At 39.4% G+C, this 60,270-nt stretch overlaps 1 protein-coding gene, 2 non-coding genes and 1 pseudogene across 3 annotated transcripts; 3 read left to right on the top strand and 1 right to left on the bottom strand.

Annotated features, from left to right (window-relative positions):
- Positions 1-9,808: 9,808 nt before the first annotated feature.
- LOC116143648 lies at positions 9,809-19,304 on the bottom strand (annotated as a pseudogene).
- A 10,374-nt stretch (positions 19,305-29,678) lies between these two features.
- Positions 29,679-30,463, top strand: LOC116143646 (leukocyte receptor cluster member 1-like). Its single transcript, XM_031429097.1, has one exon. The coding sequence runs from the start codon at positions 29,694-29,696 to the stop codon at positions 30,384-30,386; it is 693 nt and encodes a 230-aa protein (XP_031284957.1). The 5' UTR covers positions 29,679-29,693; the 3' UTR covers positions 30,387-30,463.
- Positions 30,464-51,013: 20,550 nt separating this feature from the next.
- LOC116143661 lies at positions 51,014-51,120 on the top strand. The gene has a single exon (XR_004130162.1). It is a non-coding gene; the product is annotated as a small nucleolar RNA R71 (small nucleolar RNA).
- Positions 51,121-55,919: 4,799 nt separating this feature from the next.
- Positions 55,920-56,026, top strand: LOC116143660. Its single transcript, XR_004130161.1, has one exon. It is a non-coding gene; the product is annotated as a small nucleolar RNA R71 (small nucleolar RNA).
- Positions 56,027-60,270: the final 4,244 nt, after the last annotated feature.

The raw sequence follows: 60,270 nt of genomic DNA, 5'->3' as shown, positions 1-60,270 counted from the left end.
ATACTGAGAATCACACTTGAGGACAATGGTTGGAGCCATTGGATTGTGTGATTGGCTTGTTGGCTTTTTCACATTTGAGGTTGATAGTGGGAGCTATCAACTGGTGTGGATTAAGTTTGTTGGCCTACCTAATCAACTCATTTTGGCTTGTTCACCAAAGCGAAGGTTTGAAATGGGCCAGATAGGATCTCAGTCCACTAGGAAAGTCAACGGGCTTTCCCGAGTTAATAGTGAGGGCTATTGACTTGAGTAAAATAGTGGGAGCATCATTTAATAAAAGACCATATTAAATAATAATGAACTTTATAATGACTTTATTTTTCTGCAATTGTAGATTCACCAAAATGAGCATTATGAACCTACGATCGATAATCGAGAAAGAGAACAGGTTGGATGGATCCAATTTCTCAGACTAGTATCGTAATCTTCGGATTATACTCAAGTCAGAAAAGAAATTGTATATCCTTGAAAAGCCATACATGGCTGAGCCTGATCCTGATGCCACTCAAGAAGTTAAGGATACTTATCAAAAGTTTCTTGATGATGCTAATAGCGTTCAATGCTTGATGTTAGCATTGATGGCACCTATGCTGCAAAAGCAGCATGAGAATATGGACGCTTCTTCCATTATTCTACACCTCAAGGAGCTTTTCGAAACAAATGCTCGACATGAGAGGTACAAGGTGTCGAAAGCACTATTTGGGAGTTATCTGACTGAGGGAGCCCAAGTTGGTCCTCATGTGCTCAAGATGATCGAGCACATAGAGAGGCTTGAGACTTTGGGATGTGGCTCGGATGCAGAATTACAAATGGATTTAATTCTGCAATCCTTGCTTGACTCTTATGCTCCATTCATAATGAATTTCAATATGAACACGATGGAGAAAACCCTGTCAGAACTTTTGAACATGCTGAGGACTGCAGAACAGGACTTGAAAAAGTCCAAGCCTGTTTTACTGGTTGCTGCCAGTAAAGCAAAGGGTAACGGTAACGGTAAGGGTAAGGCCAAGCCCAAGCCCAAGCCCAAGCCCAAAGGACAAGTTGCTTTGGGCCTGAGAGTGGCATAGGGAAGGGCAAGGTAGTCTGCTTCTTTTGTGGCAAGCTTGGCCACTGGAGGAAACACTGCAAGGCTTTCCTTGCAAGCAAGAAGAAGTCAGAGGCTACGACTTTAGGTATTTTTATGATTGAGATTAATTTCTCTCCCTCAATATCTTGGGTCCTTGACACAGGATGTGGTACTCACATTTGTACTAATGTGCAAGGACTAAGGCAGAGTAGAGTGCTCGCTAAGGGAGAGGTGGACCTAGAGTTGGAAATGGAGCACATGTTACTGCATTGGCTGTAGGGACTTACTATTTATCTTTGCCTACGGGCTTGTTGTTGGAACTACATAACTGTTATCACGTACCTTCTATTTCTAGAAATATTATTTCAGTATCAGCTTAGGATAATATAGGGTATCATTTTGAGATATCTAATGGATTGTTGTCCTTTAGTTTGAATGGTATTCTATTTGGAATTGCAAGGTTGTATAATGGATTATACGTTCTTGATTTAAACAATAAATATATTCTCAACATTGAAACCAAGAAAGTTAAACATAGCGATCAAAACCAGACATATCTCTAGCACTGTAGATTGTGTCATGTTAATAAGACCCGTATTACAAGACTTCAAAGAGATGGAGTTTTAGACCCTTTTGACTTTCAATCATTTGAGGTATACGAGTCATGCCTGTTAGGCAAGATGACCAAGTCTCCTTTCACAGGACAAGGTGAAAGGGCTACTGAGCTATTAGGCATCATCCATAGTGATGTATGTGGTCCACTAACAATTGAGGCCAGAGGTGGATATTCATACTTCATCACATTTACTAATGATTTCAGTAGATATGGTTATGTCTACCTTCTAAGACATAAATCTGAAGCCTTTGATAAATTCAAGGAATTCAAGAATGAAGTACATAATATGTTGGACAAAAGTATTAAAGCTCTTCGGTCGAATCGAGGAGGTGAATACTTAAGCTCAGGGTTTTCAAAGGACTTGAAGGAATGTGGGATAGTATCATAACTCTCCCCTCCTTATACACCCCAATACAATGGAGTGTCTTAAAGGAGGAACATGACCTTACTTGACATGGTTAGGTCCATGATGAGTTTTAGTCATTTACCTGCATCGTTCTAGGGTTATGTGCCCTAGAGACTGCGACTCACGTTTTGAACCGTGTGCTGTCAAAGTCTGTAGATAAGACTCCATATGAACTATGGAGTGGGTGAAAACCCAACTTGTCTTATCTAAGGATTTGGGGTTGCGAAGCTTATGTTAAGAAATTGACTTCGAACAAGCTAGGCCCAAAATCCTATAAATGTATATTTGTGGGGTATCCAAAGGAGACCAAAGGATACTATTTATACCACCCAGAAGAGCGCAAAATTTTTGTCGCTCGATCTGGTGTCTTCTTAGAAAATGAATATTTTCTAAGAAGTACTAGTGGGAGAAAAGTAGAACTCGATGAAGTTCTAGAACCACAAGATATACTAGACAAAAGACGGGATGATGTACCACAGGAAGTGATTGACCATCAAGAGGAGGTTACTCCACAACTTGTGGATCAAAGTGAACCACCTTAGGTAGCACAAGAGCTACGTAGATCTTGGAGAGTACGCCATGAGCCCGAGAGATACGATTATCTCGTGACTCAACATGGTGACGTACTAGTCTACCAAGACGATGAACCCAGAACCTAAAAAGACACTATGTCGGATCCAGATTCCATTAAATGGCTTGAAGCCATGAAATCTGAGATGGACTCTATGTACCAAAACCAAGTGTGGTCTCTGGTGGAACCACCTTAAGAGGTAAAACCCATAGGGTGTAAATAGGTCTTTAAGAAGAAGACTGACATGGATGGCAACGTGCATACTTATAAAGCACGACTAGTTGCCAAAGGTTTCAAACAAATTCATGGCATTGACTATGAAGAAACCTTTTCGCCGGTTGCCATGATTAAATCCATCCGGATTATGCTTGCGATTCCTACATATCATAACTATGAGATTTGGCAAATGGATGTCAAAATTACTTTCCTGAATGGAAACCTTGAGGAGGATGTGTATATGACATAACCTGATGGTTTCATTCTTGATAGTCAAGCTAATAAGGTATGCAAGTTGCAAAGATCCATTTATGGACTCAAGCAAGCTTCAAAGAGTTGGAACATTCGTTTTGATGAAGCCGTAAAAGAATTCGGTTTTATCAAGAACGAAGATGAGCCCTGTGTTTACAAGAAAGTGAGTGGGAGCGCATTAGCATTCCTAGTGTTGTATGTCGATAACATACTTCTGATCGGGAATGATATACTGAACTTGCATTCGGTAAAGACTTGGTTATCCAAGTGCTTCTCCATGAAGGACTTAGAGGAAACAACCTACATCCTTGGTATAAAAATCTATTGTGATAGATCGCGTAGGTTGCTTGGCCTAAGTCAGAGTGCATATATTGACAAAGTACTGAAGAGTTCAGTATGGAAGAATCCAAGAAGGGATTTCTTCCGATATCACATGGTGTTTATCTTTCTAAGGAATTGTGTCCTAGAACACAAGATGAGAGGAATAGGATGAAGAGGATCCCATATGCATCAACAATTGGATCCATCATGTATGCCATGCTATGTACTCAGATTGATGTCTCATGTGCTTTAAGCACTTGTAGTAGATATCAATCGGATCCAGGTGAGAATAACAGGATGGCTGTCAAGAACATTCTTAAGTACCTGAAGAGGACTAAAGATATGTTCTTGGTTTATGGAGGGGAAGATGAGCACACTGTAAGAGGATACAGTGATGCTAGTTTCCGAACCAAGTTGTCACCAAATAACCTTGACAAGTGAGATCAATCACTACCTTTTGACAGGGTCGTTCAACACTATGATAGCCTTACCGTATTATCTGTGCCCTTACTTTAGAATAATATTGGGGCTACGGAAGTTTCTAGAATGGTCACCATATGTGCTCATAGGGTTCTCACTATCAAGATTTGAAACACTTGATACCCTCATCATGGTTCTACCATTCTAAGGATATATATCAATACATACAATGATGATTTACGCGATATAGTATAAAATGCCTTTTATTGATCAATGAACATTATTACAAAGAGTCAATTCTACAATAATTGATTGGCTCTAGGGCACCTACTCTAACAATCTGTAGATTGGTTGCTGACCACCTGGTCAACTGTCGGGTCCTCTAGGATGTACTCCTCCGATTGATCCTCTTCCAGGTAAGGCCTTAGACCTTCCTCCTTATCATCGGCTCTCGCCATGGAGGCAAGGATTCTCTGGTAGTCTTTCGGAAGGCCGGTGAGGTCCATGGTCAGGTTCTTTGGTCGAAGGGCATAAATGGACTAAATCGACCAGTCAGCGGCTTTCCTCTCAATTTCCAATTCTTGTCACTTCATCTCTTCGATTAATGAAGCGACCCGCCCTTGGGATGATTCGAGGTCTGCCTCGAGCGCCCTCTTTTACTTCTCGGAAGTTTCCTACAACCGAGCTCTCTCTTTCTCTGCCTGTAAGGCCCTCTCGGAGTTCGCTCGTAGCTCTAGCTCTTTCTCTCCAGCCTCTTTGGTAAGTTGGTCATTGTCCTTTGAAGTTGCTTAATCTCCTCTCCCCTTTTCTCCAGCTCGGCCTTCTGGAAGTCCACCGTGTGAAGAGCGGAGTTCCTCTCCGACATGTACTGGTTCATCTAAACGACGTGCAGGGTCAGTTCTTCTTTCGTAGCTGCTAAGTCGTGCCTCAGTTGTGTGTTCTCTTCCTTCAACTCGAAAAGTCCCCTGACAACTTCCAGTTGGACCTTTTGTTGGGCCAAGTGCATGGCGAGCAAATACTGCACAGTGAAATAAGTAAGCATTAGACTGTCTCCTTGAAAAGAGTAAAGTATTAGAAAGTCCTCGATGAGGACAAACCATTTTACCTGGCTTTGCATTTGAATCGCCCTAATCATCAGGTCCGTGGGGTTAGAGGCCATGAGCTCTTCAAAAACTTTGACAAGTTGGCACTCCAAAAGGGTGAACACCACTGATTACAGGTGCTCCAGAAGTTGATCCATAGAGCTAACATTGGTGTATCAGCTCTTGAAGCAGAAGGCACCTCACCAGTCGGCCCCTTGCCTTTTCTCCTCCCAGAAGCTGCGACCTCCCTTTGTCCCCTGCGCGGATGGACCAATGTAACCTCGATCGCGTGCCTCGAGCTCCTTCTCGAATGAAAAGCTTGATAAGGCTGCGACCTCTCGGGCTGCACCCCCAAGCCCTCCGTTTCGGACTCTGATTCCTCAGGCTGCAACACTTTTCTTTTCCTGGACTTTTGGCCCATGGTTTTCTGCTTTGGGCGTGCGGCCGCGAGTTGAGAAGGTTCTGTTGGTTGTTCGGTGGGTGGCGTAGCCACCCACTTGCGTTCCTTCGAGAAGGGTGTCGCTAAGGCCTGCCTTGGCTAGTTCGGTGTTGACCCAGGGGAAAACGAACCCCCCTCTCTCAACGACCTTGGTACTTTGGGCGGCATATTCGCTGCATGCAGGTACTATTAGTAAAAGAGTTCGCTACATGCAAAAGCAAAAATTTGAAAAGACCGCGGACACTTACGAAGTAAGGCTTCCAAAGTTGCTTCAGAATTGAAGAAGTCGTACTTCCTCAAATTGGTGGTTGTCACGAGCAATTTCACGTCGCGACAGTGATCTGGCAGGTTATCGAATGCAATTATTCGGTTGAAGTCAGAGAGATCTGTCAACCTGGTAAACTTGTTTCTTGCGAAGAAACAAGAAAGATCGTTAGAAAGCAAATCCCAAAAAGAAAAGAAAAAATTCGCTAAGTACAAAAAGGGAAGACCTACTCGGCTCCTTAAAGTGGCAGATGCCATCATAATGGAAAAAGAAAAACTTGGTCTCGTATGCCCCGACATTACTGAGGTAATTAAATATGCCTCTCTCGATCATGGATCGCTTCAAGAGATAGTAAGAATCTTTGTCCTTGCTCTTTTTTTAAACAGTACGAGCAAGGAGCTCCAGCGTAGTCAGTTGGCCGAGGCCGTACTCGGGCACGTGATATATATAGCCATGACTATTATATAAGCGTTAGGCGTCAACTGTAAAGGTGCGACCCCGAAGTGATCGAGGATCGACCTAATAAAGGGATGGAAGGGAATTAGTGCTCCACATTTGAATATAGCTTCAGAGATCATAGCCATTCCCTCTGGTGGATTCCGAGTTGTACGCGACCTATACCGGTAGACGTCTAAGCTCAGTGTGTATTGGTCTACTGCCTTCTGTAACCATTGACAGAATCTCTTATGCAAGACCCACTGGGGCGTCCTGAGCCTGCGAGCTCATCCTCTCATTTGTTCTGGTCGCTATAGGGTCCATCTCTTCTACGGTCTGAAAAAGGGGGACACGTACAGATTACTCAGTCTCCGTACATAATTTTGTACGATGACGTGGAAGAACAAAACCCTAATGTATCTTCCAAAAAATCCTAAAAAACCCTTGGGGACCACCCCCAATGGTTCGTACCTTGAAAACCTATTCCTTACAAAAGTCTAGCCATAAACACCCACCATTATTGCCTGGTTAAGTTGTCCACTATATAGAAAAAGGAAAGGAATGGAAAGATCTTCCTTACCTTTTTGGCCGTGGGGGGTCGAGCTTCCTACTGTTAACGGAAAGTGCACACCAATTGAAGGATTGAAAATCTGGTCTCGCAAGAGCTTTTTGCTTTTTCTGAAAGTATGAGTGTTGTGACATTGCTTAAGGCGAGCCTGGGGTTTTATAGTGGAGGAAACGATGATTGGTCTTCCTGAAGCCAATCGACATTTGGGCAGAATGCATCTCTCGTCGTTGATCACGACCACGTGTCATCAATCGGCGAGAAAGAGTAACCGCCACGCTTCGAGAAATTCAATTGTCGCGTCTCTCCGTTGAAATAATCTAGCAACGGCTCGATTCTCTCCTCCACATTAAATGCGCTCTCATCCACATTTAATGCCCTGATAAGGAATGACATTTCAACATGACTTGCATTTAATGCGTATGGCTGACACTTATTGCGCATATGACACGTTTGTCAGAATAAAGAACACTTCATTAATGGATTAGCTGTCAAGCGCAATGGATAACATTTGAAGAGGTCGTTGGAAAAGAACACTCTTCGTCGTATGTCAGTTGCAAAGCGATGTGATTCCTTGCCTCCAGCAAAAATATGCCAAGTGTAATCAAGTCACGGACCTCGGTTAAGATAAGAGGTTCATCAATACGGCATTGAATAGGGTCTAATCCAGGTCGCTAACTTTGCGGAAGAAGACCATCTCAGGTCACTCGTAGAAAAATGTTCTATGACCTCCTTGTAGCCAGGTCGGCTCGACCAGACGTCATTTAGATATGTCAAATCATGGCATAATTATGAAGTTTTCAAGGTTCGATCCTTAAACCTTAAAAACTGGAGGACTTCTGTTATGCCGGAAAAAGTAGGGTTGACGTGGAGCCTCGTCAGTAAAGGATGGTCAAAGTTCAAAAGGGTTCTACGCCGTCTAGGGGCGGCCACGTCGCGCCTAGCACAAGTGGCATGGCTCATGTCAGTACAACAGGTGAGTGTCATGGCAGCAAGCGGCTAGAGATCGCCCACGTGTCAAAGCCCTACTTTAATCGAGGAAATTCCTCGGGCAGGTGATCAAATGGGACGCAAAGAAAGGATTTGCACGACACTTATCCACTTGCAGCTTTCATAATCATTACCTTGAACTTTCCTACTATAAATAGAGGACTTCCCTCTCATTTGGGGGGATTAGCTAATTTTACGCTGAAATAACTCTCTCTCTCTCTAAACTGTAACTTAGCTTGTTGAACGCGACCTGATCACTCTCTCTTATTAATACAATAGTAGTTGACGCAAGATTCGCTTTAGAGCATCCGAATAACTTTAAATATTGTTCTTAACCTATTATTTGATTCAATCCCCTCATATCACGTGTGACTTCTAAGTCATTTTAGCATTTTACACGTGCGAGTGGTTGGTGTCAAAATCAAGCATCAACAATCTTTAAACTTGATAGCATTGTTACAACGCTGAATAAATGTTCTAGAACTTAGATTGCGAGAATTGAGGGAACGTAGCTTTTTCAAACGCTTAGAAGCATTTTCAGCTTCCTTCAATTTTGCTTCCAGAATCTTGGTGTTCCACTCATCCAGCACATTAACTACGTCTTTAGGCTTGTCTAACCAAACTCTCGGAGCGCTCTCCTTCACTTATCGGTTCTCCGCATCAGCAAGCATAGCTTGAATGGCCACGAAATTACTTTGAAGCCTCTCAACTTCTAGCTTAGCACCCGCAATCAGTCTTATCCTTTCTCTGCCTGTTGACCACCAATTAAAGCAAATTGTTCCAAGGCAATGGTGACAAGTGCTTCAGCCATAAGAAATTAAGAAGATAATTGGTCAAACAGAGATTATTAAGAACTCAGAAAGCTTGTTGTGTTTTATGTTGTGATATTGCCATGCGTTCTATTTAGCTTTTATATATCGTAACAAAGAAAGAACCATATTATCTTTTTTACTTACAAGGGGCAAAAACTTGTGTAGTATCAAAGCAAAACTAGTCAACAATGGCGGTTAACGGTTGTCCTGCCCCCCTTGCTTCTAGCTTTTTTAGTCATGGAAACACTTGGCTTACTTTGTTGCTTATGACTGATTCAAATTGTGGGATGTAGTCTCCTTTTTATTTGTAGAAAAGCCATTTCACGAATGCCCAGGTGATTCATACATGCCACGTCACACTGATTACAATGATTCAGCATATAACAAGCACAAGCTACCTTTTATTATCATGTTCATCCTCGGATGTAATTCTCACATTATCAACAACGAGCATCCCAAATAGTCATACGATAACCCCTTGTTCTACCAAACTCTCATGGCATAGCCAAAACTCTTGCAGCTACCGCATGATCATTTACTTGTTTCATCACGATAATTCACCTTTTTGCATGCCTTGAGCTTGTTTGAAGAATCAGCCAGATTCTTCCGAAAAAGTATTGCATGTTTGACATATCATCTCTTCTAATTTTTTAAAATTATCTTTAATTTAAAATCATCTAATCCCATTAAAACACATCAGTTTGTATATGTAAGTTTGTACGAACAGATGAATTTGTAAGTATAGTATTATTCAATTAACAAAATCTAAAATCTCCTAGTACTTGGTAGAAGGAGCATAGATATCTATCATCTGAGCTTGTGAAAGTTTGTCGGCGTATTCAGGAGTTGTGACGTAGCAACCCTGTTTTTCATCATAGAATTCAAGCAGTTCATATGGAGGCAAGTCGGAAGCTTTTAATTGTTCTTTTTTTGGTACCCTGGTCAAAGTTTTGGAATGATAAGCCGGCTTACTTCGTCAAGGCTGTGGCAAGTTATAAAATATAAACATGAGATTTTACCTGATCTAATCTCTACTGTAACACTATAAATTAGTTGTAATGTTGTATTAGTTTTTCAGTAATATACAAATTTCTTTCTACGTTTCTCTCTTCTTTGCACCAGGCTGTGCATCAGTACTATTCAATTATAGACAGCAATTATGGCATGTTCCTTGAATTTAAATAAAATATAATTCTCAGTTTCTGGAAATTATTAAATAAAAGAAATTTTAAGAAGATTCATTAGATTTTAAATGTAACATAAGAGGGGAAAAAAGAAAGGTTTTTGCGTCTCCGACCATGGGCATGAAATTCACTTGAGTTCTAGATTATATCTAACGTTTCATAAAATTATTTTCAACAAACTGCAAAAGAAGAGTTCTTTATTCTCCATCAATTAAACAATCATTTCCATGTCACACAAGCTCCTGTTAAATAAGGTTTCAGAATGATGAGTGAGATACAACACCAGGAACCAAAAGACTAATGAGCCTATAAAGTTACAAGAATAAGATCCTAATAACATTCGCGACATAAATAATAAATACTCGAGATCCTAATTGCTGCAAGGATGCAACAAATTATGAGGCAGAAAATATGGTGTTTTTCTGCTAGTTGCCGCGGCCTTCAAGGCCATAGATCCTCTGAAACGACAGAAAAATGGCAGAAGATAGAAACTCCTTGTGGTGTCAATTCAAACAGCAGCAGGAACTGGAGTCTCTACCGATTTCAATACCTCTTCACCTATCTCCTTGCATCCTACTAATTTCTGTAAATGCAAGTGTTATCTATTAATCCTCCAAAAATAAATAAATAGAAGCTTTACACTAAGAAGAAATTCTCGATAAAAACTGAGGCAACAACCATGAATATATAAAATTCTGTGCAAATATTAAAAAGGAATATCCTGTCTATGATTTTTCGGATACCAAAACTGCAGAAGTGTTGAAGAGAATTTTGCAACTGACTCATGTATTGCATGGGACTAGAGAAATGAAATGAAAATTAAGGACAGTTTTGCTCTACATAGAGAAAGTAGAGCAAAAGAAATTGTGTACCCGTTTATTTCAAACACCCTTTATTCATGACATCTTGACATGGGGATATACAAAGCAATGGGAAACATTAGTTCATCATAATATGATGCCAAACTCTGAAAATTTCAAGATCAGAAGGTTCTATTGGCATTTGGCAATCACTGCTTTTACTTTTTACTCTCCTATTTCAATCATGGGAATTTGAACCAGATTATCTTCACAAGATAAATTAACAATGACCTACGAAAGAGAAGAAAAATGGAAGGGGAAAGTCCTAAACCATTTGCTATACAAGAACATCACACAACAGAGATCTATAACAAAGGTAATGGATCATAGAAAAAAAGAACACATACATTTCCAGCTGAGTATATATCACCCGTTCGGAAGCCCTTATTTAGGGTATGCAAAACTGCATTCTCAATTCTCTTTGCAGCATTTTCTTCACCCAAGCCATACTTCAATAGCATAGCAGCACTAAGTATAGTTGCCAATGGGTTTGCCTTATCCTGCATATTTAATAATAATGTTGCCCATTAAATGCACACTGATCATTTCTTTTTAGAAGAGAAATAAAGGAGACTTTATTTTGACAGAAAGGAGAAAATCCAACCTGTCCAGCAATATCAGGAGCAGAACCATGTATTGGCTCAAAAAGTCCAGGTCCCTGAGCCAGTGAATTAATAAATCCAACGTATGCCAAATGAAAACCAAAAAATGTGTAGACAAATTACTCTAAACATAAATGAAAGAAACTAAAATAAATTCTTTTAAAGCCACTGATTTAAGAAGGATAAAATGATTAGCCATACCGATTCACCAAGACTAGCAGAAGGAAGCATCCCTATACTTCCAGTAATCATTGAAGCTTCATCAGATAAAATGTCACCAAATATGTTGTTGGTCACAATTGTATCAAACTGCAATATTTCATTTTCAAACAGTAAGGGTTCCACATTTCATTAATGGGGCTCTATAACTGAACTTTTCTCCCAATCTAAACTTCTACGCATCTCACAGAAAGTGAAGAGAAAGCCTGTGCCAATTCATTAAAAAAGTAACCTGTTTCGGATTGCGAACAAGTTGCATTGCAGCATTGTCAACATACATGTGTGAGAGCTCAACATCAGGATACTCAGAGGCTATCTCAATGACTCTTTTCCTCCAAAACATCGATGCCTAGAGAATTCAATAAAGATGCTTTAAAGATTACAATAACATACTTAACATTTTAACCATTAGCTAAATATAAGATGCAGGGCAATATAAATTCCCTGTAGTAAAATCCAATCTGACCACAAAATTCATTAACTCAAAGTACAATAGCTTGTTATCATGACCTAATTTAATCCATTATCACATGCACATGAGGATTATCTAATGGGTAGTCTAATAAATTTAACATGTAAGGAATATCCTATATCTAATAATGGTACTATCTAATCATTAAGTTGACTTTGAAAACTTACAGTGTTAATGTTAGAATCCCACATTGGAAAGGAAAATAGTGGGCATGTGGTTTATAAAGGACTTGCACACCCTCTCTTGGCAAGTCGATTTTCCAAAAAGAGTTTTACCCAAGCCCATGAAAGACTCATGGCCCAACCTAATTGTTTGAGTTGTTTGGGTGGGTTTCTATCAATTGGTATCAGAGCATGATCTTATGCTCACATGGACGTTGCCTACGTGGCAGGTTGAATCGTGACAGGCTGACCTTGGGCCCGAGTTGCTACCTCAAGCATTCATCTCATTCATGAAACAACTACAGTGAACATCATGTTACAGACTTTTTTTTTCAGTGGCAGCTTGAATGCCTCCAATCCCATCCAATCTCCATACACAATATGTGAGAAAAATGTAGTTTGCGCCGGCGCAACACCCCCCCCCCCCCCCCCCCCCCCCCCCCCCCCCCCCCCCCCCCCCCCCCCCCCCCCCCCCCCGCCCCCTCCGCCCCCAAAAAAAAAAAAATCCTGATTGAATTTTTTATATGACATGCAAAATTACAAAAACCCCTCCAGTCTTTAATGTTATTTTAGATCAGTCATAGTTCTTGATTCCGGTTCAATTAGGAAATCGGAGCCACACAATGCCGATTCCAGATTTTTGGAACCAAAACAGGACCTTGGATACCCACCAATTCCGATTCTAATCAATTCTTTTGCACACCCTTAGTAATGGGAAATATTTAGAAGGAGAGGGAGGTGAAATGGTAAATAAGAATGAACTGGTGCTAATCGTGTTATAATCGCGTCAAGTTTACACCATCGTTTACATTAAAACCCGCCTAGCCCTTAGGCCCCTTACCATTTTTATGTGATTTGCAACATTATGACGTCTTTTGTTGGGCGTTATTATCTCCATCAATTCACCAAGATATGCACCAATGTCTTATTATGAATTAAATATTTGTGGGTGTGATTTGTAAAATAAATGCATTTTATTACCCAAATTATGAAAATTTATGCACTAGTGACTATTGTACTATTTGTTTGAATTTAGAAAGCTAGCCAACTTGATGATAAAATATCTCCTATAAGGTGTTTGCTAATTTGTAGAAGGCAATTTGATAAACCGATGTTAAAATCCAAAAGGTGGCAGCTAAATCATCAATTGAATCTTAATATAGAGAAATATCGGATGAGACTACAACTGAATTGATTTGGTTGGAAAGTTTATTACTAAAGGAGTATTAAAATCTATCTTCCCATCGTATTGGGAGATCTCCATACGAGTAGTGCTCATTATACTGTAATGACAAGGCAAGACAATCTAAGGAGTATGTGGCGTTATTATACCAGAGGTTGCCAAGTGCTGCCAGGCAGTTTTTAAAGCGGTTATTGGTTTTCCAGCCGAGATACCCTTAAACAGATTCAGGGCGATTCGAAACCCTAATTCGAAAGAAAACCCCCAAATCCTAACAAAACCCTAATTTTGATTTTGCCTGATTCGTCGATCCCTTGTGTTTGTGACCTAATCTCACGAATTAATCCCAAGACTCAGCAAGATTTGAAGTCCTAATGATCTAGGAACATTTAAATCGAAAAACCCCCAAAACAAACAAACCCTAATTTTCGAATTCGTCAAGAGTTAAACGATTTCTAAACCTAGATACACCTTAGAACTTTTGGCTCTGATACCACTGTTGTAAATCAATCCTGATTACTCAAACCACCAAATCAATCTCAGATCAAATCAAACGCAAGAACAAGAAATCACACAACACACAATCTACTTGGTTCGCTTGTTCAATATAGAACAAGTTACATCCACGTTGAGCTCTAGAATATGGAGCCCGCTACACTAGGATTAATCACTTCAAATATTACAAATTACAGACAAATCTCCTTCACTGTCAACAACACATTCACACACTCATTCACTTCTCTTTATCCTGCAAATCTCAACAAACATTAGAGTACTCTNAGCCTTTGAGGTTCTGCGGAAGATGAATAAGTGCTCAATTTGCAAGCAACCTGGCCACAAGAGAAGCAGTTGCCAAAAGCAATCACATGCACATCCAGAAAATTAGGTTTGAAGAAGGATGAAATTCAGCGAGTTGCCAAGGCCAACCGTTGATGAGTTATTGTTTTCAATTATTAATGTTATAAATTTTATATTTCTTGTTACATGACCTAAATATTTGTTGTTGATTTTAGTTTGGAATTAGGTTGTCAAATTGAGAAGAAAGTATGGAATTAATACGTGTTGGTAATTTTAGTTTGTCAAAATTCAGGAGAAAAGCAGGAAAAGTATATATCTCCAATGATCGCTTAAGCGACTAAGTATATCGCTTAAACGACTAAGGGTTTTCCAAACAGGATCGCTTAAGCGATATCACGGATAGCTTAAGCAATCGTCCACCTGGGAAGATGATTCTGCCCACGTGTACGATCGCTTAAGCGATCCACAATCGCTTAATCGACCAAGACAAAAAGACAAGAATTGCTTAAGCGATATCTAGATCGCTTAAGCGATCGTGCAACTGGGCAGATGATTCTGCCTAGGGGCACGATCGCCCAAGCGATCCACGTTCACTTAATCGACCAAGAAAAAAAGACAAGAATTGCTTAAGCGATATCTAGGATCGCTTAAGAGATCGTGCACCTGGAAAGATTTGATTTTGCCCAGGTCTTAAGCGATTTATGATCGCCTAATCAACGAAGACAAAAAGAGAAGAATCGCTTAAGCGATCACGCACCTGGGTAGATTTGATTCTGCCAATCACATGATCGCTTAAGCGATCCACGATCGCTTAATCGACCAACTGAAAAAGTAAAGAATCGCTTAAGCGATATCTATGATCGCTTAAGCGACCCTGTGTAAACGAAGTTCCTTTTATTACGATCGCTTAATCGACCAACGAAAGATTTGAAAATTTGACAAATACACCCCTACCTACCCTACTTCCCAGATCTCGGCCACCACCGTCGGAAACCTACCGGGAAAGGGCATTACGACGCATTGCGGCCGGATCAGGCTGATAAGGCGTCGATATGGGCTTTTCCAGCCACATCGACCACGGATAAGGTCGGAAAAGCCCAGATCACGGCCATATCTGGCCGTCGACGAACGAAAAATGCGACATCTAGCCGTCTGCAATGGCCAAAGATATAGCCGTCGTTTTCGGTCAATGATGCCCAAGATTTGGCTGTCGTTGACCGTCAACGTCAACCATTTCATTTGAAAGTCGATGACGGCCCAATGTCACATCTGTGAATTACCGGCTATTTCCGGTGGTTTGTAGCCGTCGGTGGTGCTGAAATCTAGGAAGTTTGGTGGGTGGGGGTGTTTTTGTTACTATTGAAACTTTCTTAGGCGGTATTAATGAAATTAATTCAGTTAATGGGCCTAAAATTTATTAAGAAAATACTTATATTTGCTAAATAATTAAACAAAGAAATATTATGGGAATAGGATTTATAATATTTATACGAATATCCAACCAAACGCACCCTTTATGTTTTGAACAAAGACGAATTATAAACCCTATATGTTTAGCATAGACGTATACATTCTATACTTTATATGTTTCATATTGACGTAAAAGAACGTTATGTTTAATATAAATATAATAACGGTCATAGTCCACAAAGACGAATCGTAAACCCTATATGTTTAGCATAGTGTTAATCGCTTAAGCCATCCACTTGTATCGCTTAAGCGATTTTCTTAAAACACTCTTGATTGCTTAAGCGATCTAAAATCGCTTAAGCGATCGTGGCCAAGGCAGAATGAATTGGCCATGATTTATGGTCGCTTAAGCGATCTCATATATCGCTTAAACGATTCATTGCTTTTACTTTGGTCGCTTAAGCTATCCATTTGTATCGCTTATGTGATTCAAATAAAACACTATTGATCGTTTAAGCGATCTTAAATCGCTTCACCGATCTTGGCCAAGGCAGAATGCATCTGCCCAGATCTATGATCGCTTAACGTATCGCTTAAGCGATGCTTCCTAAACAAGTCTCTGTCGCTTAAGCGATGTTGGATCGCTGAAGCGATCTTGGCCAAGGCAGAATGTATCTGCCCAGATTTATGATCGCTTAAGCGATCCTATGTATCGCTTAAGCGATGCTTCCTAAACGAGTCTCTATCGCTTAAGCGATCTTTATCAAGGCAGAATGAACATCTGCCCAGATGGTAATCGCTTAAGCGATGCTTCCTAAACGAGTCTCTGTCGCTTAAGCGATGTTAGATTGCTTAAGCGATCTTGGCCAAGGCAGAATGTATCTGCCCAGATCTATGATTGCTTAAGCGATCTTATGTATCGCTTAAGCGATGCTTCCTAAACGAGTCTCAATCGCTTAAGCGATATAGGATCGCTTAAGCGATCTTACGTATCGCTTAAGCGATGCTTCCTAAACGAGTCTATGTCGCTTAAGCGATTTTAGATCGCTTAAGTGATCATATCTGGAAAAGTCTTAGTCATTTGAGAAACATTTGTACATCACTCATTTCCCTCGCAAATCCGAAAAGAATTTGTATCAATCAAATTCATCACAAATCAAAATATAGGAGACATCAATGTAATCGAAACAGAAAATAAAAAATAGGCATAGGATGCGGCAAATATCGAAATATATTGAGATATCTTATATGGACAAAAAAAATTATCTCCCAAATGTCAGATCCAATTCTTTACAAAAATTTCTTATACATTGCCAACAACCTCCCTGAGATCATTGTTTTGTACCATGCCTTCCCAGAAGCCTTTATTGCAGATGCCTCCTCTCCTCTTGCCAACCAGCCTTTGTTTGAGAAGTTTCCTCTCATTGTTTGCCAGGAACCTGCAGACACGTCAACTTTTGTAAATAAAAAAAAACACGTAAATAAGTTATAGTGTGTGTAGGTGAGAAGTTCATCACAAATCGTGTCTTTCGGTAAAGCTCCATATAAACATGACACCTGCAGCATTAGCACCACAACCCAAGTATGAACATCGACATCACATAAACTACAAATTTCAAAGTCCAACTTTCATACATTTTTATTGGGTTCTGCTCACTCAAAATGGATCCATCTGCCCATGGAAGCAGTCGACAGCCCAGCCCTCCCGACAGTCTCTCATTGTTTCGTCATTCAACCCATCCATCGGGGTGTTGGTCATGTCGAACTCAATAAATTTCAGGGCATATACCCCACATTCAGCACTACAATAGGAAGAGGACATTAGCATTAGAATAAACTTATAGAACAATTGTATTATATAAGTTAGTTTTATACAGAAGTTACCTTGACTCATTTATTGGGCCGGTAAAGCGCTTAATTGGCCACTTTCCGGTTAGTACTCCATCACCCAAGTGCCCAAACATCCTGCTGTCACGCAACAACCGCGGGAACAACCTAGATAGTGGCTCCAACTCCACCTGCAACTGCTTGTCTCAACAAATAGTGGGGTTGCAGTCAAGGATCTTCAGCAACCCCTCCTCTAGATGTGCAACGACTGCTATCTAGTGCATCTCTTTGACGATGATGATGCAGTACACTCTTTTAACAAAGGCCCAACTGTGGCCATATTTGGGCTGATCCCCCGGTATATACTGCATAATTCTGTCATCAAAATGAAAATCATTTGGGATGCAGTCCAACTGTACTGGGGCCAATATTTTTCGCTTCGATCCTTTTACTGCACCACTAGCAACGACATTTTTAAGTAAAGTGTGATATGCCGAAACAAGCCTTTGGCTAAACGCCACATCAGTGATGGCACAGTCTGGATACAATAGATCACCATCAGTAGTCTGTCGTTGCCTCATCAGTGCCAATATCTCATCGATGTGCTGCATCAAATAAAAACAACAAGATAAGTATGGAAAACATAGGCAAAAATAAGGAAAATTAAGCAAAAAAACTCACCAAGTCCTCAAGCCACGTGCCCATCGTCAATAACTTCCTAAACCATTCCCGGGGATAATCCCGTGTCTTACACTTTATATGGCCATTACTTCCTGATCCATTATAATAGGCATAGAAGAGTTTTTTCTTTTCCTCTATTGGCCTATACAAATCGACATTTGACTGCAATTCCCCTTGCCCACTTCCTCCTGCTTCCTCCATTTTTACATCCCCGCTTCCTTAGCCTCCTACCTCGCCCTCCTCCATTATCACCGCCCCACTTCCTCCACCAACCTCCTCTATTTCTGGTTCTTGCTCCATTTGTTTCTTAATTTTCTTCTTCTTTCCCCGTGTCACTACCATGTAAGGAGATTTCACAATCTTGCTCTTCCGGCTCTCTCTTTTCAAGCCAATCTGCACTTCAACCGCCTTTAATTCTCCACCAACCTCCTCCTCCACTGTACCAACTTTCTCTCGCAGCTTATACACTTTCTCTTCCACCCTTTTAATGCATTCTTCCATCCTGTCAAACCTTGCATAAATGGCTGTTGCAAAACTCTCAAACCTTGCATCAACGACTGTTGTAAAACTCTCAAACAAGCCGTTTATGAGGTCAACAACCTTATTCTCCCGACGCTGATGTCTCGGCAAAGCGGTACTTGTTGTACCGATTTGCTGAGGCATACGAACCTCTTCCTCCCTCTCCTCCTCCTCCTCCTTCTGGGACCTTCGACCGATTGAAGCTTCATCCTCCTCGGTATCAACCACGTTGTGAAGCATTGGCCCCGCAACTGCCATCACATGCATGAACCCTTCTAGGTCCAGCATGAGGCGGTCTATCCCTTCATCGCTTGCATTCTCCAGTGCGTTGAAAGATTTAACATAGTCCTTTTCCGCTTCAGCCCCAGTAGCGGTGAGAAAAGGATGGACGAGTCCCTGCAATAAGAAACAAAATCAATCACATTAAAGCGAAATTTTAAAGCAATTGCATATGCAAAAGCTTAGTCCTTTAATCTTACCCCAACCGCTTGAATGTCAATGTCTATTTGCTCGTAATCCGAATGGGTGTACCTCTGGACATGCCACCGCAACATCCGAGGAAATTGCTATTGCATAGCCAAACTGTTGCTCCCCCCAGCGAAGACAGGGATGGCCTCATACATCCAAGCCTACATTGGAAAAAAAAAAAAAATNACAAGCAGCTGAACATCATCAATTTCATCTTCTACAATTAACAAAATATAAGTTAACTATCGTAATATATTAACAAACAAAAATATTAAAACATATGAAATATAAGTTAAAATGTTACCTTTAACTTCATATCCAGAAATCCATGTCCTGATGCATATCAAAGACTCTGCATTCTCCGGTAAAAGTGAACTTCGATATTTACTGAGCACTTTGCTACCAATACTAAAACTGGACTCTGAAGCAACAGTCGTTATTGGTATACTCATCACATCACGGGCCATCATCGAAAGTATCGGGTATTGATCACTATTTTTCTTCTAATGGTCCAGGATATCCAAATTGCAAAATTTGATGCGATCAAACCTTGCCTCTCCCAAATAAGTATCCAATTCGGACTTCTTAGTAGCACTAAAGTCACTCTTGTAGTAGTCAAATTCCTGCACCATTTAAATATTTAAATTTAATAAAGCAAAATTACAAAATAAAGAAAACCTTATTAATCACAAGAATATAAAAATATTTAGGGAGTATTGACTTACACAAATATCATCTCCAATGATATTAGGATTACTGGCCTGTACGCAAGGATCGCTGGGACCCTCATTGCCACTTAGACCCTCATAAGCAGCAAAAAGCCTATACAACTCCTGCTTGACCAACTCCAACTTTCTTGTTGCAACTACTGGGCCATCAACTTTTTTGTAACAAAACTAAACAAACTCAAACTTGAAACGTGGGTCCAAAATTGCTGCAATTGCCAACACAACAGTATAAGAATCTCAATATTTGCCAAATTTTCCTTTTATTTGACTTGCCATGGTACTAAGAACTTCATCCTCATTTTCGATCTCTTCGTATAAACGCACTTGAACTCTCCACACATTTCTGAGATACAAGTTTGTTGTGGGGTATTGGGAACCTGAAAAAAGAGTAGCGATCTCATAAAATGGTTGCAAGAACTCGCAAATCCTCACCCCCCCATCCCATTCTTCATCTGAAGGACAACTTTTATAATTGAGATCTATCAGTGCCAAATGAACAAACACACGACGGTATATTAACGCACTTTTAAGCATTAAATAAGTGGAATTCCATATCGTGGGAACATCCATTCGCAATCCTTTTGAGCTTATCACAACAATTTTTTTAACAAGTTCTCCAAACTTGATTCTTTTAGCCTCACTTCCTTTAACATATTTCACACTTTCACGAATTTTATGCAAAGCCATGCTACTCACCTTTAACCCTTCTTGGACTATGAGATTCAAGATATGTGCACAACATTGCACATGAAAAAAAAGAACTATCACATAATAAAACATTTTGCACACACAGTTGACTCCTTAAAATGTCGTCCATTTTATCATTGTTACTTACATTGTCTAATGTAAGAGAGAAGACTTTCTTCTCAATCCCCCAATCTTTTAAGAAATCATACACTATGTCTAACAAAAGAGCCCCCGAGTGTGGAGGAGGAATATGGCGAAAATTCAAAATTCTACTTTGTAACTCCAAGTTCTCATCAACATAGTGAGCCGTTAAAGAAATATACCCATCAGTAGTACAAGAACTCCAAATATCAAAAGTCAAGCATATTCTACCCAAAACCCTCTCTAAAGCAAGCTTAATCCTTTCCTTCTCCCTGTAATATATCTTTAAGCAATCCGCCTTTGCGGTGTTCCTAGTATAATGCTTAACTTCATGATTCAAATACATGTGGACATCCCTAATTCCTTCATGCTCCACAATTGAATATGGGTAATTATGTTTTATGATTCCTATTGCCATCTTCTCACGATAAATTTCTTGAGAAATCTTCAAATGTCTCAATTTAGTATCACAATCCGTCATCATTTGATCTACACTACTAGTAATGGTACGTTTCAGACAACCTTCCATATGGCGCCTTAAATTATTAATCCTATGACTAGAATTACCATGTGCATAAGACTTACCACAAATCAAACACTTTGCCCTCACCTCCCCATTATCTTCTATATATGTTGTAAATTGACCCCAAACATTTGAAACTTTATGTCTTTTTGGACAAACAGTACTACCAGTAGAAGGAAGTTGACCTACAGCTACATTACGACCTGTTCCTAAATCTAGACTCTTCCATACCAAGCCAATCTAAAGGACACAACAAAGTATTTACATTTAAATTAATTAACCAATCATAATTCATAACAATTCGTCCAAAAAAAAAATAAAAACACTCCCATATATTTTACAAGCAAACCAGCCCTACCAAATGACTGGATTTTTCCAACTGAACAATCAACACCCCTTAACTCCAATAACCAATCATAATTCATAACAATTCATCCAAAAAAAAAAAAAATTATAATGTGGTATATGCTGTNTCTGCCTTCTTTTCTGGCACTTCCCCACATCCTAAGCCTGTCACGAGGGCATATTCCATCATGCCAAAACGTAGTGGCTTTCCGTCCACCACAAACCACATTTTTTTTTTTTTTTGCATCTTACTGAGTGCAGCAACATGTAATGCACTCCCTGCCCCCAAAATGCCTTTTTCCAATGATTTCCGAGTCCTAAAAACTTACCGAAACAAGTTTCACTGAAATCTCTATTACCATTCCTAATTCCATCCAAAATGTCCTATATTCTGTCAAAAACTTCCCAACTGGACCTGACCGTCACCCTTGCGGGGAAGTAGGGCACCTTATCACTTATAAGGTCCAACTCGTAGTCTTTGATGTTTACGGCCCGCACAATCTGCACAATCGATATAAACAAACTGTCAGCAATAAAAATAAACCTAAACAACTAATAAACAAGATCGCTTAAGTGATTTTATATGTATGATTCTGACTCCAAATGATCGCTTAAGTGACCAAGAGTCAACTTAATCAATCGCTTAAGCGATATAAAGGATCGCTTAGCCGATCTTAGATCTGACCAGATGGTAAAAGAGGTTAATCGCTTAAGCGATACAAATGATCGCTTAAGCGACAGTTAAGAACGTACCCTTTCTTAGACGGCCTGGTCGGTTTCAACGGCCTGGTCGGTTTCACCGGCCTCCTCCTTGTCGCCTGAATCCTCAGAAGAGTCCTCCTGCCTTGAATTCTCGCTGGAATCCTCCTCCTGGCCTGAATGATCGCCCGACTCCTCATCTTTAGAACCGTTTGATGATTCTTCCCTCTGTTCTTGTGCCGCCGGTGTCTCCTCTCCCTGTCGACCACGTTCACTGATCGGATGATCCACCGGAGCATCCATTGAACTGCTTGCGCCACCGGAATCTAGGATTCGAAGTGGCGTTGGGTTGTCGTCGTCATTGTGAGTGTCAGCCATGGTTTTGGATTGAATTTGGTGTGAAAATTTATAGTTTGGATCAGAAATATGGGCTGTATCGCCGGAAATCGCGCAGATTCCATTTAGAGTTCAAGAAATCAATTTTAGGGTTCAAGAAATCGATAGAAAATCGTGACTAATCACCGAAATCGCGCCTATATTCCGTTTAGGATTCAAGAAATTGAGTTTACGATTGAATATGGTATGGAAATTTTCGGGGTTGGATCGGAAATCGCCTGTCTCCCTTTGGTTCAAGAAATCGATTTTTGCCCTAATGAATTTCGATTAAGCGGGGTGAACAGTTACTGGGGCTTGTTTTGAGAAATATCAAATTTTAAAATTTTTTTTTCTCTATTCGACCCAAATATGTTCTAATCCTTTCATTTTAACCCATTTTACATGTTTAGTTAGTCGCGCTTAGTCGGTTGAGCGATCTCTTCCAAGGAAGAATAAAATCTGCCCAGATAGATGATCGCTTAAGCGATCCTCTGGTATCGCTTACGCGATTCTTCACTTTTACTGTTGGTCGCTTAAGCGATTTAGGATCTCTTAAGCGATCTCTTCCGAGGCGGAATAAAATCTGCCCAGATTCATGATCGCTTAAGCGATTGCTCGTTTTAACTCTCGGTCGCTTAAGCGATTTGGGATCTCTTAATCAGAATAAAATATGCCCAGATCTAAGATTGCTTAAGCGATCTTGTTGTATCACTTAAGCGATTCCTCGCTTTGACTCTTGGTCGCTTAAGCGATTTAGGATCGCTAAAGCGATCTCTTCTGAGGCAGAATAAAATCTGCACAGATCTATGATCGTTTAAGCGATCCTCATGCATCACTCAAGCGATTTCCCTCTTTGACACTTGGTCGCCTAAGCGATTCAGGATCGCTTAAGCGATCTCTTCCGAGGCAGAATAAATCTGCACAGATCTATGATCGCCTAAGCGATCCTCTTGTATCGCTTAAGCGATTCTTCGCTTTTACTCTTGGTCGCTTAAGAGATTTAAGATCGATTAAGCGATCTCATCCGAGGCAGAATAAAATCTGTACAGATCTATGATCGCTTAAGCAATTCTCGCTTTTACTGGTGGTCGCTTAAGCGATTTGGGATCTCTTAAGCGATCTCTTACGAGGCAGAATAAAATCTGCCCAGATCTATGATCGCTTAAGCGATCNTTGAGAACTTTAATTGTTGCAACGTTTCATATTGGCATTTCCTAAGTGCATTATTGAACATGAACCATCCATATGCATTAATTGGGCATTTGAGAAGTAGCTTGAGAAAGAGTAGAGAACTTTGTGAATAAACTACTCTAAGCAATAAGCTCCATTATGAATGCTAGCTTGAGAAAGAATAGAGAACTATGTGAATGAACTACTCTAAGAGTAGGGAATGAGAAGAGCACTAAAAACGGGTTGGTGCTTTGTGATCTCCACCGATAGATATGGATGGGTTGGTGCTTTGTGATCTCCACCCGATAGATATGAGGACAGGTTGGTGCTTTGTGATCTCCACCCGATAGATATGAGGACGGGTTGGTGCTTTGTAATCTCTAGCTGATAGATATGAGGATGGGTTGGTGCTTTGTGATCTCCACCTGATAGGTATAAAAAGTAAGGGGTTGGCGCTTTGTGATCTCCACCCGAAAGTCACGAACAGTGGGTTGGTGCTGTGTGAACTTCACCCGGCCGTGCCTCCGGTAAGATGAGGTCGTGACATATAGTAGAAGTTAAGAAAGAGAGCTGTGTGAAAGAGAGAATAAATGAGATGAAAACAAAAAAAAAGAGTAAGGAAAGAATTAAGAGAAAGAGTTACGGGGACAGTCGAGTAGAGGATTTACTTACTGAGCATTATTTTGTGCTCACCCAGTTATTGTCTTTGTGGTTGCAGGTTCTAGGTAAGAACGCGGTTGGACGAGCGTCGGCAAGTGAGGAGCAATAGCTACACTGTCCACTGTTTTAATATCATTTTGTACATGATACTCTATTTTGTATAAATAATGTTTATATATGATAAAAGAAAATTTTGGGCCCATTTACTTTTGCTAATATCAATATATTCTACTCCATATTTTTATGAATATCCAAGTATAAAGCAGTCATTACTCATGTAATGCACTCCCTGCCCCCAAAATGCCTTTTTCCAATGATTTTCGAGTCCTAAAAACTGACCGAAACAAGTGCGACTGAAATCTCTTTTACCATTCCTAATTCCATCTAAAATGTCCTGTATTCTGTCAAAAACTTCCCAACTTGACCTGACCGTCACCCTTGCAGGGAAGTAGGGTACCTTATCGCTTATAAGGTCTAACTCGTAGTCTGTGATGTTTACAGTCCGCACAATCTACACAATCGATATAAACAAAATGTCAGCAACAAAAATAAACCAAAACAACTAATAAACAAGATATCAACAACAAAAAATTACGACTGTGGTTAGTTAAGAGATTTCAGATCGCTTAAGAGATCTTGACTCTGCCTCGTGCAAGATCACTTCAGCGATTTCAAATCGCTTAAGCGACCAAGTGTAAACTGAAAGAATCTCTTAAGCGATACAAACGATCACTTAAGCGATCTTATATCTATGATTTTGCCTCGAAAAGATCGCTTAAGCGATCTTAGATCTAGGCAGATGGAGTAAAAGAGGTTAATTGCTTAAGCGATACAAATGATCGCTTAAGCGACAGTTCAGAACGTACCCTTGCTTCGGTGGCCTGCTCATTCTCGCCGGCCTCTTCCTCGTCGCCTGAATCCTCGGAAGACTCTTCCTGCCCTGAATTCTAGCCGGAATCCTCCTCTTGGCTTGAATTATCGCCTGACTCTTTGTCTTCAGAACCGTTTGACGATTCTTCCCTCTGTTCTTGTGCTGCCGGCGTCTCCTCTCCCTGTCGACCATGTTCACTGATCGGATGATCCATCGGAGCAGCCATTGAACTGCTTGCACCACCGGAATCTAGGATTCGAAGTGGCGTTGGGTTGTCCTCGTCATTGTGAGTGTCAACCATGGTTTTGGATTGAATTTGTTGTGAAAATTTGTAGTTTGGATCGAAAATGTGAGCTATATCGCTGGAAATCGCGCAGATTCCGTTTAGGGTTCAAGAAATCGATTTTAGGGTCAAGAAATCGATTTTAGGGTCAAGAAATCGATTTTACGGGTCAAGAAATCGATAGAAAATCGTGACTTATCGTCGAAAATCGCGACTATATTCCGTTTAGGGTTCAAGAAATTGAGTTTACGATTGAATATGGTGTGAAAATTTGCAGGTTGGATCGGAAATCGCCTGTCTCCCTTTGGTTCAAGAAATCGATTTTTGCCCTAATGAATTTCGATTAAGCGAGGTGAATAGTTAGTGGGGCTTGTTTTGAGAAATTTCAAATGTTAAAAACTTTTATTATGTCTATTCGGCCCAAATATGTTTTAATCCTTTCATTTTAACCCATTTTACGTGTTTAGTTAGTGGGCTTGGTCGTTTAAGTGCCCAGATCTATGATCACTTAAGCGATCCTCTTGTATCGCTTAAGCGATTCCTCGCTTTTACTCTTGGTCGCTTAAGCGATTTAAGATCGCTTAAGCGATCTCTTCTGAGGCAGAATAAAATATGCCCAGATCTATGATCGCTTAAGCGATCCTCTGGTACATTTCCTCTAAGAGCGCGACGACTGCTATCCAGTGCATTTCCTTGACCAGGATGATACAGTAGACACTTTTAACCTTTGCCCAACTGTGGCCATATTTGGGCCTGTCCCCCATTACATACTGCATCATCCTGTCATCAAACTTAAAATCATTAGGGATGCAGTCCCAGTCTTCTATGCCCGATCGTTTTCGCTTGGCTCCTTTTGCTACAGATGTACCAATGACCTTTTTCAATAAATTGCGATATGTTGATACCAGTGTTTGGCCAAAGGCCACATCGGTGATGGCACAATCGGGATACAGTAGATCACCATTGCTGGTTTGTCGCAACCTCATCAGTGCCAATACCTCATCGATGTGCTGCATCAAATAAAAATAATATGATAAGTATACAATACCTCATGGAAAACATAAGCAAAAATAAGGAAAATTAAGCAAAAATAACTCACCGAGTCGTGAAGCCAGCTGCCCATCGTCAAAATCTTTTCAAAACAATCCCGAGAATAATCCCCGGTCTTACACTTATAAGGGCATCACTTTCGGATTTATCGTAGTAGGCATAGAAGGGTTTTTTCTTTTCCTCCTCTATTGGCCTATACAAATCGACAGTGGACTCCATTTTTTCTTGCCCGCTTCCTTCGCCTCCCGCCTCAACCTCCTCCATTATAACTGCCCCACTTCCTCTAGAAACCTCTTTAACCCCCTCAATTTTGGCTTCTTCCTCAATTTGTTTCTTTGTTTTCCTCTTAATTCCATGTGTTAGTACGGTGTAAGGCGATTTCACAAACCTACTCTTTCAGCTCTCTCTTTTCAGCCCAGGTTGCAATTTAACCGCCTTCAATACTCAACCAACTTCCTCCTGCACCCTACCAACTTCCTCCTCCACCCTAACAACTTTCTCTGCCACCTTATCCACTTTCTCCTCCACCCTTTTCAATTGCTCTTCCATCTTATCAAACAAACTCTTTATGAGGTCAACCACATCACTCTCCCGACCTCAACGCCTCGGCAAAGCGGTACTTGTTGTACCGGTTTGCTGAGGCATACGAACCTCTTCCTCCCTCCCCTCCTCCTCCCTCCCACCGATTGCGGCTTCATCCTCCTCGGCGTCAACCACATTCTCAAGCAGTGGCCCTGCAACTGCCCTCACATGTGTGACCCCTTGTAGGTCTCGCGTCAGGCGGTCTATCCCTTCATCCCTTTGATCCTCCAGTGCTTGGAAAGATGTGACATAGTGTTGTTGCGCTTCACCCCCAGTAGCGGTGAGGAAGGGACGGACAACCCCCTGCAATAAGAAACAAAATCAATCAGATTTAATCAACATTTTAAAGCAAGTGCATGTTCAAGCTTAATCCTTTAATCTTACCTGAGCTGATTGAATTTCAATCTCTATTTGCTCATAATCCGAATGGGTACACTTCTGGTCGTGCCACCGCAACATCCTAGGAAATGTCTGTTGCACAACCGAAGCCCTAATCCTTCCCCCTGCTTTAGCCAGGACAGGGATAGCCTCATACATCCAAGCCTACATTGTAAAAAAACAGTCCATATCATAATTCAAGCACATATATTAAAAAAAATATAACAAAAAGCTATTAATATTTACCTGCATTGCCCATGGGAAGCCAAACTAATTGTACGTCGTCGGTCTATTCTTCTCGGCCCATTGGGAGGGCTTTAACGCCAGGTCTTTTGCTTGCAAGGACTCCATGGTTCGCTTAAATGCTACCCGTCCCCACGGATAAGCATTAAAGAAGTTCAAGTTGCTTACAAACTTCACCCAATCAATATCAATGGTTTTTGTTGAGTCACTAGCCATTAGGATCGAATGTAAGAACAATACCAAGCACAGTTTGAACGTCTATGAATCATTAAACTCACCATCTTTTAACCTGTCCTCTAATTCCTGTGCCTTAATAGACTTGTTCCCCGCCAAAACCTTGTTAGCCAACCTTTTGGCTCCCGTACTGTTCGTTATTCTTTTTTCCTCAACCTTACCTGGCAAATCCCCACATCTTAAGCCAGTCACCAACGCATATTCCATCATCCCGAAACGTACTGGCTTTCCATCCACCATGAACCACATTTCGTGCTTTTTGTTGCTTTTTATTGAGTGCAGCAACATATAATGCACTCCCGACCCCCATAATGTCTTTTTCCATTTTGTGTCCATATCTCAAAAATTACTGAAACAAGTCTCTTTGAATCTCCTTTCACCATTCCTCACTGTCCCTAAAATCCCCATTATTCTCGTTAAAACATCCCAACTTGACCTCACTGTCACCCTCATAGGGAAGTATGGTACCGTATCGCTTATAACCTCCAATCTGTACTCTCTATAGTTTACGCTCCGGAAAATTTGCACAATCGATATAAACAAAATATCAGCAAAAAAATTAAATCAAATCAAATATAAACAAAATACGCTCCGGAAGAATCGCTTAAGCGATGGGCAGATGATTCTGCCTCATACAAGATCTCTTAAGCGATTTGATAAGAGATTATAGATTTGGGCAGATTTGGTTCTGCCTCGGAAGAGATCGCTTAAGCGACCAAGAGTAAAAGCGATTCGTCACTTTTACTCTTGGTCGCTTAAGCGATTACAGATCGCTTAAGAGATCTTGTACGAGGCAGAATCAACATCTGCCAGATCTAAGATCGCTTAAGCGATTCATCGCTTTTACTCTTAAGCAATTCGAAATAGCTTAAGCGACCAAGAGTAAAAGCCATCAATCGTTTAAGCGATACAAAGGATCGCTTAAGCGATCTTAGGTCTCGGCAAGTACAAATACCTTTTCTTCGGCGGCCTCCTCCTCTTTGGCAGCCTCCTCCTCCGCAGCCCCCTCCTCCTCCTCTGAACTCTCGCTGGACTCCTCTTCCTGGCCTGAATTCTGCCCGGCCTCCTCTTCCTCTTCAGAACTGTTTTGCTCCTGTTCTCTCTCTTGTTGTGCCGCCGTCGTCTCCGCTACTGGAACACCTTCACTGATCGGAGGATCCACCGGAGCAGTCATTGAACTGCTTGTGCGGCCGAAATCTACGATTTGAAGAGGCGTTGGGTTTTCCTCCTCATTGTTAATGTCAGCCGTAGTTTTAAGAAAGGAAGAAGCTTTATGATTGAATTTGGGTGTGAAAATTTGCCGGAATGTGGACTGTTATCGCTGAAAATTGCACAGATACGTTTAGCGATTGAAGATATCGATTTTTGCCTTAATTGGTTTCGATTAAGCGATTTGAATATTTGGGGCTCTTTTTCAAATTTCAAATTTTAAAAACTTTCATTAATTATATTTTGTTCTTATATGTTTTAATCTTTTCATTTTAACCCATTTTACATGTTTAATAAATCTAACTGTGACACATCAGTTTCTCAAAACAAAAAAAATGGTAAACAGTTTCAAGGCCATTTTTTTAAATCCAAACTTGGGATGGCCGATCAGCTAAATTTTCTCCTTATGTTCAATTACACAAATTTCGATCAATTTATTGTATAATACAGACTCAATTTACACAATTATTGATCAATTTACTGTATAATACAGATGCAATTGTTTTTTTCCTCGATTTTCAATTTTGTATCTACTCGAAGTTGTAAGGGCATAATCTATCCATACGAAGATATCCTTCTAGACTTTTAATTTACGGTTTTTTTTTTTTTTTTTGAAACCCTATTTATCTTGTATACAACGATTTTCAGGTGATTGTCAAGTTACAGTAATTTTGAATTATGGGAGGTCATGGTGGTTTGAATATTCTTCCACAGAAGCGGTGGAATGTGTACAATTATGAAAACAGAGAAAAAGTCCGTCAAGACGAAGAGGCTGCTGCGAAAGAAGAGCAACTCAAGCGTGAACAGGCCAGAAAACGAGATGCTGAATTTCGTTTACAGCAGCTTTGTGCTGCCCGTGGTTTGTCTCCGTTGAAACGAGTTGAAGAGGCAGCTGGAGAGGCTGCTGCAGAGCATGTTAAATCTGAACCAAAGTCGAATCATATTAATCTCTTTGAAGGGATTAAGATTTTTGACCCAATTAAAGGGTTGGAGAAAGGGGGTGGTGAAGAGAAAGATGGGTTTAAGAGGAAGAAGATGAGGAAAGAGGAGGAGGCGTCGAAAAAAGTTGTGACACTAGATGATGAGAAGTATAGGCTGGGTTATTGGGTAGCCGGGAAACGGGTTAAGTTGCCGTGGTATCTTGAGCGGAGGAGCAATGGTGATGTAGATGCTGAGAATTGTATGGATGATGGGTTGGTGAGAGTGCAAAAGGAGGAGCAAAAGAAGGGAGGGAAGAAGACGCTACAAGAATTGAGAGAAGAACGGTTGAAAAGGGAAAAGAAGGAGAAAGAGACGGAACGAGCATTGTTTATGGAGAAGAGTCACAGAGAGAGGACTTTTTCAAGGGATAGAGGTTTTTACAGGAGGTGAGCTTCATGAAATTTCATATTGTATATAACTAACGCTAGAAATGTGTTTGGCCTCTTTCTGGTTTTATGTGGCCAACTCTTGGCGCGAGAATTTATTTTTGGTTTGAGGATGTTCCAAACAAGTAAAGTACTAATTCATTGAATTAGTAGTTTCAAAAAGAAATCACAGGCATATTTTGGTATTATCCTTTTTAATGTATACATTATTGAATATATTATGTTCTTATACTACTTGTTAACAAAGATGCTTAACTTAGCTTAAATAATTATTCACGGTATATTTAGTAGAATATACGGGATATAGTTTAACTATTCGTTCTACCCTCATGTAGGCAATCGGAAAGTAGTACAGTGTATGAACATATTTCTTGAATTGTATATGATTGTACAGTAAAATCAAATGTGATAGCATCAGTCTGCTTGGACAAATTGTAGTAGAATCAAATGAGAAGGTTCTCCATCATCTCCTTCTTGGAATCTTTGTAGGCTTTGAAGCATTTCTGGGCATGCATTTTTGAGATAAAAAAGAAGGCTAGAATCTGTCTAATTTATTTATAGGTTAGGTGACTTTCTTATAAAGAAAGCCAACTAAGGGCTCTTGGGTTGTATATATGAAATTGAGGTTCCTAAAACCTCAGAGCATTTGGGTGTTCTAAAAGGAATTGCATTCTTAGTATTCAAAGTGTTGTTCTGTGTATGGATTTACAGTCATGCAACAGAATTTTAATGTCCCATAACGATATAGAATTTCTTTTTGTTTTTGTTGCATCTCCTAATTTGATCTGCTTAATGATATCTGACTGTTGTGAGGTTCATTTTCCTAAAATCTTTGTGATACAACATATTTAGTTCTCAGTTTCAAACTGAAACTAGTAAATTGTATGAAGATAATATTGTTGGTGTGTTGCCTAAGCCTCAATTCCAATATGCATTCATTTTTCTGTTCAAGATTGGAATTTGAGTCAGTAATTTAGTTAGCATGACTGTGTATTGTGAGAGGATCACTGTGTGGAGGAGCTGTTGAATTATCTTTCTGCACTGCATAATTGTGTTCAAATAACTTCCACCTGCTATGTCAGCACTTCTCTTACAATTTACATACGTAAGATAATTCAATTCTACCACTGTGCATACTTTTAGAAATGCCCTTATTAAAAATGATGGCATCTCTTCTATCATTTTATGTCTAAGGTGACATTGTCATGAGTGAAAGTATCTGCACAAGGTTATTTGCATTCAGTTGTGTTTGCAAATCTGTGCTATTTTATTGAGGGTTTAAACAGTCAAGCAGTAGTTGTGTTTGAAGGGATATTGTAATTAGTTGTTTCGCTTCTGCCAATTTTTGTTTTGGAAGTATTATTATTTCACACATTCATTATTCTTGCTGGAGGCAATCATCAAGGTGAATGAACTGAAATTTTGGAATTCTGCTTTTTATCTACCCTTCAACCACAATGATCCGGTTTTATTGCAAATTTTATGTCATGATTTGGCATGTATTTAGTTTGTACTTTTTATAGCTGTATAGTTGTGAAGTTGCTGGCGCCTGAATCTGTTCAAAAATTTTATATATTCTGCAGCGTTGAATGTGAGCACTGCACAAGCCTTGTTAAAATAAATGCTACAGCCTTTCAATTTAAATTTGGGGGCGGTAGAACAGGTCATTGGGTTGGAAAATGAGGTTGAATTTATTTGTACTGATATTTTGTTTCCCCTGATCTTATAGTGGACTTTTTATACCTCATATAAATCATTGGTAGCAAATGTTGTATCAATAGCTTTTTGGTTTGCTTTCTTAGTGAAAAATCTGCATAAATATGACTTCATTAATTTCAGTAGAGTTTTGATCATCAATGATGTTTGTGATTACATTTGATTATTCTGATAGATTAGGAGTCAAACATTATTGAGAGTGCTTCTATTAATTAATTGTGCAGCATTCTTCGTCTGATTTCAGTCTATAAGATCATTGTTAGACCTCCCATACACAAGGTCTATAAATCCAAGGGTAGGAATAGGAGTAAGGGTACGTTGAGTGTGAGTTTGTTAAGGGATGTTGAGGTGTGCAATGAGGGTTGTTTAAGCATGGTGAGGTTGTTATGAGAATGGACTGTAGCTGTCAATTAGTTACGGAATAGAAAAGTTAGCTTATAAAAGGGAAAGAGTGAGGGAGGCAGGATATCAAGAATTATATTCATAGGTCTGATTGGAAGGTCCCCAGCTCCTCGAATTGCTGGGAATATGTCTGTTATTTCAATTGTTCCTGTTTATGATCACTCAGTTCCAATTAATGCAATTTGCTATTTCCTCTATTCTGTGCATCTTCTTTGTTGTGTGTTGTGTGTGTTACTGTGATTCACTGATTTGCAGGGGGGTTCCATCAGATTGGTATCAGAGCTAGGTTGCCAACAGGTCTCACGCTGGGGAATGGTCAAATCGAAGATGGATAACAGGATGGACAATATGGAAAAAGAGATGAAGTCAGTGCAGGAGGACATGAGTTCAATTAAGACTGATGTGGGTAGCCTTAAAGAATACTTGACTGAGATGAGATAATTGTTGAGATTGAGAGATGAGAGGGATGAGAAACGTTACCGCGAAAAAGAGAAGTCCCAGTCATCTTCTGAGAATACGAAATCTGGTGATGGCCAAGAGCAAGGACAAGACATAATCGGGAATAGTGGGAAAGAGGAGAGGAAAGCCTGGAAGCTGGAGCTTCCAATTTTCAGTGGAGAAGACCCCTTTGGATGGACCTTTCGTGCAGATTGTTATTTTACTATTAACAAATATGGACCATCGGAGATGGTTGAGGTTGCGGCTGTTTGCATGGAGGGTAGGGCGTTGAACTGGTACCAATGGGTGGAAGGACGAGAACCTTTCAAGTCATGGGAAGAGTTCAAGGCTGCTCTAATCGCGAGATTCCGGCCGTCGTTCCAAGGATCTGCACATGAGGCGTTGGTGGCACTGAAACAAAACTCCACCGTAACTGAATATAGGGAAGACTTTGAAGCCCTTACAGCACTGTTGAAAGATTTGGGTGAAGAGTTGTTAATGGGAGTCTTCATCAATGGGCTTAGGGAAGAAATTAGAGCTAAGTTGAGAGTGCTGAGGCCCAACTCCCTCCAAGAGGTGATTGAGCAAGCCCATCGTGCGGAGGAAAAAAATTGGGTCATGGATAAGTGACGGCCCAAACCCTTTAGAGCCCAGTTAGCCAAAGAAAGTTACACACGGGTATCCAGCAGCCCAGATCCAACCCGGCCTGTGTGGTGGTCCAACACAGCAAAGATACCCAATAATCCAGATCCGACCCGACCCACCTGGTGGCCCAACTCAATAAAACCACCAGAATCCAACCAAGTCGCATCATCTCGCGCACCCGATAGGAGAGAAAGAGCGTCGGAAACTGGAGTCGTGAGCTTTCGAGGGGGATCGGGAGGGAATTTTCTACGGTTGTCTGAAGCCGATATCCAGTACAAATGAGAAAGAGGGCTCTACTTCCGATGTGACAAAAAATTCAGCCCAAATCATCGCTGTCGGAGTAAATCGTTACAGATCTTGTTGGTGTTGGAGGACGATGAAACTGAGAAGGGTGAATCTCCACTGAAAAATGACGAAAATCCTAACCCAAAAGGTGACGACTTAGCTCTGTCCATGAACTCCATCGTGGGTATAACATCAGATCACACCTTGAAGGTAAAAGGGCAAATTGGGGATACTGATGTAGTGGTGTTGGTTGACAATGGAGCATCACATAACTTTATTTCACAAGAGTTGGTTGAGAGGCTGGGTACCGTGGTGGAAAAAGGGAAATGATTTGGGGTGATGGTGGGAAATGGAGTCACGGTGAAACGGGAAAGGGTGTGTCGACAGGTTCCTTTGGATGTGCAAGGGATTCAAATTAGGCAGGATTTCTTTCATTTTGAGTTGGGAGGAGCTGATGTTATATTGGGCATTACGTGGTTGAGTTCCTTAGGGGACGTATGTGCTAATTGGAAGAAGCTGACCATGAGGTTTGAAGTGGATGGGGTTAGAGTCAGTTTACAAAGGGATCCGTCTCTGGTAAAGTCAGTGGTCTCCCTGAAATCAATGTTACGGTCCATCAACAGCACTGGGGGAGGGTTTCTAGTGGAATGTTGTTCAATTGAGGGGAAGCTAATGACCACAGGTGAAGATGTCAGTTCGCAAGTTCAGTCAGTCTTAGATGAGTATCAACACCTTTTTGACCAACCCTCCAAACTTCCTCCACACTGTACCCATGACCATGCCATAAACCTTAAAAAAGGCGCCCAAACCCCTAACATTAGACCCTATAGGTATCTCTATTTTCAGAAAAATGAAATTGAAAAATTGGTGGAAGAAATGTTGGCCGCCTGTATTATCCAACCAAGTACCATTCCGTTTGCTAGCCCAGTGTTGTTAGTCAAGAAAAAGATGGAAGTTGGAGGTTCTGCATTGATTACAGGGCCCTCAACGAAATAACAATTCCCTACAAGTTTCCAATCCCTACCATCGAGGAATTGTTGGATGAATTGGCGGGGGCAACCATCTTCTCTAAGCTAGATCTTCGGTCAGGATACCATCAGATTAGTATCAAAGCCGAAGACATTCCCAAAACAGCCTTCCGAACACATGAGGGGCATTACGCGTTCTTGGTTATGCTGTTCAGTTTGACCAATGCTCCTTCAACATTTCAGTCACTTATGAACAACATTTTTAAACCAATTCTGCGTAAGTTCGTGCAGGTTTTTTTTTACGATATTCTGATATACAGTCTTGACTTGGAATCCCACATTCGACACCTTCGGCAAGCTCTTCAAATTCTGGACGACAATGAACTGGTTGGAAATTTTTAAAAAAATGCTTACTCGAGCAGTTGATGCGTGTTTCCTACAACATGCAAATGTAGCAAGTATACTAGTCGCACAAGTAATAGAGTGATGAGTGAGTATCGTTCCCACGAGAATTATTGCTAAGCACTAAGTTTTCTACCGTTTTCAAGTTGAAGCAATCGAATTCTTTTGGATTAAAGGGAGCAATGAAAACTATAACTAAAACAAAATTCACTAAAATAAAAGTAAACTATGAAAGCAAGATTTAAAAATGAATAAAATCAATTCAAACAAACGGGTATGATTTTGACTTCATTCGGACTCTATGGGTTAAACCTAAAGAATTAAACTAAATTCATATTTACATGCATTGATTGTAAATCGAACTCTCTAAAATGTCCAACATACATTCTCAGGCTATGTCTTCCTACTCTTCCCTATTAACCTTCCGCACCCAACAAATTGAAAGTTAATAAAACTGAGCTCATTAAGCACAAGAATCCTAGATTGATTTCATTGGTTCTTGAATTTATCTCTAGCATCCAATACTACAATGGTGAATACCCAAGAAGCCTAACATGATTCATTTCTCAATCTCATCATGTTCATCACATATAAACAGTTAATTCAGAGTATTCACACAATCAATCAAGTTCATATGAAAATAAAATCATTCAATCAATTAACCCATGAAATTCCGAACTACAATCAAAACCCTAACTCAAATTAGGTTAGTTCATGTCTAAATCAATAATAAAATTAAAAGAAACGAAAAATTCCAAGTTCAACATCATGGAAATAAGAGAAAAGGAAAAGAATCTCCCCAATTGACGAATCCACTGGTTTCACCTCGAATCTTCACACTTTGTTTAATAAAAAATCACTCAAATTCAATTTTAGAATATGTAAAAACTGCTATCTATCTAAAAATGAATGACCCTACAAAAAGACTAAGTTTTTCCTTTTATAGCTCCCTCAAAAACCTAAGAAATTTCTGAAAAGTAAAACTATGCGTTTTGAAATTCGCTAACGTCACCGCGGCGACGAAGTAAAAACAGATCTCGTGCGTTAACTTTCTTCGCTGCAGCGAAGAACAAGCTTCGCCGCGGCGAAGCTCCATGTGGAATTCTGAAATTCCAGAATTACCCTCTGCTTGCCTTTTTGCTTGAATCTTCGATCCTCGATGCTCTCCTATGGAAACAAGCTTCCTAGTGTTCCATTCTACTTCAGAACTCTTCCAAAATCTGAGATCCGCTTACTTCTGAGTCCAGAAACTCCAAATCACTCATTATTTGCTCAAAATGTCCATTTTTGCCTAAAACACAAAATATAAAAAATTAAGTAACAATTCAGGTCAAAATGAACTAAGAAGTATCTAAAATTCGACTAAAAAGCCTAGTAAAAACAGTATAATCCTCCGATTATCAAATACCCCCAAACTAAAGATATGCTTGTCCCCGAGCATCAGGTATAAACTCATAGAAAGAAAAACAACAAAAAACCACAAACACAAAACACAAACACCATAAAACTGAAAAATGAACAAACACTAATTAGACTCACACTCAACATATGAATTGCCTAGAAATTACACAAGTCTCAAAGGTCGTTGAAAATTTATTATCAGAAAGTATTCAACACTCCAAGAAGTTATAACCTACCTCGACTGTCTTCCTCTATCGGTCCACCGAGTAGGTGATCCCCACTTCAATCCACATTCCAACTTCCCGGATTATTTTATGCAGAAATGCAAAGTTTATCAAATGGTGGCAGACTCCATAAGCCTAAATATCAAATTACTCTCCACTAATGTGGACTAGACATATATAAGAATCAAAAGGTTTTTATAAGCTCGTAACGCTAGGCTCGGGTAGTGGGTTCCAAGAAAAATTATAGGAATAACAAAGTAAGAGAACTCGGTTTTCCTCATGCAAACACTAAAATCACATCAATCTCTACTTCTTCTCAACCACCAATCAACGTGTCCACCAATTTACAACCCTCAAACTTGTATCTTTCTTATTTCTGATTTTGACTTGAACCAAGAATTTTTTTTTTTTTTAATCAAGAAAAACAAATCAATTGAATTGAGGTGAACTACCTCTCTTATTCTTCTTGCCCTTCTCACAATCCCCAAACTATTCTTTTAGTAAATTCGCACAACTTTTCACTTTCTCTGTGTTTGCATTAGGCCCAAAATTCTCCTAAGGGTACGATAAAGTGTTTAGGGCATAAGAATCGGACAATCTTTGGTTTGCAAAGAAAAATACAGCAATGATAATTCATAAGGCTCAAATGGGTGACTAGGGACAATTTCATTCATGGGTCGGCTAGAAGGCTCAAACGTTCCAAAAAGAATGCCTAAATCATTTCCTCAACCATGTCTAATCCTAGAATTTCGCCTCAAGCACTTCTCTACTAGGTTCTAGAGCCCACCAAAATTATCAAAACTTTACCTAAGTACATAAAATGAATCTAAGCATGCTGAAAAAGTAAAAATGGTGGTTGAACCACTCAATAAATTTCTAGCTAAATTCAGTCCATCAACACAAACTCGAAGCAATGTTTAACACTTTCCAATAATAAAAACCCAACAATCCTAGTCTCATCATGGAATTATGCAATTCATCATTGGCCAACACAAAAAACAAAAAAAAAAAAAAAAAAAAAAAAAAAAAAAAAAAAAAAAAAAAAAAAAAAAAAAAAAAAAACACAAATGTAACTTAAACACAATTCAAAAATGTTTCCAAATTTTTTTCCTACCCCCAAACTAAAGATGACATTGTCCCTAATGTCACACTATGCACAATTAGGAATAGAAATAAAAATAGAAAAAGGTGCGAGATAGTTTCCTGATTAATCCGTGAAGTTGAAGTTCCGCTCAACAGTGTGCATACCCAATCCTTAGCTTTTTCATCATCCACATTTTGTAAAAACAATTGAAAACTGAGGTGTCCACTATGTTAGAAAAATCCACTGACTAATATGAAAGTATTACAACCCTAATCTCGTCTTTACATCAACTAGAATTTAAGACAAAAATTGAAACAACTAAAACAACTAACACAATCCCAAACAAAATTATCAACTAAGTTCAATGTTTGAAATAAAAGAAAAACAGAAACAACTAAAACAAATAAAAATAATGAAACTAAAACAGGTGTTCAGGTGCTCATTCTTTGGTTTCCTCGTCTTCCTCAACGTCATCTTCTTCTGTTTCTAAGCCCATCCACTCATCTGAGTCCCATTCAGCCCACTGATGTTCTGAAGTATTAATCCTGACGTTGTCGCAGCAGCGAATTTGCAGCTCATGTGTTTTCCTGGCCTGCTCTGCCAGCCAATCCTGACGTCGACCCATTCTTTTCATCAGACCCATCATTTTCTGCATCATTTCTCTTATTAGGACTATTGAACCGGATGCGGTGGCCGCTTCTGTGGTTCTCCTTCTCTTGGTGCCTGATCTGGGCCCTGATTCTGGTTGATGCGCAAGATGTTTGCGGAAGTAGGCTGTGTCGAGGACTGGGGCAACATGGATTAGTGGCTCATCAGCATGTACCTCGACGTTTGCTTTAGTGCACAACTCTGTAATGAGTTGTGGGAACCGAAAACTGCCTCGCCCTGGTTTGGTTGCAAGTTGAATACTCGTCAGGATGATGTTCTCCACGTCCATTCTCTTTCCTATGTCAATAGAATATAACAGGATTGCCTTATCATACGTCACTGTATTGTAGTGCGTCTCCGGCATCATCCTAGTTGAAACAAAATACTGCCACAACCGAGCCATTGGTGTTAAACTAGTACCCTTAATGGTTTTCTTGCCCTTCTTTGAAATATCCCAAGAGGCATCTGGTTTCGCTATGGTCTTAAGAATCACCTCATCATTTTTTTGTGTCCTCCTAAACTCCTCATATTCATCCTTGTCAATCTGAGGTAGGCTATAGAAATCATTGATGACCTTTGCCGTGAAAATCACATCAATACCCCTCACAAAGACAACCCCCTCATCACATTCAAGGAGGTTGGCATAAAACTCTCTCACCAGTGGTTCCACAGCCATGTTCGGGTTCATCCATAAAATCCTCCCACTTTCTTCGTTGACCCCACTCATTAGCCTCGGTGGCAGTCAGCCCACGTTCAGGGATAAATCCCTTGTCTTTTCTTTTGGCTGCTATCTCATAGTTTTGCCGAGCTTTGTCACTTACAAACCGATCGTCTACTTTCTTTCCTTTTCCCTTGCCCTTGGATGATGCTTTGACTTTGAGTGGCATTTTTTCTAAAACTAGATTTCAACTCAACAATGCACTAAAAAATTCAAACCTAAGTGTCCTACGTTAACCAATTCAATCCTGAAAAAGAAAATTGACAACACTTCCAAAAAGTTGCACTTCAACCTCCAAACTACAATTTTTTTCCACAATCACCCAAACACTTCAAAATTGAAAACCCACACTCCTCAATATCACACAACACACGCACAATCCTTCCTCAAACAAAATCAAAGGCACAATCACCAAAAATTCGCAAATCCACCAACAATCCACAAATTTCAGATCCACAAATTAAAACTCAAAATTTTTGAGAAACAATCTTAGAGAATGTGAAATCTTACCCAAAGTAAGGAGTACTTGCCATCAATTGAGCCAAAATCAACTTAGAATGCAAAACCCCTAAATCGTTGAACTAAAAAAATTTCGTGACTTTTCGCAAAAATTTGTGTTGAAATGCGTTGGGTTGGTGTTTAGGAAGGCTAAGTAGTGAGAAATTTTGTTTGGAAATCGTTGGGGAGGCTCTGGATTGAAGTTTGAAAATTTTTTCTCTGAAATGAGTTTGAGCAGTTGCGTGAAAAATGAAAAACGAAAGTGGGTATTTATATAAAACCGTCTTCGCCACGGCGAAAAATTATTGAGGCCACAACGCCGTGGCGACAAACTATCTACGCCGCAGCGAAGTTCCCTTAATCAAAATTCACCAAATTCGTTCATCGCGGCGAAAACTTACCGAGAGGACAGCGCCGCGGCGAAGAATAAGCGTTGCTGCGGCGAAGTCTGGAACTTTTCGCCTTCTAAATTGTCAAAAATTGCTTCGCCGCGGCGAAAACTGGAATTTTCAGTTTTCTTCCTTGATTCCCAATTTCACCTGAAACACAACAAAACAAAAACACATCAATTAAAATTCAATTACAGCATCAAACAAAATTAAACAACTACAAACAAATCAATAAAGAAAAATAAATAATAACACTTGGGTTGCCTCCCAAGGAGCGCTTGTTTATAGTCGAAAGCTCGACTCTCTCAATTCCTCAAGTCGGGATGTCAAGCCGGATCGGGATGGACTTGCAACTCATCACCCCATCAATGTATGGCTTCAATATGTGTCCATTGGCTGTAAAAGTGCCATTTTCTTCATGTGTAACTTCCACTGCTCCGGATGAGTGAATTCTTGTAACTATGAATGGTCCGGACCATCTAGACTTAAGTTTTCCGGGGAATAGCCTAAGTCTAGAATTGAACAACAACACTTTTTGCCCCACTTCAAAATTCTTCTTCCTGATATGCTTGTCATGCCACCTTTTTGTCTTCTCCTTGTAAATTCGATTATTTTCATATGCTTCGAGACGGAACTCAGCGAGTTCGTTCAAAGTCAGCATCCTTTCCTCCCCAACAGCTCTTAAATCCATATTTAGCTGCTTGACTGCCCAGTATGCTTTATGCTTGAGTTCCACCGGTAAGTGACATGCTTTCCCATAAACCATCCTAAATGGGGACATACCAATTGGAACGTGGGTATGAATCTAAACCTTTGGATTTATTTTTCTGCAGATTCTTATAAATATAAACTGTAATTTTCTATGCCCTGATTTTGGGTTCTAAGGAACGATCCATGGTTGTAAAATTTTTGGTTTTCCACTGCGCAACCGGGTCGTTTCCTACCACCTTTGCTTACCGAAGGATGCCCTTTGGGTTATGCAATGCACCAGCCACATTTCAGAGATGCATGATGTCGATCTTTGGAGATATGGTGGAATGGTTTATAGAAGTCTTCATGGATGACTTCTTAATTTTTGGTTCATCTTTTGACAACTGCTTATCCAATCTTTCTCTTGTTTTGCAGCGATATAAGGAGACGAACCTTGTGCTCAATTGGGAGAAGTGTCACTTCATGGTCCATGAGGGAAAGTGCTTGGTCATAGAATTTCAAAAGACAGAATAGAAATAGATCGAGCAAAGACAAAAGTGATTGAGAAGCTGCTGTTAGAGTAGATTCCCTAGAGCCAATCAATTATTGTAGAATTGACTCTTTGTAATAATGTTCATTAATCAATAATAAAAGGCATTTTATTATATATCGCGTAAATCATTATTATTGCAATATGTATTGATATATGTCCTTAGAATGGTAGAACCGTGACGAGGGTATCAAGTGTTTCAAATCTTGATAGTGAGAACCCTATGAACACATAAGGTGGCCATTCTAGAAACATCCGTAGCCCCAGTATTATTCTGAAGTAAGGGCACAGATAATATGGTAAGGCTATCATAGCGTTGAACGACCCTGTCGAAAGGCAGTGACTAATCTCACTTGTCAAGGTTGTTTGGTGACAACCTGGTGTAACACACGGGTGCTTGTTGTAGGCGGATATACCACAGCAAGTTCACTGGATTGACCCACCAGAGGATTCCATATGGATGGTAACCCCAGTGTCTATGGAACAAATCCTCTAACAAATGGTGGTGCATATGATCCTTAAACTTGAGATCACCGGAGCGCCTTGTGTACAGATTGGTGTAGTTTGACACTAGCCTAACGCAGTTCTATTCAGAGCTGTCAATACGGTGGTGATTGGCTGCATCAAGGAGTGTATCAAGACTATGGTGGATTGACAAAGGATTCATCACTCCCGGGTACGGGAGAAGTTAAATCAAAGCGCAATTCAGTATATGGCGATGACACTAAAACTGTGGCCATAGTGGGATTGAGTTGTTGCTCTATCCGGATTATAATATAGGTCATTGGTCCAGAAACTGAATACAGAATATAGAGAGTAACCGGAAGTTGACACTATTTCTATGCCTTCGTCTCATCGAGATAATGAATGATGAGAGGATTGAATTGTACGGTAACTATATCGTTGACAGGTAGCTACTTGCTGAATCTGAATCTATCGGGTGACCATGATGCCCTGCTAGGGGCCAATCTTGGTCTGTGTATAAGTGAGACGATTAATTAGTGTTAATCGCGATACTATACACTACCGGTATGATGAGAAGCCTATGGGTCAGATAATTTAAGGCTCGGGAAGAAAGAAGGGCGTTTTCATCTTTTAAGGCAAAAGGGTATTTTGGTAATTTCACAGTGTAATTAAATTTGCTGAGGTCATAGCCTTTATTTAATTTGTTAGAAAAATTAAATTAGTGAAATTACGGTTAAATGTGTGTTCGCACATATTTAATTAAATCATCATTATTATTAAGTGTTAATTAAATATTAATTGATTTTAATTGAAGATAATGATGAATTAAATAAATATCTAATTGAGAGTGTTTGACAACATGGGGTGTTTAGGTTGTAGCCCAAGCCCATTCCATATGGGAATAGGGCAACTTAAATAACACTATAAAAGAAAAAGGTTTTAGTTGAAAAGTGTGTGTGTTATTTTATTATTTCATTCTTCATTTGAAAAGAGAGAAACCTCCAGCCCCAAAAACTCTCCCACGCCACTTTTACTGTTTCATTGAAAATCAAATACTTCTTTTGTTTTCTTCTTGATTTCTTAAGGCCAAGGAGGATCTAGCAAATCCCTCCTTGGTTCCTGTTGATTGTCTTTGTGTGGACCTCTACGGTTCGATCCTACACTTGGATCGGTAGCAAACACGTTCAGAGACAATATTGGTGGAGCCTCCAAACGTGGGTATGGTTTCTTAAACCTTGAACTGATTTTTCTGCAGATTTGAATATTTTATATAAACTGTGATTTTTGTACCCGGATCTTGGTTCTAAGGAACGATCCATAGAGTTTATGTTCTTTGTTTTCTGCTGCATAATTGGGTCGTTTCCTAACAGCTGCCACCACCATCAAATGTTAAAGCAGTTCGAAGTTTCTTGGGGCATGTGGGGTTTTACAGACGATTCATAAAGGACTTTTCTAAGATTTCTAAACCTCTTTGCAATTTGTTGATTAAAGATGTTGCCTTTGATTTTAATGATGAATGCATGCATGCCTTTCTAACTCAAAAAAATTTATTAGTATCTGCACCTATTATTGCAGTTCCCGATTGGGGACTACCATTTGAATTGATGTGCGATGCTAGTGATTTTGCTCTAGGAGTAGTGTTAGGACAAAGGAAAAACAAAGTGTTGCATGTAATTCAGTATGCTAGCAAAACACTCACTGATGCATAATTGAATTACACCACCACTGAAAAAGAATTGTTGGCTGTGGTTTTTGCTTTTGACAAATTTCGTTCATATTTGTTAGGTGCAAAGGTGATCGTCTACACGGACCATTCGGCACTCAAGCACTTATTGGCAAAGCAAGAAGCGAAACCTCGGCTGATAAAATGGATCCTATTGCTTCAGGAGTTTGAGTTGGAAATTCAAGATAAGAAGGGGTCGGAAAATGTGGTGGCAGATCACTTGTTAAGGATTGAGAGACCAATCTAGGGAAATGAAGAGGAAATTCCAATTAGAGAAACATTTCCGGACAAGAAATTTATGAGAGTGGATAAAGCACCATGGTATGCAGATTTTGCGAATTATTTGTCATCAAGGGTGCTCCCAATTGGAATGACTTTCCAACAAAAGAGGAAATTCTTCTCAGATTTGACGTATTACTTTTGGGAAGAGCCATTTTTATACAGACACTGTACTGATCAAATGATACATAGATGTGTCCCGGAGGAGGAAATAGAAAGCATTCTACAACATTGTCATGAGAAGGAAGTGGGTGGCCATTTTGGAGGAACTAGGATAGCAGCCAAGGTTCTTCAGTCTGGGTTTTATTGGTCAACCCTTTTTAAGGATTCTTTTCGGATGGTTCAAGAGTGCGACCAATGTCAACAGAGTGGTAATATTTCAAAGAGGGATGAGATGCTGTTGAATAACATCTTTATGGTTGAGCTGTTTGATGTGTGGGGGATTGACTTCATGGGTCCATTCCCAAATTCTTTTGGGAACACATATATTTTGGTGCCAGTGGACTATGTATCGAAGTGGGTTGATGCGTGATTTCATAAACATGTAAATGTAGCAAGTATACTAGTCACACAAGTAATAGAGTGATGAGTGAGTATCGTTCCCACGAGGATTGTTGCTAAGCACTAAGTTTTCTGTAGTTTTCAAGTTGAAGCAATCGAATTCTTTTGGATTAAAGGGAGCAATTTAAACTCTAATTAAAACAAAATTTACTAAAATAAAAGTAAACTATGAAAGCAAGATTTAAAATATGGATAAAATCAATTCAAACAAACGGGTAGGGTTTTGACTTCATTCGGACTCTATGGGTTAAACCTAAAGAATTAAACTAAATTCATATTCACATGCATTGATTGTAAATCGAACTCTCTAAAGTGTCCAACATACCTTCTCAGGCTATGTTTTCCTACTCTTCCCTATTAACCTTCCGCACCCAACAATCCCTGGTTTCACCTCGAATCTTCACACTTTGTTTAATAAAAAATCACTCAAATTCAATTTCAAAAAATGTAAAAACTGCTGTCTATCTAAAAACGAATGACCCCACAAAAAGACTAAGTTTTTCCTTTTATACCTCGCCCAAAAACCTAAGAAATTTCTGAAAAGTAAAACTATGCGTTTTGAAATTAGAAGAATTCTCGTCGCAGCGACGAAGTAAAAACAGATCTCGTGCGTTAACTTTCTTCACTGGGGCGAAGAATAATGTGGAATTTTGAAATTCTAGAATTGCCTTCCGCTTGCCTTTTTGCTTGAATCTTTGATCCTCGATGCTTTCCTATGGAAACAAGCTTTCTACTGTTCCATTCTGCTTCAGAACTCTTCCAAAATCTGAGATCCGCTTACTTATGAGTCTAGAAACTCCAAATCGCTCATTATTTGCTCAAAATGTCCATTTTTGCCTGAAACACAAAATATAAAAAATTAAGTAACAATTCAGGTCAAAATGAACTAAGAAGTATCTAAAATCCGACTAAAAAGCCTAGTAAAAACAGTATCATCCTCAGATTATCATGGGTGGAAGCGACTGCATTGAAATGTGAAATCTTAGAGAATGTGAAATCTTACCCAAAGTAAGGAGTATTTGTCACCAATTGCGCCAAAATCAGCCTACAATGCAAAACCCCCAAATTCGTTGAACTCAAAAAAATTCGTGAACTTTTCGCAAAAATTGGTGTTGAAATGCATTGGGTTGGTGTTTAGGGAGGTTAAGGAGTGAGAAATTTTGTTTGGAAATCGTTGGGGAGGCTCTGGATTGAAGTTTGAAAATTTTTTCTCTGAAATGGGTTTGAACAGTTGCATGAAAAATGAAAAACGAAAGTGGGTATTTATATAAAACCGTCTTCGCCGCAGCGAAGTTCTTCGTTCATAAACCCTAATTTCAAAAACCAGGTCTCACCGCGGTGAAGAAAACTACTTCGCCGCTGCGAAAAATTACCTAGGCCACAATGTCGCGGTGACAAACTATCTTCGCCGCGACAAAGTTCCCTTAATCAAATTTCACCAAATTCGTTCACCGCAACGAAGACAAATTTGTTGCCACAGCGAAAACTTACCGAGAGTACAATGCCGCAGCGAAGAACAAGCGTCCCCGCAACGAAGTCTGGAACTTTTCGGCTTCTAAATTGTCAAAAATTGCTTCACCACGGCGAAAACTGGAATTTTCAGTTTTCTTCCTTGATTCCCAATTTCACCTGAAACACAACAAAACAAAAACACATCAATTAAAATTCAATCACAAAACTAAACAACTACAAACAAATCAATAAAGAAAAATAAATAATAACACTTGGGTTGCCTCCCAAGGAGCGCTTGTTTATAGTCAAAAGCTCGACTCTCTCAATTCCTCAAGTCGGAATGTCAAGCCGGATCGGGATGGACTTGCAACTCATCACCCTGTCAATGTATGGCTTCAATCTCAAATAACTTCCACTGCTCCGGATGAGTGAATTCTTGTAACTGTGAATGGTCTGGACCATCTAGACTTAAGTTTTCCGGGGAATAGCCTATGTCTAGAATTGAACAACAACACTCTTTGCCCCACTTCAAAATTCTTCTTCCTGATATGCTTGTCATGCCACCTTTTTGTCTTCTCCTTGTAAATTCGAGCATTTTCATATGCTTCGAGACGGAACTCATCGAGTTTGTTCAAAGTCAGCATCCTTTCCTCCCCAGCAGCTCTTAAATCCATATTTAGCTGCTTGACTGCCCAGTATGCTTTATGCTCGAGTTCCACTGGTGAGTGACATGCTTTCCCATAAACCATCCTAAATGGGGACATACCAATTGGATTCTTAAATGCAGATCGATAGGCCCATAATGCATCATCCAATTTCCGTGACCAATCCTTCCTAGATGCATTAACTGTCTTTTCTAAAATGCCCTTAAGTTCTCTATTAGACAGTTCCACTTGCCCGCTCGTTTGTGGATGGTAACGTGTTGCAACTCTATGTGTCACTCCATACTTACCGAACAGTGCATCCAATTGCCTATTGCAAAAGTGGGATCCTTCATCACTAATAATTGCATGTGGTACCCCAAACCTTAAGAAAATATGCTTTCTCACAAACTTAATCACTACTCTAGCATCATTAGTTGGCAATGCAACTGCTTTTACCCACTTCAACACATAATCCACCACTACCAAGATATATGTGTTCCCAAAAGAATTTGGGAAGGGACCCATGAAATCAATCCCCCACGCATCAAAAAGCTCAACCACCAAGATGTTGTTCAACGACATCGCATCTCTTTTTGAAATATTACCACTCCGTTGACACTGGTCGCACTCCTAAATCATCCGAAAAGAATCCTTAAAGAGGGTTGACCAATAAAACCCCGACTAAAGAACCTTGGCTGTTGTCCTAACTCCTCCAAAATGGCCACCCATTTCCCTCTCGTGACAATGCCATAGAATGCTTTCCATCTCCTCCTTCGGGACACATCTCCGTATCACTTGATCAGCATAGTGTCTGTACAGAAATGGCTCTTCCCAAAAGTAGTACTTCAAATCTGAGAAGAATTTTCTCTTTTGTTGGAAAGTCATACCAATAGGGAGCACCCTCGATGACAAATAATTCGCACAATCTGCATACCATGGTGCTTCATCCACTTTCATCAACTTCTCATCCGAAAATATTTCTATAATTGGACTTTCCTTTTCATTTTCCTGGATTAGTCTCTCAATCCTTGACAAGTGATCTTCCACCACATTTTTCGACCCCTTCTTATCTCGAATTTCTAACTCAAATTCTTGCAGCAATAGGATCCATCTTATCAGCCGAGGTTTCGCTTCTTGCTTTGCCAATAAGTGCCTAAGTGCTGAATGGTCCATGTAGACGATCAACTTTGCACCTAATAAATATGAACAAAACTTGTCAAAAGCAAAAACCACAGCTAACAATTCTTTTTCAGTGGTGGTGTAATTCAATTGTGCATCAGTGAGTGTTTTGCTAGCATATTGAATTACATGCAACACTTTATTTATCAACTGTCCTAAAAATACACCTAAAACAAAATCACTAGCATCACACATCAATTCAAATGGCATTCCCCAATCGGGAACTACAATAATGGGTGCAGAAACTAATAATTTTTTAAGATTTAGAAAGGCATGCATGTATTCATCATTAAAATCAAACACAACATCTTTATTCAACAAATTGCAAAAGGGTTTAGAAATCTTAGAAAAATCCTTGATGAATCATCTGTAAAACCCCGCATGCCCCAAGAAACTTCGGACTGCTTTAAATTTGATGGTGGTTACAGCTTTTCTATCACTTCTGTCTTTGCTCGATCAACTTCTATTCCGTCCTTTGAAATCCTATGGCTGAGCACTATTCCCTCCTGGACCGTGAAGTGACACTTCTCCCAATTAAGCACCAAGTTCGTTTCCTTACATCGCTGCAAAACAAGAAAAAGATTAGTTAGGCAACTATCAAAAGACGAACCAAAAACTGAGAAGTCATCCATGAAGACTTCTATGAACCGTTCCACCATGTCTCCAAAGATTGACACCATGCATCTCTGAAATGTTGCTGGTGCATTGCATAACCCAAAGGGCATCCTTCGGTAAGCAAAGGTGCCATAGGGACAAGTGAAAGTCGTCTGCCTTTGATCCTCAGAAGCGATGGCAATCTGGTTGTATCTTGAATACCTATCTAGGAAACAGTAATAGGCATGTCCTGCCAACCTCTCCAACATTTGATCAATGAAAGGTAGTGGAAAATGATCCTTCCTTGTTGCCTATTTCAATTTTCGGTAATCAATGCACACTTTCCCGCCCGTCATCGTCCTAGTTGGTATTAATTCGTTACTCTCATTCCTTACTACCATGATACCTCCCTTCTTCGGAACCACTTTACCGTGCTCACCCATGGACTGTCAAAAATAGGATAAATAATCCCCGCATCTAGGAGATTCACCACCTCCTTTCTTACCACTTCCTTCATTGAAGGATTCAATCTCCGCTGTGGTTTCACCCTAGGCTTAATATCATCCTCTATGAGTATCTTATGCATGCAAAATGATGGCGAGATGCCTCTAATGTCCGAAATAGTCCATCCAATTGCTAGTCTATGTTCCCTCAACACCCGAATCAACCATTCTTCCTCCAATTTACTCAAACCTGAACTAATGATTACCGAGAAGGTTTCTGAGTCCCCAAGATATACATATTGAGGTGGGAAGGTAAAAGTTTCAACTCAAGCTTTGGAGGTTCTTCATTTTTTTTCCTTTTCCTTCTCTTTTTCAAAATCAAACTCCTCAAATTCTAGATCTTAACTCTCATCAATCGGTTGAAGTGCTTCGAACAACCTAGCACATTCATTACTCGCTGACTCATCTACCTCTACTATTTTTTATTTGGCTATACACACTTCTAGAGGTAATTGTGGGGTGTTTTCTTCAATAGATTCTACAACCAATTTATCCACCACATCGACACTAAAGCACGAATCCAATTCGGATGGAAACTTCATCGCCTCAAAGACATTGAAAGTTACTATTTTCATCTTGAACTCTCAACAATAACTTTCCTTCTTGCACATCTATTAGTGCTCTCCCCGTGGCCAAGAAAGGTCGGCCTAAAATAAGAGGAATTTCCTTATCCTCTTCCATATCCAGAACAACAAAATCTGCCAGAAAAATTATCTTATCCACCTTCACCAACACATCTTCCACTATCCCCCTCAGATGTTTTATGGACCTATCCGCGAGTTGCAACGACATGGTCATTGGCTTCACTTCACCAATTCCTAATCTCCTGAAAACAGAAAAGGGTATTAAATTAATGCTAGCACCTAAATCACATAAAACATGATCAAAAGTAATATCTCCTGTAATGCAAGGAATAGTAAAACTCCCTGGATCTTTGAGCATCGGGGGTAACTTCTTCTAGAGAATAGCGCTGCACTCCTCCGTAAGCATCACCGTTTCCTCATCTTCTAGCTTCCTTTTGTTCGATAGGATTTCTTTAAGGAACTTCGCGTACCTCGGCATCTTTTGCAATGCATTTGCAAAAGGAATAATATGCAATTTTTTAAATATTTCAATAAATTTTGAAAACTGCTTATCCTGATTCTTTTTCTTTGGTCTCTGAGGAAAAGGCACAGGTGGAGTATGATATGCCAACTCTGGTGGTATCTCAGGGAATGGCAATTTCTCCTTCTTCTTTTGCCTTTCTTCCTTCTTCTTGTTCTCTTTCTCCAAACCGCTTAGTTTCTCATCAACTACGATCTCTTCATCAACTTCATCATCCGACTCTTCCTTTCTTGTTGGTGACTCTTTTTCTTTCCTTGCTTGTCCCACTTCTTCCAAAGCTGTCCCACTCCGCAAAATTATTGTATTTGCTTGCTCACATGGGTTGGTTACTGTATTGCTTGGTAAAGAACTCTGCGGTCTCTCATTTAGTTTCTCGGCCAATTGGCCCATCTGTACCTCAAGATTCCAAATGGATGCCCCTTGATTTCTGAAGTTTGTCCTCGTCTCATGCATAAAACCTATGGTCTCCTACATGAATTTCCCAAACATGTCCTCCAACTTTGACACTTTTGGATCTCCCGGTTGATTACTCACCCCTGGTTGGTTGTTTGGCAATGTCCTTTAGTTCCATTGATTATTTTGCTAATTCTGATTACCCCAAGCCAGATTTAGATGATTTCTCCACCTCAGATTGTATGTGTTGGAGTACGGGTTGTTTGGTTGCCTCTAATTTCTTGCCAAGTAGTTCACTTGCTCCAATGATGAAGATGATGAAGCAAATGTGTTCCCCACTTGACACTCGCTGCTCACATGGTTTCCTGCACAAAAATCACAAGTTAGTTGAGGTGCTTGAATAGAGTTTACTTGCATACTTCCCAATTGTTTCTGAAGTGCCGTGAGTTGGGCTGAGATGGCTGTGAAGGCATCAACTTCATGAAGACCCGTAGATTTTCTTGATATTGCTCTCTCATTTGGTCTTTGATAGTTGTTGCTTGCCAAAACCTCAAGCAACTCATAAGCCTCCTCTGGTGTCTTATTCTGCAAGGCTCCTCCTGATGCTGCATCCACCATGGTTTGCACGTTACCCATCAATCCATTGTAGAATGTTTGGACTTGAAGCCAAACTGGCAACCCATGGCATGGACATTTCCTCATCAATTCCTTGTACCTCTCCTAAGCCTCATACAATGACTCAAATTCATCTTGTAGAAATGATGTGATATCATTTCTCAGTTTTGCTGATTTTGCTGGAGGAAAGAACTTGGTCAGGAACTTCTGTGCTAGATCATTCCATGTTGTGATAGTTCCCGATGGTAGTGCCATTAACCACCCCTTAGCTTTATCTCCCAATGAGAATGGGAATAACCTTAACCTAATGGCATCATCTGACACTCCATTAGACTTGAAGGCGTCACAAATTTCCAAGAAGTTCGCAATACGCTAATTCGGATCTTCCTTCAAATCACCATTAAACTTTACCGATTGTTGGATCATCTGGATGATTGTTGGCTTTATCTCAAATGTGTTGGCTTGGACCGCTGGTCTCGTAATGCTCAAACCATTGCCATTAATCGTGGGAATTGAGAATTCCTTTAGTGTCCTATTTTCTGGTTCTGCCATTTCAACAGCTATTTCTTCTGATTCAACCACTGTATCCCCTCTTTCTCTTCTCTCTCTGTTAAGTCATCTGGCAGTTCTCTCAATCTCAGGATCAACAAGAACCACTGACTGACGTCTTGCTCTTCGCATAAACTACACAGACAGAGCGAAGGGAAGTGAGATCACAAACCAACTGAAAATTGAAAACAAAAATTAAAACTCCAATCTAGCTAACTATAGAAAAACTCAATGTTAACTTAAAACTCAAGCCCCGGCAACGGCACCAAAAACTTGATGCGTGATTTCATAAACATGCAAATGTAGCAAGTATACTAGTCGCACAAGTAATAGAGTGATGAGTGAGTATCATTCCCACGAGGACTGTTGCTAAGCACTAAGTTTTCTACCGTTTTCAAGTTGAAGCAATCGAATTCTTTTGGATTAAAGGGAGCAATTTAAACTATAACTAAAACAAAATTTACTAAAATAAAAGTAAACTATGAAAGTAAGATTTAAAATATGGATAAAATCAATTCAAACAAACGGGTAGGGTTTTGACTTCATTCGGACTCTATGGGTTAAACCTAAAGAATTAAACTAAATTCATATTCACATGCATTGATTGTAAATCGAACTCTCTAAAGTGTCCAACATACCTTCTCAGGCTATGTTTTCCTACTCTTCCCTATTAACCTTTCGCGCCCAACAAATTGAAAGTTAATAAAACTGAGCTCATTAAGCACACGAATCCTAGATTGATTTCATTGGTTCTTGAATCTATCTCTAGCATCTAATACTACAATGGTGAATACCCAAGAAGCCTAACATGATTCATTTCTCAATCTCATCATGTTCATCACATATAAACAGTAAATTCAGAGTATTCACACAATCAAGCAAGTTCATATGAAAATAAAATCATTCAATCAATTAACTCATGAAATTCCGAACTACAATCAAAACCCTAACCCAAATTAGGTTAGATCATGTCTAAATCAATAATACAATTAAAAGAAACGAAAAATTCCAAGCTCAACATCATGGAAACAAGATAAAAGGAAAAGAATCTCCCAATTAATGAATCCACTGGTTTCACCTCGAATCTTCACACTTTGTTTAATAAAAAATCACTCAAATTCAATTTCAGAAAATGTGAAAACTGATGTCTATCTAAAAACGAACGACCCCACAAAAAGACTAAGTTTTTCCTTTTATACCTCACCCAAAAACCTAAGAAATTTCTGAAAAGTAAAACTATGCATTTTGAAATTTGTAGACGTCGCTGCGGCGAAGAAGAATTCTCGCCGCGACGATGAAGTAAAAACAGATCTCGTACGTTAACTTTCTTCTCTGCGGCAAAGAACAATGTGGAATTCTAAAATTCCAGAATTACCCTCCACTTGCCTTTTTGCTTGAATCTTCGATCCTCGATGTTCTCCTATGGAAACAAGCTTCCTAGTGTTCCTTTCTGCTTCCAAAATCTGAGATCCGCTTACTTCTGAGTCCAGAAACTCCAAATTGCTCATTATTTGCTCAAAATGTCCATTTTTGCCTGAAACACAAAATTTTAAAAATTAAGTAACAATTTAGGTCAAAATGAACTACGAAGTATCTAAAATCTGACTAAAAAGCCTAGTAAAAACAGTATAATCCTCGGATTATCATGGGTGGAAGCGACTGCATTGCCATCTAATGATGCTAGGGTAGCGGTAAATTTTGTGAGAAAGAATATTTTCTCAAGGTTTGGGGTACCACGGGCAATCATTAGTGATGGGGGATCCCATTTTTGCAATAGGAAATTGGATGCACTTTTGGGAAAGTATGGAGTGAAGCATAGAGTTGCAACACCTTACCATCCACAGACGAGCGGGCAAGTGGAACTGTCTAACAGAGAACTGAAGGGAATTTTAGAAAAGACAGTTAATGCATCTAGGAAGGATTGGTCATGGAAATTGGATGATGCATTATGGGCCTACCAAACTGCATTTAAGACTCCAATTGGTATGTCTCCATTTAGGATGGTCTATGGGAAAGCATGTCACTTACTAGTAGAACTCGAGCATAAGGCATACTAGGCAGTCAAGCAGCTAAACATGGACTTAAGAGCTGCTGGGGAGGAAAGGATGCTAACTTTGAATGAACTCGATGAGTTCTGTCTCAAAGCATATGAGAATGCTCGAATTTACAAAGAGAAGACAAAAAGGTGGCATGACAAGCATATTAGGAAGAAGAACTTTGAAGTGGGTCAGAAAGTGTTGTTTTCAATTCTAGACTTAGGCTCTTCCTCGGAAAACTTAAGTCTAGATGGTCCGGACCATTCACAGTTACAAGAATTCACTCATACGGAGCGGTGGAAGTTTCACATGAAGAAAAGGGTACTTTTACAGTCAATGGACAGAGATTGAAGCCATACATTGATGAGGTGATGAGTTGCAAGTCCATCCCAATCTGGCTTGACATTTCGACTTGAAAAATCGAGCGAGTCGAGCTTTTAACTATAAACAAGCGCTCCTTGGGAAGTAACCCAAGTGTTTTCATTTATTTATCTTTGTTGATTGTTTTGTAGTTGTTTAGTTTTTGTTTGATTTTGTTTATGAAGCTTAATTGTTGTGTTTTTGGATGTTTCAAGTGAAATTGTGAATCAAGGTGGAAAGCTGAATGTTCTAGTTCTCGCTGCGGCGAAGCAATTTTTGAAAATTTTGGTTGGCAAAAGGTTCTAGACCTCGCCGCAGCGAAAATTGTTCTTCGCCACGGCGCCATTCTCTCGGTAATTTTTCACTTCGACGAGGGAAATGTGGGAAAAATTGACTAAGGGAATTTTGCCGCGGTGAAGATTGTTCGTCGCTGCGACGCTGTACTCTTGGTAATTTTTCGCTGCGGCGAAACCTAGGTTGAATTAGGGTTTGTGGTGAAGAACTTCGCCATGGCGAAGCTTGTACTTTGCTGCGGCGAAACCTGCGTTTTATATATATGCACCGCCACGCCTCATTTTTTGAAAAAACTTCTCAAACGCATTTTAGCAAAAAATTTCCAACGTTCAATCCAGAGCTTTCCCAATGATTTCCAAGCAAAGTTTCTCACTCCTTAACCCTCCTAAACACCAAAACAACTCATTTCAACAACAATTTTTGTGAAAAATTCACGAAATTTTAAGTTCAAGAAATTTGGGGTTTTGCAATCTAGGCTGATTTTGGCTTAATTGGTGGCGAATACTCCTTAGTTTGGGTAAGATTTCATGTTCTTTAAGCTTTTTATCTCAAAAATTTCGAGTTTTGATTTGTAGATCTGAAAATTTTGATTATTGGTTGAGTTGTGGAATTTTTGTGCTTGTGAGTGTTGATTTTGTTTGAGGAAGGGTTGATTGTGCATTGTGTGATATTGAGGAGTGTGGCTTTTGAATTTTGGAGTGTTTGGTTGAATTTGGAAAAATCGTAGTTTGCGGGTCTAAGTGCGAATTGTTGGAAGTGTTGTCAATTTTTGCAGGATTGAATTGGCTGTCGTAGGATACTTAGGTTTGAATTTTTGGTTTGCATTGTTGAAGTGAAGTGTAGTTTTGGAGAAAATGCCGCTCAAAGTCAAGGTACCATCAAAGGGCAAGGGAAAAGGAAAAAAAGTAGACGACCGGTTTATAAATGAAAAGGCTCGGAAAAACTATGAGGCAGCAGCCAAAAGGAAAGACAAGGGATTTATCCCTAAGCGTGGACTGACTACAACCCAAGCTAATGAGTGGAGTCAAATGAGAAGTTGGGAGGACTTTATGAGTGAACTCGAACATGCAGCTGTGGAACCACTGGTGAGAGAGTTTTATGCTAACCTCCTTGAATGTGATGAGGGGGTTTGATGCATGCAAATGCAACACCTAATTTTACCTCACTAAATTCTAATGCAAAGTTGTGTAGTAGCAAAGAGCAAGTAAGGGTCTTTCCCGCAGAGGATTTGGGAACTTAATTAATTATCAACTTCTAACGGGGTTTGTCACGAATTATAAAATCTCAACAAAAACTAAAAAGAATTCAAAGTAAACAATGTAAATTAAGCAATTAATGATGATAGAGAAATCAATAAGAGAAACTGGATTAAAGGTTTATTCGCCACCACTAGACATGAATTACATAAAATAAAAGCACTCTTTAACTTTCTACCCTCTTAATCACATCAACTCAGAAAATACCAAAATACTTCCTAACTATTTCTGAAGTGCCGTGAGTTGGGCTATGATGGCCGTGAAGGCATCAACTTCATAAAGACCCGTAGATTTTCTTGATATCACTCTCTCATTTGGTCTTTGATAGTTGTTGCTTGCCAAAACCTCAAACAACTCATAAGCCTCCTCTGATGTCTTATTCTACGAGGCTCCTCCCGATGCCGCATCCATCATGGTTTGCACGTTACCCATCAGTCCATTGTAGAATGTTTGGACTTGAAGCCAAACTGGCAACCCATGGTGTGGACATTTCCTCATCAATTCCTTGTACCTTTCCCAAGCCTCATTCAATGACTCGGATTTATCTTGTAGAAATGATGTGATATCATTTCTCAGTTTTGCTGATTTTGCTGGAGGAAAGAACTTGGTCAGGAATTTTTGTGCTAGATCATTCCATGTTGTGATAGTTCCCGATGGTAGTGCCATTAACCACCCCTTAGCTTTATCCCCCAATAAGAATGGGAATAACCTCAACCTAATGGCATCATCTGACACTCTGTTCGACTTGAAGGTGTCACAAATTTCCAAGAAGTTTGCAATATGCTGATTCGGATCTTCCTTCAAATCACCATTGAACCTTACCGACTGTTGAATCATCTAGATGATTGCCAGCTTAATTTCAAAGGTATTGGCTTGGAATGCTGGTCTTGTAATGCTCGAACCACTGCCATTAACCATGGGAACTGAGAATTCCCTTAGTGTCCTGTTTTCTGGTTCTGCCATCTTTACAACTATTTCTTCTGGTTCAATTGTAGCTTCTCTTTCTCTTCTTTCTCTGTTTAGTCTTTGAGTGGTTCTTTCAATCTCAGGATCAACAGGAACCACTGGTTGACATCTTGCTCTTCGCATAAACTGCACCTAGCAAAAGCAAAATCACACCAAACAAAGAAAAATAAAACAACTAAAAATTAAGTAAAAATAACACTCCAATCTAGCTAACACAAGAAAATTTTAATGTTAACACAAAACTCAAAAGCTGGCAACGGCACCAAAAACTTGATGCGTGTTTACTACAACACGCAATATGTAGCAAGTATACTAATCGCATAAGTAATAGATTGATGAGTGAGATCGTTCCCATAAGGATTGGTTGCTAAGCACTAAGTTTTTCTACTGTTTTCAAGTTGGAGCAATCGAATGGTTTGGATTTATAGGAGAAATCTAAACTAAACTAGACCAAAATCTATAACTATTCAAACTAATTATGAAGCAAGAATTAAAACACTAATAAAATCAATTCAAACAAACAGGTAGGGTTTTGACTTCATTCGGACTCTTTGGGTTAAACCTAGGGATTATACTATTTCCATATTCACAAGCATTGATTGTAAATCGAACTCACTAAGGTATAAAATATACCTTCTCAGGCTATATCTCCTTACTCTTTCCTATTAAACTTTCGCACCCAACAAAATTAAGACTAATAGTTCAAGTTCATTAAGCACAAGGATCCTAGATTGATTTCATTGATTCTTAAATCTATCTCTAGCATTTAATACTACAATGGTGATTACCCAAGAAGCTTAACATGAATTATCTCTCAATCTCATCATGTTCATCACATAAAAACAATAAATACAGAATAATCACACAATCAAAGCAAAATCATATGAAATTAATAATCATCAACTCTCTAACCCATTAGAATCCGAACTACATCAAAACCCTAACCCAAAATAGGTTAGTTCATGGCTAAATCAACAATACAAATAAAAGAAATGAAAAATCTAAAGTTCAACATAATAGAAATAAGAGAAAAGACAAGAAAATCTCCCCAAATGATGAATCCACTGGTTTAATCTCGAATCTTCACCCTTTGAATTCAAAGTTCACCAAAAACAATCTAAGAAAATGTAAAAAGCTGCTATTTTTAAAAGAAAAACGAACCCCTACAAAAATGACTAAGTTTCTCTTTTATACCTAACCCAAAAACCTAGGAAAAATTCGTAAAATGAAACTGTGCATTTTGAAATTCGCAGACTTCGCCATGGTGAAGAAAGATTCTCGCCGCGGCGAGGAAGTGAACTCAACCCACGTGCGTAACTCTCTTCGCCGCTGCGAAGCTTCATGTGGAATTTTGAATTTATAGAATTGCCCTCCGCTTGTTTCTTTGCTTGAATCTTCAATCTTCGATGCTCTCCTCATGAAAACAAGCTTCACAGTGCTCTACTTTGCTTCAGAACTTTCCCAACTTCTGAGATCCGCTCACTTTTGAGTCCAACAACTCCAATTCGCTCATTATTTGCATAAAATATCCATTTTAGCCTGAAACAATAAATATAAAGAATTAAGTAGCAATTCAGGTTAAAATGAACTAAAAAGTATCTAAAATCTGACTAAAAAGTCTAATCAAAACAGTATAATCCATAGATTATCAGGGGGAAAATATGACATTTTGCATTCTCATCAAATTCCCCTACACTTAACTTTTGCTCATCCTCGGGCAAAACTCAAATGTAATTTCCCAAAACACACAAAGGTTGCAACGCCATCAACAGAGAATAATCAAGCTCTTCAAAACTCATAACATATCATGAACATACATTCTTAAACAACTTCCAATTACTTAGTAAGCATTTTTACTTGAAGATGGAGTAAACTAAATACGTAGACCCTCACGGAAATAAACACTCGACTCTCATGTGTTTTTCTCAAATTCATTCCAATGGAAATGATCTACCATAGGTTTGCATATCTTTTCATTCTCCACCACTGGGATCACATGCATAACACGACTCATAAGGACTTTTCAAGGGTTGTAATGGGGTTTAGGACTCATCGAAACTAGTGGAGCAAAAATGAATCAACTCAAGATTGAATATATAAAACATGTAAAACCAATCACTCCCTTCAGCAACTTCTTCCTTGTATATATCCCGTATAAATAGACCCCTTTATTGGAATTTCAGGAGAAATTATGAACATGGATAGTTTGTAATATCAAAAGCAATTTCCTCCATCACTTCCTTTCTTCTTCTTCTTCTTCTTCTTCTTCTTCTTCTTCTTTTATTTATTACATCAACAATGGAATTCAAGAATTGAGAATGGTAAAATATTCCATTTCACCACTCATAGCCGTACTACAAATCCAAACACCCTCACACTTATTTCTTGCACATCCATACATATCATAATGATGAACAATGCTCCACTAGCTCTACGGCTTGGGTAAAGGCATTGTTTTTTTTTGTTTTTTTTTTTTATTTTCAGGTTTAAGCTTGTAATGTGAGTTCACAATAAAGCTCAAAGGGATTCAACAAAGGGAAAAATTAATTACAAGGTAGGCTATTTGGCTTATGTAGCTTATAACAAAGAGGGCCTTAATCATGTTCATGCATGCATGTGTCTATATGACCTCGAAGAGAATCAAGGCAAGTTCTAGAGAAATAAATCCATGGAAGAATATCTCACATGAAAGAAAATGGTGAGATTGCATATGTCAGTCTAAAGGCTCAAAATCTCACTGGCTTTTGTCTACCAACTTTATGTTAGTAAACGGTCCCATATACGCAGCGGAAACAACAAAAATAATATAATAGGATCGTTTACATGAGCCAAGATCAAGGGTATAATTTTACAATTTTATCATAATAAATAGAATCTGCAGAAAAATAAATCTTGAGTTAAGAGAAAACAAACGCACGTTGGAGGCTCCTCCAAATTTGTCGACGAATGTTTTGCTACCGATCCAAGTGTAGGATCGAACCCACGTAGTCCACACGAAGACAATCTCAAAAGAACTAAGGAGGGATTTGCTAGATCCTCCTTAGCCTTAAGAATCAAGAAGACAAATCAAATGAATTGATTTTTGGGCAAAAATTGGATTCTGCCGTGGGAGTGTAAAAATAGGGCTGTGTGCTTTTTTTTTTTCAAAGAAAAACCTCTATTAAGAAAATCACACAGTTTTCTTTTTAAAGTAAAAACAATTTGCCCTAATCCCATAAGAAATAGGCTTGGGCTCCAACCCAAACGCCTCATGTTGCCAAACACTCCCAATTTAATATTTTTATTTTTCCATCATTATCTCAATTAAAATCAATTAATATATATTTAAATATATATTAACATTTAACAATAATGATAATATATTTAAATATGTGCGAACACACATTTAAACGTAATTTCACTTATTTAATTTTTCTAACAAATTAAATAAAGGCTACGACCTCAGCAAATTTAATTGCACTATGAAATTACCAAAATACCCTTTCGCCTTAAAAGATGAAAACGCCCTTCTTTCTTCTTGCATCTTAAATTGTCTTCTATGTGTGTGACCCTTAGGCTCCTCATCATATCGGCAGTGTATAGTATTGCGATTAACACCAATTAATCGTCTCACTAATACACAGACCAAGATTGGCCCCTAGCAAGGCATCATGGCCACCCGATAGATTCGGATTCAGCAAAGTAGCTACCTGTCAACGATATGGTTACCGTGCAATTCGATCCTTTCATCATACGTTATCTCGACGAGACGAAGGCATAGAAATAGTGTCAACCTTCGGTTACTCTCGATATTATTTATTCAGTTTCTGGACCAATGACCCGTATTATAAACTGGATAGAGCAACAACTCAATCCCA

Source organism: Pistacia vera, unplaced genomic scaffold (assembly GCF_008641045.1).
Source record: "Pistacia vera cultivar Batoury unplaced genomic scaffold, PisVer_v2 Contig431, whole genome shotgun sequence".
Classification (NCBI taxonomy): Eukaryota; Viridiplantae; Streptophyta; class Magnoliopsida; order Sapindales; family Anacardiaceae; genus Pistacia; species Pistacia vera.
Note: the sequence above shows the minus strand (reverse complement) of the source record. Positions and strands in the feature narration are given on the sequence as shown.

Coding starts and splice junctions, on each gene's coding strand:
- LOC116143646 (XM_031429097.1), top strand. CDS start 29,694: ATGGGAGGTCATGGTGGTTTGAATATTCTTCCACAGAAGCGGTGGAAT.